Source organism: Eumetopias jubatus, unplaced genomic scaffold (genome assembly GCF_037043125.1).
Source record: "Eumetopias jubatus isolate StellerSeaLion01/CBP00866 unplaced genomic scaffold, mEumJub1_p1.0 scaffold_12, whole genome shotgun sequence".
NCBI classification, from domain to species: Eukaryota; Metazoa; Chordata; class Mammalia; order Carnivora; family Otariidae; genus Eumetopias; species Eumetopias jubatus.
This window is the reverse complement of record NW_028274818.1, coordinates 55,347,712-55,419,800: the sequence shown is the minus strand read 5'-3', so window position 1 is coordinate 55,419,800 and position 72,089 is coordinate 55,347,712. Positions and strand designations below refer to the sequence as shown.

Here is a 72,089-nt window from a genome sequence, read left to right as displayed (position 1 = left end):
GTGACTACAAGTGTGCTTTTGTGAGGAAATCAAGAATATGAGGATTACATGAAGAAAGGCAATGTCTTAAGTATATTGATTTAATTTACATCAATCATACTGATCATCCTGGGCGCCTGGGTGGCTCAGTTGGTTAATCATACTGATCATCCTTATTACTTAAAGTGCCTTTTTATTCAAGGGTTCAAAAACCTTGGCAATATAGGTATACTTCACCTAACATATTGTCAGTAAAAACTTAGACTATAGGTAATGAAGAAAATGTTACAATCATAGACTGTATGTTTTCTAAAAATGTTGTGGATAAATAAGCTATTTCAAGTGTACCACAAAGGATCATTATTTAAATAAACCCTGTCATGCAATCTTTTATAAGGGTGCTTTCTGTAAAATACTTCTATTGTGTTTTTCTCTTAAAGGCACAACAGTGCCAAGCACCTGGGGTTTTAGAAAAAAGTTGGTTACAGTTCATAAACCCAAGAAATTTACATGAAACAAAAGGTATCATTTATCCATTCATCAAATACTTACTGAGCACTACTATGTGCCACACTCTATCTTGGCACTTAGGACACAACATCAAACAAAGCAGACAAAAATTTTAGCAAACATCTGACCACAAGATACTTCCAGGCTAGGTAAGATGCTACCAATGACTAGGAAGTGTTCTGCATCATGAATGTCATAATAGCTTTCTACCACTGTTACAAAGGCAAAGAGCTACACTCAGTAATCAGATGACCCCTCAGTAATCAGATGACCCCTCCACTGCAAAACACTAACAATTTTCTGATGCCCCTTTAAGATCCCCTCTGGCTGCAGGCTGATGCTGGAAAACTCATGCTTCTTTCCATTGTTCCATTTTAATCGCCATGTCCCTTAGAGTGAACTATTTTACCAGATTATTTCTTGAAAGAATTATTAATAAGAGGATGAAAATAAGAAATACAAAGAAACTATTAAGCTATTATGTGCATGAGGTGCATCTCAGGCATGTTGAGGATTAGGCCTTGCATGACATCACAGAAATATGAGGTTGGGTGATTTGAAATCACAAACTTCTCTGTGGTCACTATCTCACTGCAGGCCAGCTTTGCCATTCACAGAGGGGTTCATTGCCTTCTCAAGTCTTTATTTCTGTAAATTGTTATTCTACTAAAGATACCAAAGGCAGCTCCTCTTGATACAAAATCTTTTAGGGACATAGTTCATAAATACTAAGAAAAATTCTTCATGTGTCATTATATATTTCTGATTTTTTCATCTTTTTAAATATTTCTTTCTTCATTTCTTTTCTAGAATCATGTACCTTGCCAACTACAAGTGAAATGATGGATGATATTGATGAGAAAATGGGAAAAAAACTCAAGTGGTAAGAGATTGTACTTGCTAATGAAACAAATCCTGTTTTTCCTTTACATGTAGGAAAACATTTATATATTTTATAATATTTTTGCTAGTCAAAGTTCATGTTTTTGGAACATTTGTTATGATCAAGCAGTATTCTACAGGAAAATAATAGTCATTACACATCACCTGTACTGTAGACCACACTACACTCTAGAGTACAGTTTCTCAAATGGAGGTGATTTTGATCCCCAGGGGACATTTGGCAAAGTCCAGAGATATTTTTGATTGTTCCAAGTATAGAGGGCGTACTATTGGCATCTAATGTGTAGAAATTAGGATACTGCTAAACATCCTACATTGCAGAGGACAGGCCTCCTAAACAAAGAATTATCCAGCTCAAATGTCTCCAAGAAGTCCTTTCCAACAGCCGCATGTCCACCAGCAAGTTAACTAGCTGGGAACCGAGCACTGTAATAAGAAAACCAAATGAAGAACTAAACTGAGTTCACCTGCCCTGGTATTTTCTTCTAAAAGAATATTCATTTCTGATTCATCCAAACACGGGTTCTCAAGTACAGCATAAATGGGACTGGAAGAAAGTCATTTAAGTGGCTAGACATCAGATATTTAAATGTAATTTTTATGTTAATTACTTCTATATAAGTAAATCTTTTTCAAATTATATATTAAAATCTGTTGAAAGAATAATTAGATAATGAATCCCATTCAGATGAATAGGTGACTGTATAAGAAGTTTCTTTCCTCTTTTGAGCTCTAACACATCATTCACTGCCAGGTAGTTGCTGGCGAAGGTAGTTGCTGGCGAAGGATCTAGAGAAGGGAAGACTTGGAACTTTCAGACTCAACAAAACCTCCCCTGCATCTCATCCAGTTCACAGGACAGCTCTGCGAAGTGGGCACCCTTGTGTGCTAGCAATTCACACAGCTCACTCTACTTACCACCCTTTCTATTACAGGCCAGTAGGAATAAGGAGGAGGAAGAAGAGAAGCCCCAAAGTCAACCTCATTTCTTAAATGGTAGACTCTTTTTCAGGGCTCATAAAAGTAAATGAGGCCATGCCCCAAAATCTAACGCCGGGGCAGATCCTAAGCAATGTTTTATAAAGAATAACCATGTGTTAAAGAGTAAATTAAGTTAATCAGTCATCTGGACACATGAAGGTCAGTTCACTCCAGGCCAGAAGCAGAAGACCAAAATAACATCAAACTTAGATAGAGATTAGGAAGTAGAAAAAAATCAACCCATTTATAGCCAAAGAACAAATGATAAATTCAATGCTGTGGAGAAAGAAGAGTGGGATAGTTTGGGAGATGCTGACTAAAATGCTACTTTTCTGAGGTAGAACGTAAGAAACCAGTTCTTGGTTTACAACTGTGACACTCATTCCAGTATGCGTTCTTTCCTCAGGTTTGGCCAGAGCCAGACTCTGCAGACAGATTACATCACGTACGAGGATGAGCTGGGGTCCTTCATAGGGGCCAAGTCTAACATACCATGGCTTTTCCTGACTGATCCCCAGCTGGCCCCGGAGGTGTTCTTTGGTCCTTGCAGCCCATACCAGTTTCGACTGATGGGACCAGGGAAGCGGGCTGGGGCCAGAAATGCCATCCTGACCCAGTGGAATAGGACAGTAAAGCCCACCAGGACGAGAGCTGTCAGTGAAGCTCAGAGACCCCAACACTTTCACAATTTGCTCAAAATGCTTTCATTCCCAGGGCTTTTGCTGGCTGTTTGGCTTACATTTTATTAATGAGGAAGTCCTTTACGTCTCAAAGTTTAGCCTAGGAGTTTAATCACAGATATGTATGTAGTTTAACACTAGATATATACACATATGCATACATAAAATCTCAGAGCTACTCTTTCCCTTCCTGCAGATGTAAAAATGAATTCTGGCCCATTTAACTCAAAGTCTAAATAAAATGGAAAATACTCAGCCTCTCCCTTTCTGATGAAAATCTGTACTCTGAAAAGGCTTTTTGCATGCTGCATTGGCAAGTTTGGAGGTGCTTGAGATAAGGAAGAAGGAGAGTGAAGAGGAGTGAGCACAGATTTGAAGGATGAACAAAGTTTAGTAAATTTCTTAAGGGTGTTTTACCATGGGGAGAAATGACAACACAACAATGTTGAATCCTCTAAGCCGTGACACAGTATATCTCTTCATTTACTTAGATCTTCTTTAATTGCTCTCAGCAGTGTTTTGCAGTTTTTCGTGTATAGTTCTTACCCATCTTCTGTCAGATTTATCCTATGTCATATTTTTGGATGTTATTACAAATGGTAGTTAAACATTTTTTAATTTCCTATTGTTTACTGTTAATATATAAAAATTCAGTCATTTGTTCTAGTAACTCTTTTGTAGGTTCCATAATACTTTCTACATAAATAATCATGTTGTCTAAAAATAAAGATAGCTTTACTTCTCCAATTTCTATTTAGATGTCTTTTATCTCTTTTTTCTTGCCTTACTGCATTGAAATTCTAGTATAATGTTGAATAGAAGTGGTGAGATCAGACATCCTTGCCTTGTTCCTAATCTTAGGAATAAAGCATTGAGTCTTTTACCAGTAAGAATGATGTTAGCTATAGATACTTCATAAATACCCTTTATTAAATTGAGGACGTTTTCTTCTATTCCTAGTTAGCTGACAGTTTTGTTCAGGAATGGAAGTTGGCTTTTGTCAGACGCTTTTTTTTTTTTTTTTTTTTGCATCTGATGATCCTATGGTTTTGGTTAAAATATGGTGAATTACATTGACTATTAACCCAATCTTGCATTGCTGAAATAAACCCCACCTGGTCATGATATATTACCCATTTTATACATTGTAGCATTATATTTGTTAACATTTGTTAAAGATTTTTGCATGTATGTTTATGATGGATGTTGATCCGTATTTTATTTTTTGTAATATTTTGGCTTGGTTTTGGTGTCAATATAACATTGGTCCCACAGAATGAGTTAGAGATCATTCTGTCCTCTTTAATTTTCCGGAAGAGTTTGTTTATAATTGGCATTATTGTTTCCTTAAATGTTTGGTAGAATTCACCAGTGAAATCATTTTGGTCTCTAGGTCTTTGTGGAAAAGTTTTTAAACTACAAACTCAAGTTCTTTAACAATATAGGACTACTCAGGTTATGTGTCTCTTCTTGAGACAGTTTCGGCACTATGTGTTTTTTAAGCATTCATTCATTTATCTAAGGGAATTCAGTGGAGATATGACAGTCTTATCAACAAATAATACCAGAGCTATTGGATATTTATATGACCTGAAGAAGATTCAATTAATACTTTGCACCATATACAAAAATTAACTCAAAATGGATCATAGAATTAAATGTAAAACCTAAAAGTATAGCATGGAGCACTGGGTGTTATACACAAACAATGAATCATGGAACACTACATCAAAAACTAATGATATACTATATGGTGACTAACATAACACAATTTTAAAAAACTAAACGTATAAAACTTCCAGAAGAAAACATAAAAGAAAGTCTTTCAATTAGGCAAAGATGTCTTAGATATAATGTCAAATGCACAATCCATGAAAAAGAAATTTTATAAATTAGGCTTTATCAAAATTAAGAACTTCCACTCTTGAGAAGACACTGTTCAGAGACTGAAAAGACAGACTACAGATGGGGAGAAAACATTTGCAAATACTAAAGCTCATAGAAGATGTGTATTCAGAATATATAAAGGAAGCTCAAAATTCAATAAGATACAACCCAATTTAAAAATGGGTAGAATTTAAACAGATGCTTAACCAAGGAAGATATACAGATGGCAAATAATCATATGAAAAGATATTAAACATCAAGTCATTAAGAAAATGCAAAATAAAATGTTAATACATAGCTGCCTTGACCATAACAAGCATTACCAAAGAAGAAAGTAACTAGAGCTCATATGCTGCTGATAGAAATGTGAAATGGTATAACCACTTTAGAAAACAGTGTACCAGTCTCTTAAAAGTTAAACATATATCTGCCGTATGATCTAATAATTCAACTCAGATATTTATTAACCTAGAAAAAATAAAAATACATGTCTATACAAAAACTGATATATAAATATTCATAGCAGGTTTATTTATAATATCCAAAAGCTATGCACAAGCTAACGTAATCAAAATGTTAATGGATGGGGCATCTAGGTGGCTCAGTTGGTTGAGCAAATAAATCGATTTTGGCTCAGGTCATGATCTCAGGGTCCTGGGATCGAGTCCCTGCATTGGGCTTCCCACTCAGTGGGGAGTCTGCTTGTCTCCCTCTTCCTCTGCCCCTCCCCTGGCTTGCATGTGCACACACACACACTCTCTCTCTCTCTAGAATAAACAAATAAATCTTTAAAAAATGTTAATAGATAAAGTGTGGAACATTCACACAATGTAATACTACTCAGCAACAAAAATGAATGAACAATTTTTACCCACAGCAATGTAAATGAATCTCAAAATCATCATACTGAGTGAAAAAAGCCAGACAAAAATAAATACATACTGTATTCCAATTATATAAGATTCTAGAAGGTTCAAATCAATCTAGAGTGAAAGAAGTCAAATCAATGCTTTCCTAGGGACGGTGGGAAGTTGGGAGCTAGGGAAATGTAGGCAGGAGGGATTACCAAGGGGTAGAGGAAATTCTGAGGGGTGATGGATACACATGTTATGTTGATTGTGGTGATGGTTTCACAGATGTATGCATATGCCAAAACTTGTCTAAATGCACATTTAAATTTACGTAGCTTACTACATGTCAACTGTACCTCAATAAAACTATTTTAAAAATATAATGGATACTTGCTTTGGGAGACATAAACATAGAGAATTATATACTACTACTTATATCTCTTGGCTGCCCTTTCATTGTGTACAGCTCTTCAGAGCTCTTTTTGATTTGCTAGATAGGATACTGCCCAATTCATGAATCATTAAATAAAACCAATTAGATCTTTGGCAAATTAAATGGACAGCCACATTACTTTTCATTAACTAAATTTGATGGAATGTTGCTTAAAACCTCTGTGTACTTGGTCCTAGGTAATAAATAGACATACATTTGTCCCTTCCCATCATTTTTACTAATTATGCAAAATAAAATAGGCAGCCCACCTGGTTGGCTGAGTCCATTAATTATCTGCCTCTTGATTTTGACTCAGGTCATGATCTCCAGGTTTTGGGATTGAGCCCCACATTGGACTCCATGCCGAGTGGGGAGTCTGCTTGAAGATTCTCTCTCTCTCTCCCTTTGCCCCTCCCTCTCTTTGCCCCTCCCACCTCTCTCTCCCTCATTCTCTCTCTCTCTTGTTCGCTCTCTCTAGAATAAATAAATAAATCTTTTTTTTTCAAAATGGGTAAAAAACTAGGGAGCATGTTGACTCAAAGGGCACTTGATTTTTTTGAATGGGTACTTAGCCAGATCATCCTTAAAATCTGTGTGTGTGTGTCTTAATGTGTATATGTGGGTGTGTTTGTGATTGAATCTAGTGTAAAAACAAGACAGACAAACTTATTAACAAACTGAATAAATAAAACTTTTTTTTTACCAGTTCATTATCAATGTTCATCACTGATTTTAAACCAGATTGGTAGAAAGGTTAAGAGACAGCTCTGTTTCATGTCATCAGACACAAAAGAAACTATGTATTTAACATTCTACTTAGCCTCTAAAATTCTAGCATAGGGTAATAATCTAAATGAAGTAATATATTTAGCACTGTGATTACAAGAGTTCATTAACATTGATTCTCTTCTCTCGTGTTTGTATATTATGTCATATCTGAATCTTTTAGAAACTTTATTAATACTTATGACATTTCCTCTAATTATTAACATCAGCTTGCCCTATTTTACAATAAGGAAATAGAAACTTTGAGGTAACATGGGGATTAAGGGCAAAACTAAGTCTCTTCCTCTCCAATCCAGAGTTCTCTCCCAGAGCTATGTGACCAGTTCCTACCATCTCTTCTAAAGAGCACATGAGGGGCGCCTGGGTGGCTCAGTTGTTAAGCGTCTGCCTTTGGCTCAGGTCATGATCCCAGGGTCCTGGGATGGAGTCCCCATCAGGCTCCCTGCTCTGCAGAAGCCTGCTTCTCCCTCTCCTGCTTTCTCTTTCTTTAAAGAGATAAGACCACAACTTCTCCTGCTCCCCCTGCTTGTGTGTTCCTGCTCTCGCTATCTCTCTGTGTCAAATAAATAAATAAAATCTTTAAAAAAAATTAAAATAAACAACACATGAGGGCATCAAGAACAAAAAGGACATATTTATATCACCACCCATGAAATAGTCTTCGTATATGGGAATACTCCTCAGAAATATGATTACATGCATTGTTCACTTTGTATGTGTGTAATGCATGTAAGTATACATAAATACATACGTATACATGCATATATACGATATGCATATGCATACATATGTGTGTATGGTAGGCACAGTGCATTTAGTCAAATTTCTGAAGAGTACTACCTACTTTATATATGACGTGTGTATATAGAGAGAGGGGTGTTCATATATGTGTGCATATATAATACACAGCAAGATATGATCAAGACTATAAAGGAAAGAGATGTGAAGGAAGTAGTGCATAGGAAAGAAAGATTTTCCCAGGGCATTGTTAGAAAGGTTTCTCTGAGGAAGTGTCATTTGATGTGGACTATATTCTTCATGTCATAGGAGGGAATAAAAGGAACCATCTCTACTGAGAGACCCCCATCTGCAAAGTTCAGGAGATACAAAGAAGCAGGGCAGATTCGAAGAAATGGTGGAAATTCTTCATGACTTCAGGGAGAGTTGGAGGGGGAAAGACAAGGGATGAGTCTGGGGAAGAAAGCAGGACCCGGCAGTGGAAGGGAGATTCTCTTTCTGAAGACTTAGCAAGTATCCGGGCTTCGAGTAGAAGATCTGGAACGAAGAGACCAAGTTACCAGGCTGCTATCAGGACCAACGGCAGCCCCTTGGACACAACACCCTGGGCTGTGTCTACTGATTTCTTTAAAGAGTTAAGACCACGACCTGGTAATATAATACTTCTATAATCAACAAAGATGTATCTGGATGCAGTATTCTAATATGGCTTTTAGTAAAAAAAAAATAGTTGGAGGCAAAATGAATACTAGGGGAAAGTTTTTTAAAGCCACAAGGAAGTGATAACTGAAATTCCTGTGCAATTTAAAGTTTACATGTACATTACGAGCTCATTCAATGGTCCTCTGCTTAGATTTAATAAGGTTTAGCTTCACTGACTACCTTTTCTTACCTTATATAAAAGAAGTATAACTAGAGCCTTAATGTCTATGTTTGTTAGTCACTCCTCCCTGCAGGGGAAAAAAAAAAAGTCATCTTCAGGGATTTGAAGAATTACTTGATCACAGGGCCTTCACTAACCCACACTGCTAAGCATCTGATGAGTTTTGCACCTATTAAGGGATTGACTCATATGACAAATCTGCCTTAATGCATTACAGAAATCCTTAAACATCCCAACCTGGATGCCTTTGGGGACTAGACTCATAAATACATGAGTGAAGCAGGCAGATTGCATATCAATCATTCTACTGGCAAAGTAAACATAGGGAAGTTAATACCCTGTCACCCCCATCTACTGTCCCCACTGCTGCAAGTGTGGCTTGGCAAGTCCATCCTCAAAACCCTTCAAAAGCTTTCCATCACCCTTTGGACAATGCCCAAGCTCAAGGGCATACAAGGGCCTCCATGAACTGGCTTTCATCTCTCTTATGCTTATTTCTCCCTGCTTCCCTCTTTATACTCACGATATCGGGTCCTAGTTCCTAAACTCATACCATTATGATTCTCACGTCTCTGCTTTGGCCCATGCTGCTCCCTTTGTCACAGATACCCTTCATCCCACACACATGTCCACTACCACCCCCTTGGAAAACTCCTGCTTTTTTGTTATTTATTCTTTCTCCATAGTGACTTTCTCTGAAGGCCATCATCCTGACTCCTTTTTCCATAGACTCCCATAGACACCCCTCCCTATAAAAAAAAAAAACCTGTTTTCAAGAAAACAAATCTGACAAATTAATTTACACTCAATTTTTTAAGATATTTATTTATTTATTAAGTGAGAGAGAGAGAGCACAAGAGGTAGGGAGGGGTAGAGGGAGAAGGAGAAGCATGCTCCCTGCTGAGCTTGAAGCCTGATGCAGGGCTCCATCCCAGGACCCTGGGATCATGGCCTGAGCTGAAGGCAGATGCTTAACCGACTGAGCCACCCAGGTGCCCCCACACTCAGTTCTAAATGATTAATAACCCTATAGCAAATATAAATACGGACAACCAGTTAATTTTAAAATTCAGATGAACAATAAATAATGTTTTAGAGTAGGTGCAACCTGTGCAGAATTTGTATTTTATCTGGCATCCCTATCCCCTGGTCATCTGGATTTTATCAGGATTTAGCAACTAGCATGTGAGGCCCTGTGCTTACGCCACAGGAGGGACAGAAGTATCAAAGCATCACCTAAACGAAATGGATAAAGACCCAAAAGTGGGATTTCATGTACCAGCCAACAGATGGAGAAGCATTTGTCTGGCCAGAGCCTCCCACCACTCCTGAATCATATCCTTCAAGAAGGGTCTTATCCTACATCTGACCTCCATCTGTTCAAACATTCATTCTGCTGTAAGCCATCTTCTCTCTGCCATAAATCTCAGCTCTGTTCTTATGGCCCCACATCTAGTTTTTGGTTCTCACTCTCGCTAATGTTTAGATCCAACCTTCATATTCTGCTGCCTCGGGTATCCTAGCACCACTTCTAAGACTGGATTTCAAATAGGCTACACCAAGAAGGCTCTTGTTCCTAGTATAGGTTGGTCCATAAGGCTTAAAATCTTACAAATAATCTGTGTTATCTCTGTCTCCTTAGCTATTTGCAGCTATTAAGTCACGAAGTTCTGAAAACAGAGACATCCTGAGGAATAGGAGAAAGAAGACCAAGCCACAAGATATCCATATTCATCCTGCACTCCTCCCTCCATGCACATATGCAAATCTGAGTGTGGAGTACATTGTACTGCCTTAAAGTAAATAAATTAATTCTTTTTTTTAAGATTTATTTTACTTATTTTTTTGTCAGAAAGAGAGAGAGCACAAGCAGGGGGAGTGGCAGGCAGAGGGAGAAGCAGGCTCCCTGCTGAGCAAGAAGCCTGATGTGGGACTCAGTCCCAGGACCCTGAGATCATGACCCCAGCCAAAGGCAGACACTTAACCAGCTGAGCCACCCAGGCATTCCTAAATAAATTAATTCTGTTGGCAACCTCTGTTCTTGTTCCTACTGTTCCTTAAAAATAAATCTAATTCTCTGAAGTGTTAGCAAATAATTCAGATGTTTCTGTGGGATATTCAGGGAATATACCTGACCCTATAAGGCAAAATTTAATTAAAAATCTTCCTTAGACATCTCTTTTTTCTCTCAAAGTTCCCCTTTGATGACGTCACCCCCACCCGCTTCTCAGCTCTTCCCACAGCTGCTCCATCCCCTGGTTCCAACCAACTGCCTCCCCTGTCTTCGCCCCACCACCTTTCCACTCTTTGATTATTGAAACAATTCTGTTTTCTCTGGCTTCTCCAACCAGCATCCTCATACCTATCATCTCAGTCAACAAATAAAGGATCCTCTACTGAAAACATTTGACGATTATCCATAACAACTACCTTTGCATGTTTTCCGTGTGTCATAACTGTGCCCTGTCAGGGAAGTCAAAGGCAGCCTCGAAAAGTTAAAGGAGCCCCAAAGAAGCATTTTGCAACTAAGAAATAGTGCAGCGAAGAGGAAAAGCGTAGCACTTCACTTTCTCTAGAACTTACTGCCAAGAAGGATGTGGTTAAAAGCTTGAATTTTGTTCTGAAATTTAAAGATTTTCTCCACACTTCTTTTCTGGATGTGTTATAATTCTGGGCCTCTACTGATCTTAAAACTCTTAACTTATGCAGGTGTTTGCATTCCTTTTAAATATCTAGTTGTGACAGAGCTTATTGTTGATTAGATTTCACTGTTTCATTTACATATATTGTAACATTCTTTTGTTCTGTAAATATGTTGCACCTGACAAAATGCAACTGGTCTAAAAAAATTTTTAACAAATATTAAAAGACAAAAAATCTTAATGGGAAACCAATGGGGGCTTTTAAGCAGGGAAGTGGTATAAATTAAATTGTTAACAGTATAAGAAAATAATCTGGCTTCAGGGTGGAGAATTTATTCTAAGTGGGCGAGAGTAGAAACAAGATCAGTCAGAAGGTCTCTGCAATAATCTAGGCCTTATTTTCAACTGTTCTGAAGTTGTGATAATTTCAAAAAAGTTTTGGCTGAAGTGTCCCTTTATTTTATCTATAAAAGTGGAGTTCCATGAACTTTGATACTATCAACAAAATTGTAAGAGACAGCTTTAACTATTATAAAATACAAAATCGTTTAAATGCTTTGGAAGCAAGCATGTTCCCATGACAAGGTGCTAGTTACAATTACTTATTTTTTAAAGAACATTCTTGAAAGACTTTGCACAACAATTTGTCCGGGAGTACAAGTATGTGCAATACCTGGCACATGCTATATACTCAATAAATATTTACTAAGTAAACAGACATATTCATCAGTTTTTTTTTAAATAACCTCATTCATGGACACCTGGGTAGCTTAGTTGGTTAAGCAACCAACTTGATTTTGGCTCAGGTCATGACCTCAGGGTCGTGAGATAGAGCCTGCATTGGGCTCCACACTTGAGGGGGAGTCGCCTGAGATGCTCTCTCCCTCTCCCTTCCCCTCCCCTCTCTCTCAAATAAATAAATAAATCTTTATAAAAAATAAAAATTAAACTAAAATAGCCCTTCATTCAGATGTTATACCAGTTGACTGACTTTATCCCCCCACCTTAATTTCTACAAATTAAGTCTTCTATCCATGAAATATTCTCATAGAATAAAGTATGATCTATAATCCAAGCATGTACTTTAGAATATTTAAGAGTAGACCAAAAATTATCTTGACTTATAAACTATATAATTTTAAATTACACAAAATATAGTAGGATTAGAAGTTATGTATGTGTCTGCAGAGAAGATAACCACCAAAAATTCAAGTTGTTTGTCTTCTCTGTCTTTTATACATGACTTGTATCTCTTTTTCTGGAAGGTCATGGGACTTTATTTTTATCCCTGCAGTAAATTCCATGGTGAAGTGCCCTGGTTTGGAGGCTTTTCAAATCTCTAGATCTGGAAATTCATCAATTCAATTTCTACAAAGATCAAATCTCCAGTATCCATCCAGGATGGAGGAATGTCCCTCCCACAGTTGTACAGGATGGAGGTGAGAAATATCTGTTCCGTAAACAAACTTTCAACCACTCATATTGTGTCTTTCTACTAACACCTTTGCAGCTCCCGATGCCTCCAACCCCTAAGCCTCCAGACTTTATGTGGTATAAATTCACTTTTAGGTGTTAGCACCCTCCTTGCAGGCACTCAGAGTTAACTCTCTCATTTCTGATGACTCATCAGCTCACTTCCCATCTTCAGAAAATGTGCTGACATTTCTTCTCTACTATAATCTCCTCTCTCGTTTTTGGTATCCTTTAGGTTTTTTTTTTTTTTTAATTCTCGTTTTAGTGGGAATTCAAAAGGAAGCAGAGAGAAATATATGTTCAGTCCACTATATCTAACCTAGAGTCTTCTCAATTACGCCTGTAGTGTGAAGAATGAATGGCGGGGGTGGGGGGGGGTAAGGTGGTTGGCAGTGATGGGTTAACACAGAGAGTAGGGAGATGAGAGAGACTTCCGGTTCAAAGTGATGACGATCTGACCTCCGATGGTAGCAGGAATAAGGAAGAGAACAAGTTTGAGAGAAACTAAATTGATAGAAAGAGCTGGAGTTAGTGATTGGTTGTAAAGGAGCAATCTAATAGGTACTGTAATTAGGTTGTGCAGGTTCAATTCAACAGTAGCAACCGTAAATTCTAATTTCTTGCTGGGGTGATCAGCAAAGACCCTCAAAGACGGGTAGGAGTTTGATAGGTGGAAGTGGAGGCAGGACATTCTAAACAAGGTGATTAATCATTACCATTTACTTTTAACAAGTGTTCTGCAAAGACTAGACCTTAGAATATTTTGAAACTGAGAAAACTGCTATTTTGACAGATACAATCATTTTCTATCTTGCTGAACCGGGACTATATCATTTGCCTCTTAAAGCAGACCTTCCCACTGTTCCCTTTGTCCTTTAGTTCATTGCACTATCCTTTCATTTATTTATTTCCTGAGAGAGAGAGAGAACATGTGGGGGAGCGCACAAGTGGGGAGAGGGGCAGAGGGAGAGAGAGAATCTTAAGCAGGCTCCATGCTCAGCACAGAGCCCCACACCGGCTCTATCTCACAACCCTGAGATCATGACCTAAGCGAAATCAAGAGTTGCCTGCTAAACCAGCTGAGCCAACAAGGCACACCTATTGTCCCATGTTTCAGCAATGATAATGCAGGACAAGTGTTCACACCTTGCTTAGGCAAGCCTGGAGGAAGTAACCTAAATGAAGATGTTGTTTGGATCATGGACTAATAATAAGCATTGAGCTTATGTGTGTGTTTGTTTTGTTATAATAATTATATATTTTCATGATTCAAAAACTTTAAAATAAAGGTGAAAAATCCTGCTTTCACTCCTGACCTCTATCTGCCCATGTCCTGATCTCCTTCTTTTTAGTCCCCACCTTCTCTCTGGTCCCTCAGGTAGTCACTTTTATTAATGGCCTGAATAATTTTTCAGAGTTTATTTATGCAAATATGAGAAAATTAAAATGCAATTTCTTATTTCCCCTTGTCTTACACAAAGTACAGCAAAATATATACACTGTTCTATACCTTGCTTTTTTATTTAATAATAAACCTTGGCAATAAGTGTACAGAGAACGTTCTCATTCTTTTAAAAGATGCATATTATCCAGCTGCATGCAGGCACTGTAATTTATTGAAGTAGTCTCCTATGGACATTTTGTTTGTTTCCAACGTTCTGACACTTTTCTTCAATGAATAATCTTGTACACAGATCATTTCTCATACTATTCAACTCTATTTGTAGGATTAAATGTTTTGTTTAGAAATATAAATTGGGTGTTTTAGCAAAGCTATGATCCTTCGGAACTAGTGAAATGTTTGGCATTGGTTTTTTTCCTTTGTTTTGATTTTTCATAAATCTGGAGCTAGACCAACTTAGGCTTAAAACCAGTTGTTGCGTGATATGTGAGCTTCTTTTTATTTATGATTTAGCTTCCAGCATACAAAAGTAGAAATGAGAATATAGCAAAAAGGAACATTTAGACAGTCCTTCCCTGAGAGGAAAAAGTAAAATAGAAAACTATCCAGCTGTTGGGGTTGCCCACATGGTGTTGAAGCTCCGTAACTCCAACTTTGGGATAACCCTACTGTCATTCTAATGGTATACCATTATTCTATTATATTCTCATTCTAGTACTCTGGTCCAGAGATAGGCAAAGTCTTGCACATGAATACATATAGCAGCATTATTCATGATAGCCAAAAAGTAAAAACAACCTGAATGTCCATCAACTGGTGAATGGATAAATAAGCTGCAGTATCTATACAATGAAATATTGTTCATCAATAAAAGGAAATACTGACACATGCTATAAATGGATAAGCCTTAAAAACGTTATGCTAAGCAAAAGAAGAGCCAGTCACACACACAAAAAAACATATATGATTCCATTTTTATGGAATGTTCAGAGTTGGCAAATCTATAGCAACAGAAAGTGAAAACAGAAATTGGTGGTTGTCTATGACCAAGGGTATTTGGGTAATTGCTAATGGGTACAAGAGTTCTTTTGGGGGTGATAAAAATGTTCTAAAATTGGTTGTGGTAATGGTTACACAACTCTGTGAATACACTAAAAACGACCAAATTGCATATTTTAAATGGGTGAATTATATAGTATATGAATTATATTTCAATAAAGCTATTTTTTTTAAATCTGGTCTAAAGAACATTTCCTTATCTGAGCTGCCCCAGGAAATATAGAGCATATAGAAGTGATGGGACTGTATACATCACACAGGAGATACAGATGAATTCATTCAAACAGAAAAAACTGAGTCATGGTGAAGGGACAATAAAACTTGTTCAGTTTGTCATCTGCCTAGGGTCCAAAGCAACTTAATGAGAGAACTTGTCCTCCCAGCTCAGTAATTCCTGTCCTCAGGGAGTGAGACATGGTTTAGTTTTTTTTAGTTTTAGTTTTTGTTTTGTTTTGCTTAATGAGTTAAAATAAAATGTAACATAAAACTTACCATCTTAGCCATTTTTAAGTGTAGAGTTCAGGGGTATTAAATACATTCACATTGTTGTGCAGCCATCACTACCATCCATCCCCATAATACTTTTCACTTTGTAAATCTGAAATTCTCTATTAGACAATAACTCTCCATTCTCCCCTCCTTCAAGCCCTTAGCAGCCACCATTTAATTTCTGTCTTTATGATTTGACTACTCTAAGTACCTCATGTAAGTGGAGTCATTTAATACATGTCTATTGTACTTAGTATAACGTCCTCAAGGTTCATCCATATTGTAGCATGCTGCAAAACTTCATTCCTATTAAGCTTGAATGATATTCCATATATATGTTTGTGTGTGTGTGTGTGTGTATACACAAAATAAATAAACATTTTGTTTATCCATTCATCAGTTGATGGACACTTGAGTTGCTTCCATGTTTTAACTATTGTAAATAATACTGCTGTGAACATGGGTATACAAACATCTCTTTGAGACCCAGCTTTAAATTCTTTGGGTTATATACCTAGAAGTAGAGTTGCTGGGTCATATGGTAATTCTATTTTTAATTTTTTGAGGAGGTTCCATACTGTTTTCCACAGTGACTATACCATTTTACCTTTCCACCAACAGTTCACAAGAGTTCCAATTTCTCCACATCCTCACCAACACTTGCTGTTTTCTGGGCTTTTTGATAGTAGCCATCCTACTGGCTGTGAGATGGTATCTCATCATAGTTTTGATTTGCATTTCCCTAATGCTTCGTGATGATGGGCATTTTTGCATGTGCTTATTGGTCATCCAGGTATTTTGTTTGGAGGAAAGTCTGTTGAAATCCTTCCCATTTTTTAATTAGGTTGCATGTTTTTTGTTGTTGAGTGTTAGGAGTTCTCTATATATTCTGGATACTAATCTTTTATCAGATACAGGATTTGCAAATATTTTCTCACAGTCTGTGGGTTGCCTTTTTACTCTGTGGACAGTGTTTCTTGATATGCAATTTTTTTTAATTTTTATGAAGTCCAATTTTCTTATTTTTTCTTCCATTGCCTGTGGGCCTTTGGTGTCATATCCAAGAAATCATTGCCAAAGCCAATGTCGTGAAGTTTTGTCCTATGTTCCCATCTGAGAGTTTCATTGTTTTAGATCTTACATATAAGTCCTTGATCCATTTTGAGGTAATTTTTATATATGGTGTTAGGTAAAGATCTACCTTTGTTCTTTTGCATGTGAATATCCAATTTTCCCAACACCATTTGTTGAAAAGACTCTCCTTTCCCCACTGAATGGACGTCACATCCTTGTCAAAATTCATTTGATCATATATTCAATAGTATATTTCTGGACTCTCTCTTCTATTCCACTGGTCTATATGTCTGCCTTTATTCCAATACCATGCTGTTTTGATTACTGTAGCTTTGTAGTAGGTTTTTAAATCAGGACACATAAGTCCTCCAGTTTTATTCTTTTTCAAGATTGTTTTGGCTATTCAGGGGCCCTTGAAGATTCCATAAGAATTTTAGTATGGGTTTTTCTACTTCTCCAAAAAATATTTATTGGGATTTTGATAGGAATTGCAGTGAATCTGCATATTGCTTTGGTAATGTTGGAATTTAACAATATAAGTCCTCCCAATCCATGAACATTGGATGTGTTTCCATTTTTTTCTGTCCTCTTTAATTTCTTTTAGCAATGTTTTATAGTTTTCATTGTACAAGTTTTTCATTTCCTTGGTTAAATCATAAGTATTTTATTCTTTTTGATGCTATTATAAATGAAGTTGTTTTTGTCATTTCCTTGGCTCACCGTTTGTATATAGAAATGCAACTGATTTTTGTGTGTTGACTTTGTATCCTTCTACTTGCTGAATTCATTTATCAATTCTAACAGCTTCTTTGTGGACTCCTTAGGTTTTTTATATGTAAGATCATATCATTTACAAATAGAAATAATTCTACATCTTTCCTATTCTGATGCCTTTTATTTCCTTTTCTTGATTAATTGCCCTGGTTAGAACTTCCAGTACTATGTGAAATAGAAGTGGTGAAAACAGGCATCCTCACCTTGTTCCTGATCTTAGAGGAAAAACTTTCTGTCTTCCACAGTTGAGTATTACATTTGCTATAGTTTTTTCATATATGGCTTTTGACATGTGGAGATAGTTTAGTTTCACTCCTATCTTTTATTTTTTTTATTGTTCAATAATTCTTTTTTTTCTATTTTTTTATTATGTTATGTTAATCACCATACATTACATCATTAGTTTTTGGTGTAGTGTTCCAAGATCATTGTTTGCATATAACACCCATGCTCCATGCAGAATGTGCCCTCTTTAATACCCATCACCAGGCTAACCCATCCTCCCAACACCCTCCCCTCCAGAACTCTGTTTGTATTTCAGAGTCCATAGTTTCTCATGGTTCGTCTCCCCCTCTGATTTACACCCCCTTCATTCTTCCCCTTCTGCTATCTTCTTCTCCTTTTTTTTTAAACATATAATGTATTATTTGCTCCAGAGGTACAGATCTCTGATTCAACAGTCTTGCACACTTCACAGCGCTCACCATAGCACATACCCTCCCCAATGTCTGTCACCCAGCCACCCCCCATCCCTCCCACCCCCCACCACTCCAGCAACCCTCAGTTTGTTTCCTGAGATTAAGAATTCCTCATATCAGTGAGGTCATATGATACCTTTCGCTGATTGACTTATTTCATTCAGCATAATAACCTCCAGTTCCAAAAGAAAAAACCAAAAGAACAGAGAACAGATCAATGAAATTAGGAGGTGGTACTCTGAAAGAATTAATAAGTTTGATAAACCCCTGACCAGAAAAGAGAAAGGACCCAAATAAATAAAATCATGCATGAAAGAGGAGAGATCACAACCAACACCAAAGAAACACAAACAATTATAAGAACATATTATGAGCAACTCTATGCCAGCAATTTAGATACTCTGGAAGAAACAGATGCATTCCTAGAGATGTATCAACTACCAAAACTGAACCAGGAAGAAATAGAAAACCTGAATAGACCTAAAACCACAAAGGAAATTGAAGCAGTTATCAAAAATCTCCCAACAAACAAAAGCCCAGGGCCAGATGGCTTCCCAGAGGAATTCTACCAAACATTTAAGGAATAATTAATACCTATTCTTCCGAAACTGTTCCCAAAAATAGAAATGGAAGGAAAACTTCTAAACTCGTTTTATGAGGGCACCATTACCTTGATCCCCAAACCAGACAAAGACCCCATCAAAAAGGAGAATTACAGACCAATATCCCTGATGAACATGGATGAAAAAATTCTCACCAAAATACTAGCCACTAGGATCCAATAGTACATTAAAAGGATTATTCACCACGACCAAGTGGGATTTATTCCTGGGCTGCAAGGTTGGTTCAACATCTGCAAATCAATCAACGTGATACAATACATTAATAAAAGAAAGAACAAGAACCATATGATCCTCTCAATAGATGCAGAAAAAGCATTTGACAAAGTCCAGCATCCTTTCTTGATCAAAACTCTTCAGAGTATAGGAATAGAGGGTACATACCTCAGTATCATAAAAGCCATCTATGAAAAACCTACAGTGAATATCATTCTCAATGGGGAAAAACTGAGAGCTTTTCCCCTAAGGTCAGCAACGTGGCAGGAATGTCCACTGTCACCACTGCTGCTCAACATAGTACTAGAAATCCTAGCCTCAGCAATCAGACAACAGAAAGAAATAAAAGGCATCCAAATGGGCAAAGAAGAAGTCAAACTCTCACTGTTTGCAGATGATATGATACTTTATGTGGAAAGCCCAAAAGACTCCACCCCAAAACTGCTAGAAGTCATACAGGAATTCAGTAAAGTGGCAGGGATATAAAATCAGTGCACAAAAATCAGTGGCATTCCTATACACCAACAACAAGACAGAAGAAAGAGAAATTAAGGAGTCAATCCCATTTACAACTGCACCCAAAACCGTAAGATACCTAGGAATAAAGCTAACCAAAGAGGTAAAGAATCTGTATGCAGAAAACTATAGAATACTCATGAAAGAAATTGAGGAAGACACAAAGAAATGGAAAAACGTTCCATGCTCATGGATTGGGAGAACCAACATTGTGAAGATGTCAATGCTACCTAGAGCAATCTACACATTCAATGCAATCCCCATCAAAATACCACCCACTTTTTTCAAAGAAATGGAACAAAGAATCCTAAAATTTGTATGGAACCAGAAAAGACCCCAAACAGCCAGAGGAATGTTGAAAAAGAAGAGCAAAGCTGGTGGCATCACAATTCCAGACTTCTGGCTCTATTACAATGCTGTCATCATCAAGACAGTATGGGACTGGCACAGAAACAGACACATAGATCAATGGAAAAAAGAGAGAGCTCAGAAGTGGACCCTCAGCTCTATGGTCAACTAATCTTTGACAAAGCAGGAAAGAATATCCAATGGAAAAAAGACAGTCTCTTCAACAAATGATGTTGGGAAAATTGGACAGCCACATGCAGAAGAATGAAACGGGACCATTTCCTTACACCACACACAAAAATAGACTCCAAATGGTTGAAAGACCTCAATGTGAGACAGGAGTCCATCGAAATCCTAAAGGAGAACACAGGCAGCAACCTCTTCGACCTCAGCCGCAGCAACTTCTTCCTAGAAACATCGCCAAAGACAAGGGAAGCAAGGGCAAAAATGAACTATTGGGACTTCGTCGAGATAAAAAGCTTTTGCACAGCAAAAGAAACAGTCCACAAAACCAAAAGACAACTGACAGAATGGGAGAAGATATTTGCAAATGACATATCAGATAAAAGGCTAGTATCCAAAATCTATAAAGAACTTATCAAACTCAACACCCAAAGAACAAATAATCTGATCAAGAAATGGGCAGAAGACATGAACAGATATTTTTCCAAAGAAGACATCCAAATGGCCAACAGACACATGAAAAAGTGCTCAACATCGCTCACCATCAGGGAAATCCAAATCAAAACCTCAGTGAGATACCACCTCACACCCCTCAGAAAGGCTAAAATTAACAAGTCGGGAAAGGACAGACATTAGCGGGGATGTGGAGAAAGGGGAACCCTCCTACACTGTTGGTGGGAATGCAAGCTGGTGCAGCCACTCTGGAAAACAGTATGGATCTTCCTCAAGAAGTTGAAAATAGAGCTACCCTACAACCCAGCAATTGCACTACTGGGTATTTACTCCAAAGATACAAATGTAGGGATCTGAAGGGGTATGTGCACCCCGATGTTTATAGCAACAATGTCCACAATAGCCAGACTATGGAAAGAGCCAAGATATCCATTGACAGATGAATGGATAAAGAAGATGTGGTATATATATATACAATGGAATATTATGCAACCATCAAAAGGAATAAAGTCTTGCCATTTGCAATGATGTGGATGGAACTGGAGGGTATTATGCTGAGCGAAATAAGTCAATCAGAGAAAGACAGGTATCATATGAACTCACTGATAGGAGGAATTCTTAATCATAGGAAACAAAGTGAGGGTTGTTGGAGTGGTGGTTGGGGGGAGGCATGGGGTGGCTGGATGATAGACGTTGGGGAGGGTATGTGCTATGGTGAGTGCTGTGAATTGTGTAAGACTGTTGAATCACAGAGCTGTACCTCTGAAACAAATAATACATTATATGTTAAAAAAAAGATTATAGGAAGGGAAAAATGAAGAGGGGGAAATTGGAGGGGGAGATGAACCATGAGAGACTATGGACTCAGAAACAAACTGAGCGTTCTAGAGGGGAGGGGGGTGGGGGATGGGTTAGCCTGGTGATGGGTATTAAAGAGGGCACATTCTGCATGGAGCACTGGGTGTTATGCACAAACAGTGAATCATGGAACACTACATCAAAAACTAATGATGTAATATATGGTGATTAACATAACAATAAAAAAATTTAAAAATAAATAAATAAAACAGGCTCAAAAAAAAAACTAATGATGTAATGTATGGCGATTAACATAACATAATAAAACAAAAATAAAAATAAAATAAATAAAAATTAAAAAATCTCAGGGTCTTTAGATCCACTGGTCTTGTTGAAGAACAGAGTCCTTCATCTTCATCATTTAGACAATATCCAAGATACACAAAGATTTTCCAAGTCCTTGATTTAGACTTCTTAATTATTAGTGCTAATAACTGAGATTGTAAACAAAAGGAAGTTATCCAAAATAAAAAGAAGTTTTATTTATGAAAAATAAGTTAGTCATTTCTCTATCAAGCCAAAAAGAGGTCAATGGACAGGAAGATCTTGGCCGTCTCAGTAGGTTTGTCTAAACCAGCACACACACAAGCAGAAGATCAGACATAGGTCTGGGCAGGGTAAGCAATCTAGGACCATGTGAGCATAGTATGCAAGGATCTAGATGTTGTCAAGTCTAAGAAAGCCAGGCCAGAGCAGGAATGTAAATTCCAGGAGTCCAGGGACATAATCTGTTTCATTCATCTGTATACAGTCATATGCCAGAAATTGTGCCTAACTCGTAGAAATGAAGATTTGTTAGATAGATAACTAATCCATCAACTAAACAGAATTCATGCAGCCATTAAAGTGTTGCTGTAGATATAAAGGTATTGATATACCAGAAAGTGAAAGGTCAAATTGGGAATGACACTTGGAGTGTCATTCCATTTTTGTTCAGGTGTGTATATGTGTAGATATACAAATATCTGGAAAGATATACCAAAATGTCCATGTTGGTTATAATTATCTCTGTACAGTGGGGTTAGGGATAATTTTAACTTCTTTATTTATTTATTCATATTTGCAGCTTTGTTGATGAAGATTGGTCACATCCATTATAAAAAGTTTTTTTTTATACTATGTGTATGATATGTGTAAGTGTATAATGGTGTTACTGTAAAGATCATTATCCTGGACCTCAGAATATAAGCCTCTTGCTTAATTTCAGAACTCCTAAGGAAGGCCCAGAGTTTCAGTTTGTGAAATGCTGAAGGAGTGAGAAGCTCCTCCTATTTCTCACAGCCTCCTCCAACATTTAAAGCACTTCTGACTGCTTCCCAGCCCACACCCAACAGAGAAAACTATTGTGTCAAAGGGACAGCACCAAAAGGCAAAAGGAAGGTGAGGATAATCGCTGGGGATAGTAGCTAAAAAGGAAATGCTCAGCACTCCAAAGAATGTAAAGAGATTTGGATCATATAGCACTAGGTTATTAAATGGTTTGGCCTTGTTAAATGAGTTGGTTTTAAATGCTAAACCAAGACATCATAAACAAAGTCTGCAGCCAAGTCTGTGAAACAACTTGGCCTCTTCCACGGAAAGGGATGAGGAGTCTCTGACTTGACTAGTGAGGTATTTTATTTAGTGCTACTTATTATATTGCCACTGCTACAGTGTTTCAAGCTGATTACTGGCCGCACGGTGAGAGCTTTCTTACCTCTTGTCCCAGTGAAGCAGTATTGATTGATCAACTCCTTGACAGAAGACCATGGCAAAGAAGGTGGCAGTGATTGGAGCTGGGGTCAGTGGCCTGGTCTCTCTGAAGTGCTGTGTGGATGAGGGATTGGAGCCCACTTGCTTTGAGCAAACTGAAGATATTGGAGGGCTGTGGAGGTTCAAGGTAAGTAAGACCTCCATGTTTCTTGAACAGATTGTGCCTACAGATGGGCCTTATTGGGGGATTTCCTAAGCAACTTTGATCAGACTTATTTCATGCAGCTACACAGGAACTAAAGAAATAGGCTGTCATCTCTCCCAGATCATTACTACCCTACCCCAGCTGGCCGACCCAGGCATGCAAAGGACCTTTTCTTATGGATCATGCAATTTCCAGCCCACATTCTTGTGATTCTCAAAGCCACACACTAATATTCGAGAGCATATTACAAAACAGAAGTGACAGGAATTCTTTTCAAGATGCCACTTACATTCCAATCACTGAGCAGCTGCTTTTTCAGAGACTGTGCTCTTACGACTACTGACTATTTTTCTCTGACAAATAAACCACATTTGTTTGCTTAGCTTTATTGATGACACTCTAGGGTAACTGCTGGGAAACTCTTTAAAGATATTATTGGGATGCCAGGGTGGTGCAGTAGGTTAAGCGTCCAACTCTGTTTCTGCTCAGGTTGTGATCTCAGGGTCCTAAGATCGAGCCCAATATCTGGCTCCATGCTCAGCGTGGGGTCTGTTTGAGATTCTCTCTCCCTCTGCCCCTCCTGCTTGTGCTCTCTCTTTCTCTCAGATAAATAAATAAATCATTAAGAAAAATAAAATAAAATAAAAAGATGTTATTAAATATATTCATTCAGTTCATTCTATTAGCCAAACCTAAATATTGATAATGCTATCCATTCAACAGTTTTTACATAAAAATTAGAAAGATATCTAGATAGACAGCTGTATAGATTCATAATTATTCTTTCCCACAGTCTTTTGAATTTAAGTACTAGCTTGCCACCTCCTCAGTGCAAGATCTTGGGCAAACTTATTTACATCCCTATGTCTTAGTTTTCTAAGTGTAACCAGGATAATAATAGAATAGTGTAATTATTTCACAGTGCTGTTTTGAAGATTAAGGGACATAATTCATGTAAAAAACTTAGAGTGCAATAAATGTTAGTTACAATAATTATATTTATATTTTATAGATAAGCAAACAGAAACTGAGGGAAGTTAAATAACTTGATCATGGTCACACAGCTAGAGGAATTGGCATTCAAACCCAGGTCTCTATGACTTCTAAACAGCTAACCCCCTACTTATAACCATGCCCAACTTGCATTTTTGCTCAAAAAGTTTAAACAGAAGTTCCAGCTGAGAACTCCAAAGCAATAACTTTAGGACTGTGTATCAGGTACATCTAAGTGAGGGATAGAACAGGTGAGAACACTCTAGACAAAAGCAAAAGGTTTGAATATGCTACAAGCAGATTCTGACATCAGCAGAGACCATCCAAAGGGCTCTGCCTATAAGCCGACCAATTATGGGGAAGGCATGACATCTAGCACATGTGCTTTGCAAGTTTGAACTGAATTTTACGCCAAAACAGATTTTTTTGGTTTAAGATTTTTGAGAAACCTTAGGTTTCTTAAATGTATATGACTATAAGACACACCCAGAGTGTTTTTTAAAGATACTTAACACCAAATAAATTATTTAATTAAATAAAGATACTTAACACCAGACCAAACTTCAGTAAGTAAGTAAGTGATCTTCAGTAAGATCAAAATCTTCTGAGGAGAGGAATCTGTTTTTAACATGAGTCCCAAATGAATCGTATGATGAGACAAGTTTGGCAAACAAATTGCACAAATACTGAATAAAAATCTATTCATTCAACTATACAAACACAATCAGAGCTAATGATGGAGTTGTTGATACTTATATAGGACAGGTAACTTGCAGAGAGGAAACTGGAAAAACAGCTTGAATCACATTCATTGCTTACTAACAGCTGGTCATTATAAACATTATTATAGCTTTGCCTGAGAGGGTGATATAATAAGGTGGTCATTTTTGTCTTAACCAAAGATTTTTTGTTGTTGTTGTTGTTCACTCTAGGTTCACAAACAGACTCCACTGATGTTCCCCACCCCCCAGGTAGATTTTTTAACCTAAGGAAGAAATGTGAAGTTATAACAAATTAATATTTAATAATAAATTTGTCAGTCTTTTATTACCTGATTTGGGACTTAATATCAAAAAAGCCTAATGTCCCTTACTTGATTATCATCCATTTCGCAACAGAAGAGGTGAGAGTTATTTTGAATGATCTGGCAAAAATATGATTTGATGAATTCCAGGAGGATTTCTTTCTGCCCCAAAATATTTTTCCTACACAGTTCCCAGTGTCTAATATTTCAGAATTAGAGATATCTCCCTATGGGTTGGAAAAGTTAGATTACAATTTGAATTAATTAAATCTTATTAGATATAAAATGCTTAAGTATATAATTTCCTGAAACCTGTAACAATATCACATTTCAAACCTCTCAAAACTATATCCAATAAAGAAACATAAACAATTTTCTCAACTCAAACAAGACAAATAATCTCCCTGCAATGTGAAACATACAGGATGCAAAATTTCACAGGTGGCCAGTGGACTCATGTGAAGGTCTTGATTACCAACAGACTGGGTTGCCCAAGGGAGGAGGTACTGAAAAGGATGCTGGAGCCACCATGCCCACTCCCCCGGGGAAGCTTTGCCTCTTCGGTACTCTACCATCCAGAATCAATTTTGAAAATGGGTTATTCTTTAATTTCTATATTTACACACAATCCTTCTAAGGTCACTTAATATATTTAGTGCTGACAAGTTAAAACAAAATTTAAGAATCCTTGCCCCATGCCCAGCTCAGAGTGCGAGCTGAAGTCTTCCAAAAGGTTCTCCAGCGGCCCCTAGTGGTAGCTTTGGAACATGGGCAGGGTGGGTAATTAACATATTTTTAGCATTTTTCCAGCAATGGAAAAGTACTTGCTGTGCATTCTCTTATTTTTTCTTCACAATACTCCTAAAAAGTAGTGTTGGGGAGCAAGAACTCCTGCCCCCTCAAAAGTCCTTCCAGCTGGACTGAGTCAAATTGACGTAAGAGAGATTAACAGGAGAAAATCAAATTTAATAGGTGTAGCACAGGGAATCCACATAGACGTGAATTCCAAAGACAGGCAAAATGAGGTATGTATGTCATTCTGAACTAAGGAGAAGGGGGTGTGGTTCTGGGACTTCAGAGGAAAGGAATACATTTCACAGGGCCATAAGAAGAATAGATGCTTGGTAATTAGATACTTGCCCTACCATTCAGATGGGTCACTCAGATAAAATTTATCTCTGTTAATAACCCTTACTCTGGGAAATACCCGCAATTTAGATTCTTCTGTGTGGTTAAGGGGGTACAAAAGTTCTCTTGAGCCCATCAGGTCTCAAGTGCTTCCAGCTCAAAATAATCCGCATGCCAAAGTGGCATGTTTGGGGCAGAGGGCTGTCCTGAACCCCTTCAGTAGGTATTATGATTATCCTCAAGGACATGTGAAGAGGAAGCTGAGATTTGGAATGAACAACTTGTCCAGGGGAACATAGGTGGTGGAAAAAGCACAAAAATGAAGGTCTGTAAGATACCTGAACCCCCATAGTTGATCATCTTACTGAGGTGTTAAGAGAGGAAAGCATGATCTTCCTTTAGCCACTAATCTTCTCTGCCTCTTTCATTGTTCCTGACACCTGCGTTCACAGGAAAGTTACCAATATACATTGGTTTTAGGCTTGTTTGTTTTTTACATTTGGATATAAATATATCTTTTCCTAGCTACGGATACTCAATTATTTTAATTAATCTTCATATAATAGTCTCTAAATATCTTTCCATCTTGGTTTCCTTCCTCTAGATTCAATCTGAAATTTTACTTTCTCTCTTAAAATGTGACTCCCACAAGATCCAATATTCCAAACCAATTTATTTTTATAACATATATATTTTTCAGAACTAAAGAGGTGCTTGGCATTGCTTTAGACAATGGGGAATGAATTGGACACAATCACCGCCCTCAAAGAATTTATAATCAACTGCTCTAACAATTGCCCTCTATGACTTATGCTTCACTTGGCCTGGATGGTCTGCCTCTACTAAAACAAATTTAATGTTGCATTAGCTTTTCCTGCATTTGCAAAATTAAAGCTATCATTCATATTATTTTCACATGAATTATATCATTTTATACTCACAATACTCTTTTACATTATTTATTATTAATTTCAACTTAAATATAAGAAAACCAAGGGTAAATGGCTTACCCGTAGTGACTAATAAATGGTAGTTGATAGGTCTTAGAAGTAGCCACAATAGTGAGATTAAACATACATAAGTTCTCCATCATGCTTTGTCTCACATAACTCCAATCACTTATATTGAGTTTGAGATCAATTAAAAGTTCTAGATCTTGGGATGCCTGGATGGCTCAGTTGGTTAAGCATCTGCTTTCGGCTTGAGTCATGATCCCATGGTCCCAGGATCGCGTCCCACATCGGGCTCCTTGCTCAACAAAACGCCTCCTGCTGCTTCCCCTGCTTGTGCTTTCCCTCTCTCTCTCTCTCTGACAAATAAATAAAATCTTTAAAAAAAAAAAAAGTTCTGGCTGCCGCGGTCGGGTCCGCGGCCTGCGCTGTAGCGGTCGCGGTTCCTTGGAAGCAGCCACTCCCCTCCCCGACCCTGTTTCCGGTCCCCGTCCAGCAGCTGACGTGAAGATGAGCAACTCAGAGGAGGTGTCCTGGATTTCCTGGTTCTGTGGGCTCCGTGGCAATGAATTCTTCTGTGAAGTGGCTGAAGACTACATCCAGGACAAATTCAATCTCACTGGACTCAATGAGCAGGTTCCTCACTATCGACAAGCTCTAGACATGATCTTGGACCTGGAGCCTGATGAAGAGCTGGAAGACAACCCCAACCAGAGCGACCTGATTGAGCAGGCTGCCGAGATGCTTTATGGATTGATCCATGCCTGCTATATCCTCACCAACCGTGGCATCGCCCAGATGTTGGAAAAGTACCAGCAGGGAGGCTACTGTCCCCGTGTGTACTGTGAGAACCAGCCAATGCTTCCCGTCGGCCTTTTGGACATTCCAGGTGAGGCCATGGTGAAGCTCTACTGCCCCAAGTGCATGGACGTGTACACAACCAAGTCATCAAGGCACCAACACACAGACGGCGCCTACTTCGGCACCGGTTTCCCTCACATGCTCTTCATGGTGCACCCCGCGTACCGGCCCAAGCAGCCCGCCAACCAGTTTGTGCCCGGGCTCTAGGGTTTCAAGATCCATCCAATGGCCTACCAGCTGCAGCTCCAAGCCACCAGCAACTTCAAAAGCCCAGTCGAGACGATTCGCTGATTCGCCATCCCACTTGTCCCTCAGTCTTTGGCACCTCCGATCCTCTGCTGCCCCTTTCAGGAACCCTCTATGGTTTTTAGTTTAAATTAAAGGAGTCATTATTGTGGTGGGAATATGAAATAAAGTGGAAGAAAAGGCAAAAAAAAAAGTTCTGGATCTTTTTTATTTGAACCATTGATGACCCAGGTCACTATTATTCTGTCCTTATGAAACTGAATTTTTTAATCCATTTTATAGGAAATCACATTTGTGAATGTTAAACAGTATTTTGTTGGTTTTATTCTTGGTCAAGAAATGTTTATTTGAAATTTCAATTCTGTCCATTCTATTTCAATTCTTTCAATTCTATGCTTTGGGCACACACAATTTGATCACCTGTATTTGTGTCCATCAAAACTATTGACTTAAATATTGAAAATAGGAAGATAAAAATGTGAAACAGACACCTGGGGTAGCACCAAATGGAACTTCCCACATGATACCATCTCTGCACTGACCTGAACATGCACTCCTGTTTATCTTTCCTGTGGCTCACAGTCTCTCTTTTGTTTCAAACAACTTGTTCTTTTTTCTTTTTTTAAGATTTTATTTATTTGTCCAATAGAGAGAGAGAGCACACGCACAAGCAGAAGGAGCGGCAGGCAGAGAGAGAAGCAGGCTCTCTGCTGAGCAGGGAGCCTGACGTGGGGCTCGATCCCAGGACGCTGGGATCATGACCTGAGCTGAAGGCAGATGCTTAACCAACTGAGGACACTTGCAAACAGCTTGTTCTTTTTAAGAGCATATTCTGTTCACTTAAAGTTTAACATTATACAGGACCAGTGTAGGCACAGAAAAGTTTCCCCTTCTTCCCTTCTAGGTTCTTTGTCTGGTCTAATAATCAAACTGATATAAGACAGAGTAACAGGAGGAAAAGGAACAAACATTTAATAACATGTCTATCTCCTCTGTACATGGGAGAGACCCAGGAAAACTGAGCAACTACCTGAAGTGGCCATCACCTTAAATACCATCTTCAGCTAAAGACAAAAGAAGATGTTGAGGGTGGGGAGTCAGTTACAGAAGGTGACCAGGAAAAGCAGTAAGTAAGGGTAAGGTTGTTGTGCAGATTTAAGTCATTGCCTTCTTTGATAAGAGTTTCTAGAGATTGACTCACCGCCTTCATCCTGGTACTTCGAGGGGACACCCTTACAAGTGGAGATTTCCCTTCTACATGTAAATATCTCTTACAAAAGGGTAACTTCTACTCAGTCTTCAGAGCTTCCCCTGTGTCTGCTGTTTCTTAAAAATAACAGACACACGAAAAAATGCTCCACATCACTTGCCATCAGGGAAATACAAATCAAAACCACAATGAGATACCACCTTACACCAATTAGAATGGCTAAAATTTACAAAACAGGAAACAAAAAATGCTGGCAAGGATGCGGAGAAAGGGGAACCCTCTTACCCTGTTGGTGGGAATGCAAGCTGGTGCAGCCACTTTGGAAAACAGTATGAAGGTTCCTCAAAAAGTTGATAATGGAGCTACCCTATGACTCAGCAATTACACTACTGGGTATTTACCCCAAAGATACAAATGTAGTGAAAGAAGGGGCACATGCACCCCAATGTTCATAGCGGCAATGTCTGCAATAGCTAAAATGTGGAAGGACCTGAGATGTCCTTCAACAGATGAATGGATAAAGATGATGTGGTTCATATATACAATGGAATATTACTCAGACATCAGAAAGGGTGAATACCCACTATTTATATCAATATGGATGGAACTGGAGGGTATTATGCTGAGTGAAATAAGCCAATCAGAGAAATACAATTATTATATGGTTTCACTCATATGTGGAACATAAGGAACAGTGCAAGGGACAATATGGGATGGGAGGGAAAACTGAATGTGAAGAAATCAGAGAGGGAGACAAACCATGAGAGACTCTTCACTCCAAGAAACAAACTGAGGGTTGCAGAAAGGGAGGTGGGTGGGGGGATGGGGTAACTGGGTGATGGGCATTAAGGAGGGCATGTGATGTAATGAGCACTGGGTGTTATACGCAACCAATGAGTCATTGAACATTATATCAAAAACTAATGATGCACTAGATGCTGGCTAATTGAATTTAAATAAAAATAAATAAACCAGTTTAAAATAATCCCCATGCTAAACGGACATATTCTAGGGTGGCAAACTCTGCTCCTTTTCATTGGTTTAGAACAGCCATTTGCTCTCCAGAAGAGATAACCGCCTTTCCCTTGTTTTACTTTTGGGCATTCCCTTAGGTAAATTTAAGCCAAAAATCTATCACAGCATAATTCAATATAATTTAGGTGTTTGTACCTTGCTGCCATTTAATGGAACCAAGTTTAACATATTAGATATTTGTAACTTTCCAGGCAATGAAATACAAAATACTATGCATGGTCCTTAATTAAGCTTATTCACCAGTAGTTTAAGATATACATTGATTAACTTGCCATAATACTTTTAAAGAAATCATGTTTGCATGTAATAGAACAGAAAAAAGTTTATAGCATACGACTAGCAAAACATTTACTTATTCCCACTATGCTACTGAATGTCCCTTTTAGTATCATTAAGCCCTATTTGCGGTGATGAAAAATGCTTCTAGTTAACATCACATATTCTTTCATTCTTTCAACATATTAAATAATTTTGTACAATTTCCCAGGCATATGCTAGGTACTGTTGACCTTAAAAATAAAATAAGATTTTACCAGCAAACAATGGGTTTGCTCAGGAATAAAAGAGAATTGCAATCTGGGACAAACAAGCTGTGGCAAAACCATAGGCAAGTCCAGGGAAAAAAGTAAAGGGTTTTTTTTAAGGAGAAAAGGGGTAAGTTGGGAAGACTGTTATAAACTAAAAGTCCATTGGAGTAAACTGGGAATTTGGGGTATGGTAGCTTCTCATTGGCTGAGCTGTTTCCCAGGAGGATGAGGAAAGCATCTCTTCCTCCAGATGGAAGAGTAGAGTATTATCCATGTGCAAGGTCAAGCCCATCTCTTCCTGCTGGGTCTGCAACTGACAAGAAGTGTTGGGGCCAAAACCTCCCAACTCCATTTTAGTGAGGTTTTCTGTTGCTAATTTTCACAGTACTAAAAATGCACAACAGTCCCACAGTCTCAGGGCTTATAGTTCAGGAGAGGAAATATTAAAGAAAATCCACATCAGAGTCAATTTTATAAGGGCTCTTATACTAAGTGTTATGGTAAGCACAGAATTTCATGCAGTACAGAACAGGGCAAGCTTCCTAGAAGGTGTAATGCTTTCATTTGTCTTGACAATAAGCAGAGATCAGGCCTGTGAATATGGAGATAAAGTGTTCTAGGCAGAGCGAGTGGCATGTGCAAAAATACAGAAGCTCGAGAAGCCTGACACACTTAGAGAAGATAAAGTCACGTGATACAGCTAGAATGAAGGATGCAGACGGGTGGGTGGTAACTGATGGGGCTAGAGAAGATAGCCAGGGTCTCATCATGAGAAATGTGTGTCCCATGCCAAGGAGTATACTCTTTACCCTGAAGGCAGTAAAGAAAGTGGGCAATATTGGGGTCAGGGAGTTTAACTGGGGGTCACTATTGACAATCAAAGCCAGAGATCTAGAGATACCAGCCTAATGGAGAGAGAGCAGAGTGCAGTGATGGTCTAATAAATGTGGTGGTTCCCCATGTTCATATGCATAAGAATCAGCAGGGGAGCACTTCTAAAATACAGATGTCTGGACCCAAACCAGACCTACTTGGACTTTATATTTTTTTCAAAGCTCCCCTGAATTCTTATAATGCAACTCGTCCCCTGAATGGCATTTGGGAACCACAAGTTTATCCCAAACTGTAGGACAAGAACATAAAAATAGTTTGTCTTACTCACTTCAAACAATGGAGCAGATAGATATAAGGTCCACCTGAAAGAGTAAAAATTTGGAATGATAAAATATTTTTAAAGAAATACAATTTTATTACTTCCAACTGCTTAGATTAACTAGCCATGTGAACAAAATATTGATTGGTAGAGGTCAATATAATAATGCTTCACAATGAAAATGACTAATTAGTAAATTTTTGTAATTCACATTTGTAGTAAGGTAATCTATTTTTGCTATATAACCTTGCTCCCTCTAGTAGATTAAATATTACCCATATAATCTTTCTCTTTTTTTTAAGATTTTATTCACTTATTTGACAGAGAGAGACACAGCGAGAGAGAGAACACAAGCAGGGGGAGTGGGAGATGGAGAAGCAGGCTTCCTGCCAAGCAGGGAGCCCAATGCAGGGTTCGATCCCATGACCCTGGGATCATGACCTGAGAGAAAGGCAGACGCCTAACAACTGAGCCACTCAGGCGCCCCACCCTTATAATCTTTCTTAAACTTAGTTCAGTCTTTACAACCTTTTTATTTTTATAGAGTCAAAGATAAACTTCAGTCCAACCTTTGATCAAAAGATCGTAAATTCTAAATCAGTGCTGTCTGAACTAACTTGATTTTGCTACATAGTCCTCTGATATTCAGAAAATTCTGTATTAGGAAAACACTTTATCATATGATCATTTAGTTTAAACAGATAAATTGTAGCATATTCTGTCTGCTAGGAAATTCAGACTATCAGTATTTGTGCTTAAATGTATTTTTTTTAAAGATTTTATCTATTTATCTGACAGAGAGAGACACAGCGAGAGAGGGAACACAAGCAGGGGGAGTGGGAGAGGGAGAAGCAGGCTTCCCGCTGAGCAGGGAGACCCGATGCAGGGCTCGATCCCAGGACTCTAGGTTCATGACCTGAGCTGAAAGCAGACACTTAACGACTGAGCCACCCAGGAGCCCTTAAATGTATATTTTTAAAGTTGGCTCCACACTGGGTGTGGAGCCCAATGTGGGGCTTGAACTCAAGACCCTGAGATCAAGACCTGAGCTGAAACCGAGAGTCAGACACTTAAAAAAAAAGAGTCAGACACTGAGCCACCCAGACACCCCTGGCACTGCTTATATTTTAAATTATGTATGTGAGTTACATTTATCTATTTTGAAAGCTGTGTCTTCCTCTTTTTGGCTTGTCATCTTATTCTGTCTCCACCTTTACATCCTAAAAGTCCAAGTGCATTTTTATTCAATGTAGTAATAAGCTCCCTAGAGATAGAAACTGTGTGTCCTGTTTGCATTCTTGTCCCTAACTCCAAGCTCAGGGCCTGGACAGGAGAGATGATTGATATGTATTTGTTTATTAATAAGTTTCATTCTCCCTTTATTACCCTCAGCAAACCCCAGTTTTACCCAGATTTAAACACATGGACATCTGCTTCAGCCAACATAGGAAGAAATACATATAGAAATAAAGCTTTTTTTCAACAGCTGTATACCAATCAACCATAATTAAGATTATTACATGATCTTCAGGAAAGAAATTTGTGATGTCACCATCAATTATTGACAAACTACACCAGTACAACTCCCATAGGAGAGTCTTGCCCAGACTCTGAAATTACTATAGGAGCTCAGACATCAGAACCATCTTCTTCTCATCACTCCAAGTGCCCTTAAAAGTGACCTGACAGAGAAGCCAACCACATTTCAAAGCCACTTTATTGGTGCTTGAAAAAACTAACATGTTGGCTATAGTACAACAATCTTAGTTTAGCTATTCCAAATCTATGACTGCTTTAGTAAGATTAACCCTCATGACCTATAATCCTAGCAACAGAGGCAAACATGTGTTGAGCACTTATTTAAAGTCAGGCTTTGTGCTAAGCACTTTGTCTAATCTCAGCCTGATAACAATTGCTCAATGTTGTAATTATTAATAAATCCCATTTTACAGGAGAAACTGAGGAAGTTGACTTAAGTGACTTGCCCATGGCTATAAAGCCATTAAGGGTGGTAGAATCAGGATATAAACCCCATCTGACACCAGGGCTCTCACGTTTAACTCTACTCTGTACTACTTATAAAATTACCTGGTCTTGAGGAAAAAAATTGGTATTTCTTTGCCTCATGAAATACAGTTGACCCTTGAACATCACAGGGGTTGGGGCGCTGAACCCCACACAGTTGAAAATCTATGTATAACTTTTGGCTCCCCCAGAACATAACTACAATAGCCTACTGTTGACCAGAAGCCCTACCGATAACATAAACAGTCGATTAACACACACCTTGTATGTTATGTGTATTATATACTGTATTCTTACACTAAAGCAAGCTAGAGAAAAGAAATGTTATTAGAAAATCCTAAATACTGTAAAACACCCAAGTATAAGTGGACCCACGCAGTTCAAACCCATGTTGTTTGAGGGTCAACTGTATTTCCAAGTTTGAGAATTTGGTTGGATAGGAAAGTCAAGCACTTAGTCTTACCAAGGACATTGTATTCGACCATGTTGAAACATCCAGAAATAGTTTACATATCAGTATGACTCTAGTATTATGCAATTTGAAGCTCCTGCCTTCCACTTTCCTTCTATCTCTTTCTCATTCATTCACTCATCCATTCATTCATCCACGCCTACCATAGGCTAAGATGAGGCCTTTTGAACATGAACAGGAGCAATGCCTTTAACTTTCCTAGTCCAGAATCAAGGCTCCGATGATACTGTTGTTACAGTTTCAGAAGAATCCTTATAAACAAAAACTTATTTAGCAAGTATGCTACATACTGTTCTTAAATGACACAATCTGAGTACAAACATTGTTTTAGCTTTGGTACCTCATATTGGTACTAATAATCTTGAACTTAGGACATAGTGAGGCCCATGCATATAAAAAGCTTTGCTGATAAAAGAGGTGAGATCCCATGGTTTACTCTTTTTTAAGTCTTTGAGATCAGGGTCAGCCAACTTTCTAGGCGATTAGAATTCAGTGTGATGTTAACTGTGTGTAAGTGTTTGAATGCTAAGGGAGTTTGCGTTAGAATATGAAGGGGTTTCCCTCTCATACACAAGGATACAATGACCCTGAACTCTGGATGAATAAATCATGGTATTTTAATTTTCAAACACTAGCCTCAAATTGCTTAGAAGCATTTATTGAGGACTTCTTGGGTGACATTATTTTAATTTTCTTATGCAAGCCTCTTTGATAACCTGCTGATTTCAGTGTGCTTAGAGGAAATTATAAACTCAACCATATTATGAGCTACCTCCAGTTTTACCAAAGCATAACTCACCAACATTTATATTCAAGTTTAAAATCTGATTGGTACTAATGCTGTTCACTTTTATCACTTGAGGAAGGTTGACTTGCATAAAGCATAAAATGAAGGTAGGGCATTCAAATTAAGATGTGAAAACTACCTGCCCCCAGAAGTATTCATTTTTTTAAAAGATTTTATTTATTTATTAGAGAGAGAGAGACAGAGCATGAGCATGAGCATGAGCATGAGCGGCGGGGGGAGGAGGCAGAAGGAGAAGCAGACTCCCCACTGAGCAGGGAACCCGACAGGGCTCAATCCCAGGATCCTGAGATCATGACCTAAGCCAAATGTAGAGGCTAAACTGACTGAGCCACACAGATGCCCCAGAAGTATTCATTCTAATTGAAATTCTCCATTATGTTTTCTGACCAGTGCCCCAGAATTTATTGGTTCCTAAAGGAAGGTGGGTATAGTCTCCCCAGGCGGATTTTTGGAATGGGTCTAATTGTTACAATGGCTGGCATTAAATAGGTAGAGATCTGGGATGCTAAATATCCTGCAATGTGCCAAAAGGAGGATTGTACCCACTCCCATTCCCACCAATGGTAATAACCCCTCCAGGGAGCAACACTGGAGGGCCCTAACTGGGCCCTATCTCATGGGATGATGATGTTATACCCCATCACCCAGACACTGCCACCATTCTACAATAATGAAAGAGAATCACATCTCCCAAGGGTTAGATTTGGAAGAAGTGTAAAACACTAAGGGATTGTTATAAATGCAACATGATTATCATTCTTTTTTATTTGATTCTTCAGGAAAATGTTGAAGATGGCCAAGCAAGTATCTATCAATCTGTCATCACCAACACCAGCAAAGAAATGTCTTGTTTCAGTGACTTTCCAATGCCTGAAGACTTTCCAAACTTCCTGCACAATTCTAAGCTCCTGGAATATTTCAGAATTTTTGCCAGAAAGTTTGATCTTCTAAAATATATTCAGTTCCAGGTATTGTATTTTGGGGAGAATGGTTTTCTCTACATGGGTTCAGCTCACATTTAAATAGAGAAGTTACTCTGGTAATGAAAGAATTTGTGAATAAAACCAAGTGTTCCAATCCAATTCTTTCCTGGAAGATAAGAGCATGATAGAAGACCTAAAAGGTAGTGATATTAAAGATTATGTACACATTAGCGAAGAGAAAAATGTTAAAACTAAGAGTTTGAATAATGATGATATTGATGAAACCACAATTAAGCTAGTATCTATAACCACTGCAGACTCCTAGCCTCATTTCCCTTGAAAGGACAGAAGAAAAAAATCAAACTACTATTTCATTTTCTGATCTTCTCTGTAGAAATAGAATTTCTAAGAAAAAAATGTACTAAATAAGCTCACAGTTCTCCATTCATTTCATAAGCCTATAGAAACTATTTTTGGTATTTGGGGGTGGGGAGTGGGCATGGTGCATTCTCTAGCAACATAAGGATGGCAGGATCATTTTGAAATACAATTATAACTACCTTTCCTGTGTTACCTCAAAAACAAATAATCAAGAAAACAATATGCTCACTAAATATGCTGAATTTTTATCAATAACCTACACTCTGAAAACTAGTAACTGTGCTTAGTAAATAAAATTAAATTATATCTCTGAATAAATGTTAGCAAGCTAAATTTTTTTATTTTTTTTAATTTAAATTCAATTTAGTTCAGGGGTAGAATTTAGTGATTCATCTGTTGCGTATAACATCCAGTGCTCATTACATCAAGTGCCCTCCTTAATTCCCATCACCCAATTACCCCATGTCCCCACCTACCTCCCCTCCAGCAACTCTGTTTGTTCGCTATGGTTAAGAGTATCTTATGGTTTGTCTCCCTGTCTGTTTTTATCTTATTTTATTTTTCCTTCCCTTCCTCGATGTTCATCAGTTTGGTTTCTTAAATTCCACATATGAATGAAATCATACGGTATTTGTCTTTCTCTGACTGATTTATTTCACTTAGCATAATATGCTCTCGTTCCATCCACATCACTGCAAATGGCAAGATTTCATTCTTTTTTGATGGCTGAGTAATATTCCATTGTATGTACATAACTACATCTTCTTTATCCTTTCATCTGTCAATGGACATCTGGGCTCTTTCCACAGTTTGGCTATTGTGGACATTGCTGCTATAAACATTGGGGTGAATGTGCCACTTCAAATCACTATGTTTGTATCCTTTGGGTAAATACCTAGTAGTGCAATTCCTGGGTCATAGGGTAGTTCTATCTTTAACTTTTTGAGGAACCTCCATACTGTTTTCCAGAGTGGCTGCACCAGCTTGCATTTCCACCAACAGTGTAAGAGGGTTTCCCTTTCTCCACCTCCTCACTAACATTTGTTGTTTCTTGAGTTGTTAATTTTATCCGTTCTGACCCCTGTGAGGTGGTATCTCACTGTGGTTTTGATTTTTATTTCCCCAATACCGAGTGATGTTGAGCATTTTTTTCATGCGTCTGTTAGCCATTTGTGTGTCTTCTTAGAGAAATGTCTGTTCATGTCTTCTGACCATTTCTTGACTGGAGTTTTTGGGTTCGGGGTGTTGAGTTTGATAAGCTCTTTACTGATTTTGGATACTAGCCCTTTATCTGATGTGTCATTTGCGAATATCTTCTCCCATTCTATGGGTTGCCTTTTAGTTTTGTTGATTATTTCCTTTGCTGTATAAAAGCTTTTTATCCTGATGAAGTCCTAATAGTTCATTTTTGCTTTTGTTTCCCTTGCCTCTGGAGATGTGTCTAGCAAGAAGTTGCTGTGGCCAAGATCAATGAGGTTGCTGTCTGTGTTCTCTTCTAGGATTTTGATGGATTCCTATTTCACATTTAGGTCTTTCAGTGAACTAATTGTTTTGTAACACTTTTCATTTTCTCAGTAATTTCAGCTTTGTTCCAGGTTTGTATTATATTAATTTATAATAGCTGATTGTGGTGGAAATCTATATTTTTAAATGCCATTAAAATGTATCTAATGTACTACATTAGAAAACTATTACCCATCTCCTGGTGGATCCATCTTATGAATAACAGATCTTTTTATACCAGAAGCTTTTATAGGTCTTTGTCTATTCGATTATCAATTTATTTAACAGATATACTGCCCTCTTATGGTATGTACTTTTTATTATCTGTTCTTTGAAAGATCAGGTTAAAGTTGTAAGAGAGCTATTTCTCTTATTTATTGTATTACTGCTGTTCAGTTTCCTGGAGGTTAGAGAGGGGTTAGGGACACTCATTTCCATTATTGGTCTCTGAGTTGGTATAAGCCATAAGACGTTAGGCTGTAAAAGGCTCTGTTGCATTTCTAATAAACTCCTGAGTGAATACTGAAGGTGTTGGTTCTCAAACCATATTTTGAATAGCAGTAATCCACAGTACGTTAGCTAATCTACTACCCTAAACTGCAAATCCGAAATCTTTAATCTCAGCCAAAATTGCCCAGACATTTTATAGTCCTTTGCAAGCTTTATGTTAATGGTCTGTATTTATTTTTTTAATTGAAACAACTTCAAAAATTGCCAAACCAGCATTTTTTTAAATATCTGAAAATTTGAAAAGCATATATATGGGACTCAAATACTTATAAGCAAGAGAAACATGCCATTACTCTAGAAGTGAGAAAAACTTTGCTTCCACTTGACATTGTTTCTTAAACATCAAAGATGTAAAACATTTATGGATACTTTTAAAAATTCATAGCCCTCCAGACAGTGAGCTACATAAAAAAAAATTAATGAACATAAATTATTTCATCCAAATGAGATCATGAACTATATTGCTAACATGATGTACTCTGAAAAATAATAATATGAACACCTACCATTCATAGGATGCTGACAATGTGCCAGACATGATGCAAAGTGCTTCACATGAAATATCTTCTCTAATACAGAGTCTGCACAGAAGTGGACACAGAAAAGATTCTTAATAAATACTGACTGTGTGATCATTTGAATGATGGACATGTGTTCTATATCTTGCCCAGATTTTGTGTTTCTTTTATGTCTCTCTCTTGAGTCCTTATTCAGTCTGTAACAGACTGGTTCCCATGGTTGAGTCTTGCACAAAGTACCATATCCTTGGTAGCTCCCCACCAAAGAAGAAGGAGAGGGGACACTTAGCGGTCTTTGCTCTAAGCGGTTTGAACTGGATTCATATGAACCTAAATGGAGTCACACCTTGCATTCTACCCATTCCCACTCCCAGGGTACTGTGTGAAGCCCCTGTTATGCCAGAGTAATGTTCAGTTATGCCTTCTCTGTTTGTTCAAGACAACTGTCCTCAGTGTGAAAAAACACACGGATTTCTCATCTTCTGGCCAATGGGAGGTTGTTACCGAGAGCAACAGCAAGAAGCAAAGTGCTGTCTTTGACGCAGTTATGGTTTGCAGCGGCCATCACATCCTCCCTCACATCCCACTGGAGTCATTTCCAGGTGAGGCCTGTGGAGATTCCCAGCTTTACAGAGAGGGTGTTTTGGGGAAGGAAAAATTTTCCCTTACCTTTCAACATTCTTTGGGCTTAGTCTAAGAATTAAATTGACATGAGACAAATTAATAAGAAAAAAATAAAATGCAATCATGCATTCTTATGGAGAGATTCCATAAGAATATGAAGCCTACAGGCAGTCAGGTAATTGCGGCTTATGTGCCATTCTGAGCTGAAAAGAAGGGTGCAGGGGCTGGGGACTACAAAGGGAAGGATGACAATTCACAGGAAGATGAAAAAGGATAAATGTTTGGTAAACTAATGTTCCCTGGACCACTCAGAAACAGTGGGACACAGAAACGAATTTTAACGGACTGCTACATTCCTCCCTGTCTACCTCACCTAATTCTACTATACTGTAGTTGTCTATGGTGACAGCTCCCTTCCTGGAGCAGATCCTCTAAATTCTTTTAGGCAGTTGGGGGGAAAGTCAAAGTTTTTCTAAGCCTTCTGTTTCTTAAAAATTATTAACCTAAAATAATCCACATGCCAAAGAGACACATTTTGAGGTGACAAATTTTGCTCCCCTACCTGTGTCCAGGTATTTTTTATGGAGGTTGGATTGACAAGCAGAATTAGCTACTGCAACTGGGCATAATATTAAGACCTGAATAGAGCTAGAAGGATGAAAGTCTCCACATACCATCTTTGTTTCTGTTGACCTCTTTGGGTCTTCATGACACAAGGACTTCAGCAAGTTCCTCCAAAGTCACTACATCTTCCCCAGAACTTCAGAGAATTTTCACCCAAATTGGTTCTCTGTTGGAGAGGTCCTTATAGCCATGTGCCTACCTTGGCCTTTATCTATCCTGCCAAACACTGTGACTTTTTTATGTCCTTGGAGACTTTTCCTCAGAGCCATGCTTACAGATGGGTTATTGAGGAGATTCCCTTGAAATAAGTGCTCCTACTGGACAGAGAGAAGGAGAGGAGTGCAAACAAGGGAACCCCACAACCATCTGTCCTGGTACCTCCCAGACCCTTCTCTCAGAGAGCGTACTTCCTTCTGAAGGCTCTCAGGGAAACATCTAATACAGTGGTTCACAGTCCAGGCCTCACATTCAAACCATCTGTTGAGCTTCTAACATCCTTATGACCTCCAAAGTTCAATTAGTATATGGTAGGCTTAGATCATTTAAGGGTTACTCAAGTGATTTTAATATGCAGCCAGGTAAGGGACACCTGGATGACGCAGTTGGTTAAGCCTCTGAATCTTGGTTTCAGCTCAGGTCATGATCTCAGGGTTGTGAGGTCAAGCCCCCTCCCCCCAAATCCCGACTGGGGCTCTATGCTCAGTGAAGAGCCTGCCTGAAAATCTCACTCTCTCTCCTTCTGTGCCTCCCTCAAACCCCAACCCCCACTCATGCTCTCTCTCAAATAAATAAATTTAAAAAAAAATATGCAGCCAGGTGTGAGATCTTCTACCCTAAAGCATTGATTCTCAAAAAGAATTACCTGAAGGGCTTTTAAAAACAACTTGCAAGCCTCCACCTCTGGCATTTCCAACTCAGGAGATATGGTATCATGAAGCTGAGATTTTGCCTTTCCAACAAGTTCCCAGGTTCCAGCTAAAAATGCTGGTCAAAGGACCACACTTTGAAAATTAATGATCTAAAGGTTCTTTCAAGAAACCCACCATCAAAGACAATTATTTAATAAAGTCATATTTTCCTGGGAAAGATACAGAGAAGCTTGTCTTCAAAATGGCTTATCCAGTAAGTTACTGACTTATACTGCAATGTGGAAGACATCCTTCAATTTCTATGTGCCTGGTTTTCAGTTTATTTTAGTTTTTGTTTGCTTCTAGAAAATGAGAATAAATATTATTCTAATATAATTAGAATTATATTAGTACAGTTGTACAAGTACAATAATAGCACTTCATAATATGTTCAGAAACATTTAAAAGAATACATGTGCTATATGATATTGAAGTATTACTGTACAGTCCAAAATAAGATAATGGGTAGTTGGAAGCCAGCATCTGACTGCTTTATTCATCAAAACTATTTGTTTAATCTCTAATAAATACATGAGCTGCAACCTCTGAAATCAATTCTTTTGGTCCTGTTCCATATGCATAAGCTAACATTTCTCATATACTTTATGCTTTGAGTTTGCCAATTGACCTTACCATTGTAACTCCCCTAAGAGGTGAGGCGGCAAAACAAATAATTGACTCCAGAAAAGAAAATCTGACAGTGTACTCTTACTGAAATTGACATAATTCATGGACTTCTCTCTTCTTCCCCCTGAAGGTATTGAGAGGTTCAAAGGCCAATATTTCCATAGCCGCCAATACAAGCACCCAGAGGGACTTGAAGGGAAACATATCCTGGTGATTGGACTAGGAAACTCGGCCTCAGATATTGCCGTTGAGCTGAGTAAGAAGGCTGCTCAGGTATGATGCTCTCTGCTTCTCTTGTACCATGGAGGAAGGAGGAAGGGCATATTGGAAAATCCCAGCCACATAACCAAGGCTCCATTACTCATTAATTGGTTGGTTGGTTGGTTGGCTGGCTGGCTGGTTGGTTGGTTGGTTGGTTGGTTGACTGGTTGGTTACTACAGCAAGGTATCATAAAAAATCTGGAAATCAGGAAGCCAAGGTTTACCTCCCAGCTCTGCACTGATCAACATGTAATCCAGAGCAAGTCTTTTACTTCTCTGAGCTATACATGTGATATATCATCTACACAGTAGATTCTTCCCAAAAAGGACAATGCCCTGATTTAAACAGCATTCTTTTTGCTTACCAGGTATTTATCAGCACCAGACATGGTTCCTGGGTCATGGGCCGTATCTCTGAAGATGGATATCCCCAGGACATAGTGTTCCAAACCCGGTTTAGGTCCATGCTCCGAAATGTCCTGCCACAAACAGTTCAAAAATGGATGATTGAACGGCAGATGAATCGGTGCTTCAACCATGAAAATTATGGCCTTGAGCCTCAAAACAAGTAGAGTTATTTTGCTTTTTTTATGGTATGGTAAACAAGGTTGTCAGAGGCTCCTCTTTATAGTCAAATTGCTAATGAGGTATTTCAAACTACAACCTAACAGTATGAGTATCATAGACATCCTGGAATTTGAATTCCAAATTTGTTCTGTATACCTTTTAAAAAGTAAATGCTTAAGAAGATGAAGTAGAAATATTATGAACTTTCTTATGGCTGAGTACAATTCCATTGTGTATATACACCACATCTTTTGTATCCACTCATCTATCAATGGACAATTAGGTTGCTCCCATATTTTGGCTATGGTAAATAATGCCACAACGAACATGGGGGTGCATATGTCTTTTCAAATTAGTGTTTTCATTTTCTTTGGGTAAATACCCAGTAGTGGAACTACTGGGTCATATAAATTCTATTTTTAAGTTTTTGAGGAACCTGCCCACTGTTTCCCACAGTGGCTGCACCAATTTGCATTCCCACCAACAGAGCATTAGGGTTCCTTTTTCTCCACATTCTTACCAACGATTGTTATTTCTTGTGTTTTTGGTTTTAGCCATTCTGACAGGTTTAAAATGATATCTCATTGTGGTTTTAATTTGTCGTTCCCTGATGATTAGTGATGTTAAGTTTATTTTCATGTGTCTATTGGCTATCTGTAAGTCTTCTTTGGAAAAACACCTATTCAGTCTTCTGCCCATTTTTAATTGGATTACTCAGCCATAAAAAGAATGAAATCCTGCCATTTGCAACAACACGGATGGACCTAGAGGGTATAATGCTAGGTGAAATAAGTCAGTCAGGAAAAGACAAATGCCATATGATTTGACTCATGTGTGGAACTTAAGACACAAAAGAAACAAAAAACCAGACTCTTGAATACAGAGAACAGTTGCCAGAGAGGAGATTGGGGGGGGGGGAGGGATGGATGAAATAGACAAAAGGAATTAAGAGTACACTTACCTTAGATGAGCACTGAGAAATGTATAGAATTCTTGAAACATTATATTGTATGTCTGAAACTCATATAACACTGTATATTAATTATACATGAATAAAAAAATAAATTTAGGGCACCTGGGTGGCTCAGTTGGTTAAGCAACTGCCTTTGGCTCAGGTCATGATCCTGGAGTCCCAGGATCGAGTCTTGCATCAGGCTCCCTGCTCAGCAGGGAGTCTGCTTCTCCCTCTGACCCTCCCCCCTCTCATGTGCTTGCGCTCTCTCTCATTCTCTCTCTCAAATAAATAAATAAAATCTTTTAAAAAATAAATAAATAAATAAATAAATTCAAAAAAGAAAAAATATTATGAGCTGCTCTAGAAAGCAGAACTAGGATCATGGGAAGAATTTCCTAATACCCAAAGCTGTCCAACATTGGAAAAGGCTGCTTTAAGAGATTACAGCCTTCCTTTCAGAGGGGTGTGTTGGGAAATGTGTCCCAAGTTCTCCGTGTAATAACTCATGCTCTGTTAATTCTGTACACCATAAGGGTTCTTCCCATGAGCAGCTTTTGAGAACACACTCACTATCTCCTTGCCAAAAAATAAATCTCTTCTGAACTCACTGTTATATATCACTGATCTTATAAACACAAGCAAACAGTATGAATGTTTATTTTTCTTTAGTTGATAACAGGCTCCTTCCCTTTAAAAAAATACAAAAACGAAGAACTTTGGAATCTTTCAACAAAATGCCATGGGACTACTCAGTTCTGAGATCTGATACATGTGGCATGTATTATTTAGAAGAAAAAAAAAGGTTCTCAAATCTACAAAAAGGGGAATTCCATAAATACAACCAGACTTTGCTCTATCACCCATGCTATCACATACAGAGACTCCATGGATATTTGGGATCAACAAATATCCCCAAACTTAATTTTATACATTAGTTTTTATGCTGATTCCTTAATAAAACTTTCAAAACTATTGGGGATTTAACAAAATTTTGCTTTCTTACTTATGATCAGATAGAGATTAATTGGAGCAGCAAGATAATTAAAACAATAGTGGAAACATCGATGGGGTATAAATGACTGGAATATTCAGGGATTGACCATAGGTGCTGGTATTTGTTTAACCTCCTTTTTTGAAATGTCTTTTACCCACATCACCTACAAGTTTTCTCTTCTTTGTTGAGGGGGAGATTTGTGACATGAGAATGAAGTCAGATAGTGCGGTTTGGGGTAGGCCAACTAGTTAAGATAGAAAGTTTTATGGATATTTGAGAAACCTCTTTATTTGAAAAGCCAACCCCATAAAATATCAAGAGAGTTTCAAGACTCACTCAACATCATTAAATATTCCTTCTAAGTGTTTTCTTTTTGGTGTTTTAGATATCTTATGAAAGAACCTGTGATAAATGATGATCTTCCAAGTTGTATACTCTACGGAGCCATCAAGGTGAAACCGAGAGTGAAAGAGCTCATAGAAACTTCTGCCATATTTGAAGATGGAACAGTGGAGGAGAATATTGATGTTATTGTCTTTGCAACAGGATATACTTTCTCTTTTCCATTCCTTGAAGATTCACTTGTTAAAGTAGAGGATAAGATGGTCTCACTGTATAAATACATGTTCCCTCCTCACCTGGAGAAGTCAACTCTGGCGTGCATTGGTCTCATCCAGCCCCTAGGTTCCATTTTCCCAACTGCCGAACTTCAAGCTCGTTGGGCAACCAGGGTTTTCAAAGGTATGTGAGTGGGAAAGTGAGGGGCTGAGGGTTTTATACCTGATGGAGTTTGTTCAAGAACAAGTTTAGATAAGGAGGCTGCCAGGAAGAAGTTGGTCAACCTTAGGCAGCTCTCACAAGATTAACATCCTAAAAAGTTAGTGGAGAATTTGAAAAATAACAAATACAGAGATAAGATAATAATAATAATAATAAAGAGCTGTAATCATCCCTTTGAAATATTAGAAAGTTCAGAGAATTTCAATTTTCATAAAGCTAAATACATTTTATCTTTTCCTGGAATCATGAAAGAATAGTTGAGAAGAGAAAGACCTCTGACTCCTGGTTTTACCTATATGATGTTTATAATTTCCTCTGAATATGTGCAAATCTAGAGACCCAGGGCCTCTACATTAACTTCAAATTAACTCTTAATATGTTAAGAAGCTCAATCATATGGATCCTTACAAAGTTATAAAGTTATTGAAAGGTTTCTGTCTAAGTACCTGTATAGCACTTTGCATTCCTCAGGAGGCTATTATCTCCCTGACGCCATGGTTCAGGTCAACCAGAATTCATTGAATACCTAGCTTTGTTCTGGAACCTGGTGGGATAGAGAGCAATTTAAACAGATCATTTCCACATACTGAGATAAATGCTTTGGTAGAGGGATGCATGGAGTGCATGGGAAGAAGAAAAAGGGTGCTTTGCAGCATGTTGGGATAAAGGAGGGCATGCGGCCAAGGAAAACTTGCTAGATGACCAAGTTTCTCAGGTGCAGAAGAGGTAATCACTTGAGCCAAACACAGAGGCATGATGGATATGGAGAATTACAAGCTATCTGACATTCCCAGAACATGACATGTGAGGTAGAGAGGGGTGAGAGATTATTAAAGAGTAATCTCTCAGTAGAAGGGCCAGGCCACAGGAGCCTTGTAAGTCATGCTAAAAGGCTTACAATACAAAACGTAGATCAGTTCTTTCCAAATCTGGCCACACATAAAAATCAACTAGATCCCTTAGGACCCTGATTAAGTCTGACCTGAGGACCTAGAATCTCCATTTTAGAAAGCTCTTCAGGGGTGCCTGGGTGGCTCAGTCATTGGGTGTATGCCTTCAGCTCAGGTCATGATCCCAGAGTCCTGGGTTTGAGCCCCGCATCAGGCTCCCTGCTTGGTGGGAGGCCTGCTTCTCCCTCTCCTGCTGCCCCTGCTTGTGTTCCCTCTCTTGCTGTGTCTCTCTCTGTCAAATAAATAAATGAAATCTTCAAAAAAAAGAAAGAAAGAAAGAAAGAAAGCTCTTCAGGCAGAGGACCCAATGAAAGGTTATAAGAAAGAAATAGACATTACAGATTTACATTTTCAATAGGTTATTTCAGCATTAGTGTGGAAGATAGATTTGAAAACAGAAAAGAATGGGGTCTCTGAGACCAGTGAGAAGACCACAGCAAGTCTCTGCTGAAACATGATGTAGCTGAGCCAGGCAGAGAGACAAAGTGGAGAACACAATAGAAATGTGAGAAATAGTTAGGGATAAAATCCACAGGACATGATGATCAGCTGAATGTAGAAAACCAGAGAGAGAGAGGAATCACAGATGACTTGCAGATCTCTGGCCATGGGAACTGGGTAGACAGCAGGGCCAGGAATAGAGAGAGGACATGGAAGAAGATGCAAGTCTGACCAGGAGAGCTTCCATGATGGGCTCTGTTTTGGACTCATTGACTCTGGTATGTCTGATGACTAGCTATATCCAGGAGAAACTGACCATTTCACCATGTCTGAGAATACCCATAGACAAGGATGGAATCACAAGCACACAGTGATAAATCCTGCATCAATCTACCTTCTCTGTCCCCAGTGATTAACTTTACTCCCACAAGGTTTACTTCAACAGCCTCTCAACTTGTCTTGGTAACTTTAGACTCACTTTCCTAGAGCCCATGTCCCAAAATTCGCCAACTAGAAGGATCTTTCTAAAAGGCAAATCTGATCTTGTCACCACTTGCAGAAAACCCTCCCATGGCTTCCCATCACCTTCAAAATAGAGCTCAAGTCACCTGACATGATTTCCAGCTCTTCAGGCTCACCTTCCTACTCCAGCCTCTCTCTTAACACCCTCCACTTCAGAGTTCACACTGTAACCTTAAGGGCAGCATCACATAGAACTCATCCCACCCTGGAATTCAACAAAACAGCAGCCCTGATTGGCATAACTTGGGTAAATGGCCAAGTTTAATGGTAGAAATAGATAAAGCAATGATATTGAATCAAACCCACTACTCAAACCAGCCTTTTATTTCTAGGCTTGTGTACCTTGCCCTCAGAGAGGACTATGATGGCGGACATTATCAAGAGGAATGAAGAAAGAATAAATTTGTAAGAATTTTTTTTAATTCTTTACATAAAGCAATGTTTCTCAGGGTATAGTGACCTAACTACCCACAAGAACCACCTGCCTGTTTCTTAAAAATGCAAATTCCTGGGTCACAACCCAGACCAACTGAATTGGAACCCCAGGATGAAACTGGAAATTTGTATTTTTATGTTCTCCCTAGGTGATTCTTATACATACTAGTTTAAGAACCAACTACATGGGGCACCTGGGTGGCTCAGTTGGTTAAGCATCTGCCTTCAGCTCAGGTCGTGATCCCCATGTCGGGCTCCCTGCTCAGCGGGGAGACTGCTTCTCCTTCTTCCTGTACCCCTCCCCTTGCTCCTGCTTTCTCTCACTTTCTCTCTCAAATAAATAAAGTCTTTAAAACAAAAAAGAACCAACTACATAAAGATAGAAATTTTACCAAATCAGGACATAATTTTCCTGGACTTAATTTTATTTCAGTTTTGTATGATGTCCGTGTTAGATTCCATATCTTCTCAGGCTGCCCACTCTGTGGCGAGAGAGGAAATGGGTTGGGAGCAGTAGTAGTGACAGTGGCCGGGTGTCTCTGAAAAGTTAGTTGGGGGATGTCCTATCAAAGGAAATTAGAAGGAGCTGGTATGAAGTGAAAGTAGATGTATGCCTTGTGATATGGTAAAATGGGGTTCAAAAGTGATCAAGCACCTTGGAGAGTAGACTTGGGGGCCTGACATCACATGTAGGGGTTGTCTCATGGTCAAATTCTAATTAATCTAACATTTATTGAATACCTATTATATGCCAGCCAGAGTGCCAACTACTTTAATAATTTAACAAGCAAATAGGAAGCATCTCCTCTATGCAAGACACTGAGCTAGGCTTTCATCTGTGTTAGCTCATGGATCTTTGCAGCAATCCTGACTAATTTGTATTTGCCTAGAGAATTGAAGCTACTTACTAAATATCAAATAATAATCATGGTTATAAACCTTGTCACATTCCTAAAACTTCCATGAATTCATGGCTATTTATTTTACAGCCTATCTCAATCTAAGATCTGGGCCTTCTGATGGAATAAGCTCATACCTTCCACCAGAGATTCATTCAAACCTCATTTACTCACTCACTCATCCCTATTTTGCAAATCTGCCCTTTTTTACTTTCTTCATTAAGGTTTGGAAAGAGCCAGAGCCAGACACTGCAGACCAATTACATCGACTACTTGGACGAGCTCGCCTTAGAGATAGGGGCGAAGCCAGACATCCTGTCTCTCTTGCTGAAAGACCCCAAACTGGCTGTGAAGCTCTATTTCGGACCCTGCAACTCCTACCAGTACCGCCTCACTGGGCCCGGGCAGTGGAAGGGAGCCAAGAGGGCCATCCTCACCCAGAAACAACGGATACTGAAGCCTTTAAAGACACGGGCAGTAAAAGCTTCATCTGATTTCCCAGTTTCCTTTCTGTTGAAAATCGTGGGGCTTCTTGCTATTGTTGTGGCCCTTTTTTTTCGGCTTCAGTGGTTCTAATTGGTCAGCATAAAGCTTTTGATTTTAGTGTCAGTCAGTTCCTCTTTAAAAAAAAAGGCAAAGAAAAATATGAAATCTAGATTCTATATTTCAGAGTTGAAAGGAACAGAAAGAGGTGGTTGTAGAGAATTAGCAGAATTAGGTCCATGTTAAAACACTAAAATGGTGTCATGAAATTTCTTTGCCCCTCCACCCTTCCCTCAAGTTCATCAGACTCTCCAAAAGGACAATTAAATAGCACTGGCTAAATAGTGCTCCCAGGCCCCATATAAGAGGGTTGTGTGGAAAAAATAGAAATACATAGAATGAAAAGCAAGCCCCATGGTTTAAAACATTAGAAAATTTCAATGGTGGGTAAATATTTAAACTCTTGCATGATGTTCTTGATAATCTTCCCTACCCGGGCTGTATTTGGTAACAAAGTTCTCAGGTGTTAGGTCATGCTCCATTTGCTTATCAGGGAATCACTCAAAAATCCTGGATGAAAATATGAGAGGCTAGACTTAGAAAGCAATGGCAATGATAAGACAGACTCCTTGGGCCTCATGGTGAAAGCAAAGCCAATAGGCACATTTGTTATGTTTTGACAGAAACACTGCTGTAAAAATAAAAATAAACCTGCAGTAACAGCTATATACACATTCAGTACTTTCCATAGACCAGACATTATGCTCAGTGCACATTGTATGTATTAACTTCATTTAAATCTCACAATAATTCTGTGAGATGGATGAGGCTATTCTACCCATTTTATAGATGATGAAACTGAGACTCAGAGCAGTTGGGTAACATGTCCAAGACCATACAGCTGGTCTTGCCAGGCAGCCAGGATTGGAACCCAGTTTTGCTTGATTCTGGAACTGTGGATCATAACCTTTCCCCAGAATATACTTATGTACAAAACAGCTATTGCAGATAAAGTAATTAATTATTAACAGTTTATTTTATTTATAATTATATATATGTTGCTTTTGGAGGAACTTAACACAGATAACAGCACACTTCTTGCAAATATGATCAATTAATTTTATTCATAATATTTTGGTTTATAGTCCAACCAGATCTAAAAAGCATTTGAAGGAATTTACAATGAAACACACCTATAGAAGAACATTTAAGATGATCATTGACATTTTGAAAAAACAAGCATTGAGGACGAAGTATATGTCCCAAGTAGATGAAAAGCATTATAATGATTGAGCCTTGTATTTAGCTCCAACATTATAGGTAAACAAGGCAAAAAGTGAAACAATATATAATCTCTGTCATTTGATAAAAGGAAGCATACCAGTTTGTTAGACACATTTTCTTGGAACTGAAATTTAAAAAAGATACAAGCAATTCAATGTCAATAGACATTGAGCAACAGAATAAACATCTGGTTTATCAACCCACTATAGCCATTCTTTCCATGAACTGTGCTTTGGGAGATAAGCTATGCCCTAAACCCAGCCCAAGGACTTTTGAAGAGGGAAAAGGTCAGGAATTAAAAATTTAGGCAAATTTCTCCTCTTACTCTTCCAAAGTCTGTGCAGACATTGTTCTTTACTTTGGCCTGGATTTGTCTCTAAAGAGCCCAGAGCAATGTAATGGCAATCTCTGTCAGTGGAAGCTTTATTTCTTTAAAGTCCATTGAAATGGACTTGCTCCATTCATCATTACCACTACCCAGGGAAGTAACTATGGTCATTATCCTACTCCTACAGTGGACTAGATTGGGAAACAAGTGTTGGGTTGGTACCGAATCAGGGGGGAAAAATAGCTCCATTAGGACAAAATTATTATTATATGTATAACCTTGAAATTTTTAGAAAGAGCTTAATCTCTTGAAAGCTTTCCAAATATTGTGTTATCTTTTTAAAAACATAAACAGTTCACTTCCAGAGTCTGAATGACTAAGAAAGACTCATCCAAGTTTATTCTTCTGCCTCTATACACCAGGAAACAGGAAACTATCCCAGACAAACCAACTAGGATAGTTTGTTCCAAACTACGACCCACAGACTACCTGCATCAGAATATCTCAGGGAGCTTATAGAAGTGCAGATTCTTAAATACAAATGCAGTAATAATTCAGACCTGCTGAATGAGAGTCTCCCCTGGAATCTCCAGTCTTGACAAGCTCCCTAAAAGATTCCTGTTCACATTAAATTTAAAAACCATTGGTTTGAGGTATCGCCAAAAAAGCTGCTTTTGCTTTTGCTTATCAGGGAATCACTCAAAAATCCTGGATGAAAATATGAGAGGCTAGACTCAGAAAGCGATGGCGATGATCAGACAGACTCCTTGGGCCTCATGGTGAAAGCAAAGCCAACAGGCACATTTGTTATGTTTTGGATCATATGTCATGGATCAATCCATGACTTTTTCCACTCCTCAGGGCCAAATTCCCCCTTCGGTTCAGCCTTGGTGCTTCTAGTTGCAATTTACAATGTTCTCCTGTAAAGAATGTTAACTTGTTATCACCCTCTTCCCAAATCTCTCCCTGTGATGTTCCCTTTACTAAACTTTCATTTTAACTACCCTTCTCTCTGTGATAGCTACTCAGTTTTTCTTACCAAAAGGCAAATATGTCCCATTTGCTCATTGCAGAAAAATTAAGATATTTTAAAAATAAAACTCTTGGACTGTGACATGTAACAAAATTTCTAATAATAAAGATTTCAAAAGCTTAACCCACAAAGAATCCAATGTTCATATTACAGTAAGGATGGCAAAGGAAGATCCTTCCTTATAACTAGTCCTTCATCCTGGAAGATGCTGCTACACCAGTACAACCCCCAATGCAGAGCTGTTGGCCATTTTCTGGAGGCGGAATGTGTTTACACAGAACATAACTCACTTTCTTGTCTGGTCTGCCTTATGACCAGATTATGGATCAATGAAGCTTAAAAAAGTGGGGGGTGCGCCTGGATGGCTCAGTCATTAACCATCTGCCTTCAGCTCAGGTCATGATCCCAGAGTCCTGGGATCGAGCCCCACATCGGGCTCCTTGCTCTGCGGGAAGCCTGCTTCTCCCTCTCCCACTCCTCCTGCTTGTGTTCCCTCTCTCGCTGTCTCTCTCTCTGTCAAATAAATACATAAAATTTTTAAAAAAAGAAAAAAAAAGTCTCCTGGGATTAGATTCTTGTAATCCAGGTCAGAAGCCAAAATGAGATTGAACATGCAAGGCTTTATTAAGGAAAATGCCTGTATGAGGGGGAAAATAGGGAAAGTGCAGGAAGTGGCTGGAAGAGTCATCAGAGAGTCTGCCTCTGAATGAAGGAAAGACAAAAGAAGGTTTGGGTAGAAACATCCCTGACTGCTGTGCAGTCCAAGCAAGGAAGATGCAGCAGAGCCACTGGGGAGTCCTCAAGCCATCAAAGAATCCTGACTCTCCCAGGTGTCTGGCTCCTGGCTTGCCCCAACTCCTGGGAAGGGGGCCTGGGCACAAGCACAACAATGTATCTCACACACAACAGCTAAAGCCCTTGGTCAATTACACAACCTGTGCTTAGAGATCCATGAAGCGCATTCTCAGGCTCATAATGTCATTTTTTGTATTTTTTAACTAATTGAATCACAAGCTTTAAATTAATTTGCCTACTTAAGGGGTATGTGCACCCCAATGTTTATAGCAGCAATGTCCACAATAGCCAAACTGTGGAAAGAGCCAAGATGTCCATCAACAGATGAATGGATAAAGAAGATGTGATATATATATATATATATATATATATATATATACACAATGGAATATTATGCTGCCATAAAAAGGAATGAGATCTTGCCATTTGCAACGACATGGATGGAACTGGAGGGTGTTATGCTGAGTGAAATAAGTCAATCAGAGAAAGACATGTATCATATGACCTCGCTGATATGAGGAATTCTTAACCTCAGGAAACAAACTAAGTGTTGCTGGAGTGGTCGGGGGTGGGAGGGATGGGGTGACAGACATTGGGGAGGGTATGTGCTATGGTGAGCGCTGTGAATTGTGCAAGACTGTTGAATCACAGATCGGTACTTCTGAAACAAATAATGCAATATATGTTAAGAAAAAAAAAGAAGAAGAAGATAGCAGGAGGGGAAGAAGGAAGGGGAGTAAGTCAGAGGGGGAGACGAACCATGAGAGACAATGGACTCCGAAAAACAAACTGAGGTTTCTAGAGGGGAGAGGGTTGGGGGGATGGGTTAGCCTGGTGATGGGTATTAAAGAGGGCACGTTCTGCGTGGAGCACTGGGTGTTATGCACAAACAATGAATCATGGAACACTACATCAAAAACTAATGATGTATGGTGATTAACATAACAATAAAAAATAAAAATAAATTTTAAAAAATAACAATAATTTGCCTACTTAGTCATTTGTTGTTTCCACAGCTAACTCTAAGACATCAGTGTGCCTTCCCCTTAATCCAAAGCTTCCAGTTCCCTAGAAGCCAAGACCTGAAGGTGTTTGTGAGGGCACCAACAAAGAGGTGCTATAAGGTCTTCCTTTCTGGCTCCTTTTCTCAGAAACCTTCAGCAGCAACTCATCACCTCCTTTGTCATTCAAGATTCTCTACGCTAGCTGTAACCTACTTTTCCAGCCCTACCTCCCGCCATTTTGCCCCCATACCTGCCCACCACCTAACCACTGCCTCACCATTCTAAAAAGTGCTGCATTTAGGCTTGCTTCATGCTATCCATTATGGCCTCCCAGCCCCCAGTAGTTGAGATTCCTGCAACACTAGGTGAGAGGGTATTCTCCTCAAGCTTTCTTCAGTCCCTCCAGCCAAAAGACCTCTCCTCCACCTCTCTATTACCAAAATTTTGTTTTCATTCTGCAATAATGTTTACACTCTTGCCCTTTTCTGGCACTAATGGCAATAATGACAATTTTATGCCTAGGAGCCACCAAATCCAACTTCTGGAAAATAGAGAGCTTAAGACACTTTATCACTCTTCAGGGTTATGCAATAATAGGATTTATACTTTGGAACCAAAGGGTCACTCCAAGTCCCTAGGTCATTTTGAGGATGGAGGGGATAAACAGAATGCTCTCAGATAAGAAAACTGGGCATTGTTTAGAGCCACATAGCAAGTCATGTCCCTGATGTTTCTTCCACTAACAGCTCGAACATACCACGGTAAAGATTGGTAGCTTCACCCTTGTGGATGGGTATCTAAAACTTGTATTTTTACACCTAACTGTCCATCTATACATGTCACATATTCTGGGAGAGGGATTTTAATTGCAACTATTAAAAACAGTTTTATTCTTAGACATTGCTGTACTTTGTGCTGCTGGGCAGTAGAAAGTAATTGATGTCAATTTCTCTTGGTGTTGAACTACTTCTAACAACCTAAGTAACCTGGATAAAATAATAAAAAGCCATCACTTACTCATCATTTATTATGTCGTAGGTGCTATAATGAAATCAGTTTTATTTCTTTAATCTTCAAACTCATTTTATGCATCAGGAGATGGAGACTCACAGTAGTTAAATGATCTTCCCAAGTTATGTGGTCTGTAAGTGGGTCCAGCTGGGTTTTCCTGTCACCACTGCCTCTGCAGTTTATGCTATCTGACAGTGTACCAGATAATGAATCGGGGCGGGGGGGGGGGGGAGTCATTTATTATTTGTTTTTCAGTATCTGTCTTATATTCAAGATAAAATTTTAATTTTAATCAATTTTGTTCCCTCTCTACACACCAAAAATAGAACCAATTCCCAGAAATATTAAAAACTACAAGTTGTCAAATAAGATTCACAAATGCTTGTAATACATCTAATAAAATGATATAAAAGTATATTAATGTCTACATTAATAAATATTATATTAATTTAGGTATTAAAGTATCTAAGTAAGAATGGGAACTGCATTTGTTTAAAAATTTGTTAAAAAAATATCTTCACAAGTGCCTGGGGAAAAAAAGAGAGACTTAAGGTTAGGGCAGAATGGGTTCTTCAGGGGAGTAAGTCGGAGGGGGAGACAAACCATGAGAGACGATGGACTCTGAAAAACAAACTGAAGGTTCTAGAGGGGAGGAGGGTGGGGGGATGGGTTAGCCTGGTGATGGGTGTTAAAGAGGGCACATTCTGCGTGGAGCACTGGGTGTTATGCACAAACAATGAATCATGGAACACTACATCAAAAACTAATGAGGAAATGTATGGTGATTAACATAACAATAAAAAAATTTTTTTAAAAAGAATGGGTTCTTCAGGAGAAAAGAGAAGTGTTAAAGTTACTTAAAAGAGAAATGAAGGAAAGAAAATAAGAACAAGGGATGCCTGGGTGGCTCAGTTGGTTAAGCATCGGACTCTTGATTTTGGCTCAGGTCATGATCTCAGGGTCGTGAGATCAAGCCTCATGCCAGGATCCACGCTCAGCAGGGAGTATACTTGAGATTCTCTCTCCCCCTCTCCCTCTGCCCCTCCTGTCACTCTCTCTCTCTTTCTCTCACTCTCTCAAAAATAAATAAATAAATAGATCTTAAAAATAAAAAAGATTGTGAGATGCAATTGAGAGAAAGAAAGAGAGAGAGAAGAAAGAAAGAAAGAAAGAAAGAAAGAAAGAAAGAAAGAAAGAAAGAAAGAAAGAAAGAAAGAAAGAAAGAAAGAGGGGCACCTGGGTGACTCAGTTGGTTAAGCATCTGCCTTTGGCTCAGGTCATGATGTCAGGGTCCTGGTATCAAGTCCTGCTTCTCTTTCTGCCTCTGCCCCTCCCCCTGCTTGTGCTCCTTCTCTCTCTCAAATAAAAAGAAAGAAAAAGAAAGAAAGAAAGAAAGAAAGAAAGAAAGAAAGAAAGAAAGAAAGAAAGAAAGAAAATAAGAACAAAAGGGAAGAATAGAGCCAGTGAGATAGTAGAATGAGGTGAAGGAGCAATGCAACTTCTCCCTGTGACTCCCTAAATGTTCAGTACAGTTACTAAACACAAGACAGAAGAACTCACCCCAAAAAAGAGAACAAGAGGCAGTACTCACTGGTGAAGATGCACTTTTTATGGAATACAGAAGGACCTAAGCTCTGTACTTATGCTGGGATAGGGCAAAACCATATAAGGTTTAGATCACCGACTTCTGCAGCACTTACAAAGCACTTTCACATTCTTATCTCACCTGATCATCACCACGGCCTTGCATGTTAGGTGAACAAAGATGATTACCCTACACTAAATAATATGAAGGAACTCTGATTCCTTGCCACTGTCCTTCCTGCTTTGCCCCACTATACTCTTCTAAATATGTAGCCATGGAAGCATTCCCCATTGACTACAAACTCCTTGGGCAGTGACCATATAGATCCTGGAGTGATATGACGGTTTCCAATTCACTGCTGCAGTCTTTCCCCCCAAAATTCTCATCAAGCTACAAAGACATTGAAAGGAACTCTATAAAAGAAAGTAGCTGCCATTTGTTCCAGTCCTCACATGGCAGAGATGTGAGTCCTTGATTCACCACTGTTGGTAGAGAAAGGACCCATTCCAAGGAAGATACTTGGCCTTAAGTAGGCATGGTACCTTCTCCACCTCCCCTTTCAGTACTACTCTTCGGCAGTGTGTTCTCACAAAAACAAAACAAACAAACAAACAAAAACCCTCAATGTGAAAGGGACTTAGGGAATTACCCACTCTTAAGAACATCAATCAGAGGTTTTGAGTCCAAGATGGCAGAGGAGTAGGAGATTTTAATTCCGTCTGGTCCCAGGAATTCAGCTAGATAGCAATCAAATCATCCTGAACACCTGTGAACTCAACCAGAGATCTAAGAAAAGAATAGCTGCAACTCTAAAAATAGAAAAGCAACCACTTTCTGCAAGAATGACAAGACAGAAAAACTCACCCCCAGAAAAAGAACAAGAGGCAGTACTGACTGCCAGGGACCTAATCAGTATAGACTAAGTAAGATGTCAGAACTAGAGTTCAGAATAACAACTATAAAGACAGTAGCTGGGCTTGAAAAAAGCATAGAAGACACTAGAGAATCCCTTTCTGGAGAAATAAAAGAACTAAAACTGAAAACAAGTCAAAATCAAAAAGACTATTAATGAGATGCAATCAAAACTGGAGACTCTAACTCCTAGGATAAATGAGGCAGAAGAGACAATTAGTGATATAGAAGACAAAATGATAGAAAATAAAGAAGCTGAGAAAAAGAGAGGTAAACAACTACTGGATCACAAGGATAGAATTCCAGAGACAAGTGATACCATAAAGCAAAGCAAGATTAGAATAATTGAGATCCCAGAAGAAGAGATGGGGGGTGGGGGGCAGAAGGTATATTGGAGCAAATTATAGTGGAGAATTTCCCTAATAGGGGGAAGGAGCAGGCATTCAAGTCCAGGAGCCACAGAAAGCCCCCTCAAAATCAATAAAAAAGGTCAACACCTCGACATAGAATACTGAAACTTGGAAATCTCAGGGACAAAGAGAAAATCCCGAAAGCAGCTCAGGACAAGAGATCCATAATCTACAAGGGTAGAAACATTAGAGTGGCAGCAGACCTATCCACAGAGACCTAGCATGCCAAAAAGGATTGGCACGATATATTCAGCGTGCTAAATGAGAAAAATATGCAGCCAAGAATACTTTATCCAGAAAGGATGTCATTCAGAATAGAAAGAGAGATAAAAAGCCTCCAGGACAAAGAGAAACTAAAAGAATTTGTGATGACCAAACCAGCCCTAAAATAAATATTAAAAAGGATCCTCTAAGCAAAGAGAGACCCCAAAAGTAACACAGACCAGAAAGGAACAGAGACAATATACAGAAACAGTGGCTTTACAGGTAATACAATGGCACTAAATTTATATCTTTCAATAGTTACTCTGAATGTAATGGGCTAAAGGCCCCAATCAAAAGCCAGGGTACCAGATTGGATAAAGAAGGAAGACCCATTCATATGCTGCCTGCAAGAGACTCATTTTGGACCCAAAGACACCTCCAGATTTATCATGATAATGGACCTCAAAAGAAAGCTGGGGTAGCAATCCTTATATCAGAAAGTTAGATTTTATTTTTTGTGTGTGTGAAACCAAACATTTAATATTTTAATTAAGTTTTGTCAATACAATTTCAAGCAAGTGCCAACTGAAGACCAGGCCCAGGAATTCACAAAGGAAACAATCTTCCAAATGGCAAGGAACACAAGGTGATCTTCACTACAGACACACTATTAGTGGCTTCAGTTGGCCAGTGTTTATCCGATTACTGAGTGTTTACCACATCATCAATTTTCAGAATGCTCCGGACAGTTTCAGTTGCTAGAGTCAGTGCACTGACTGAAACCAACAAAGCCTGGACAACCAGTTCCTCCGAAATTTTGGAAATGCCGCCCTTTTGGACATAAATGCCAGTAGTTTTTTCTCCTTGGGCATGCTGGTTTCTTAGTTCTGTTACTGCAGAAATGGGATTCAGGCCTGCATTTTCAGCTAGTGTAGATGGAATGACTTCCATAGCATCTGCAAAAGCACGAACACAGTAGGATTCCATGCCACTCAGTGTTCATGAATATTCAGTTAACCATAGAGCCAGTCTATCTCTGGAGCACCACCTCCTGCAATAAGAGCTCTCTTCTTCACTAAACAGCGAATAACACATAGGGCATCATGAATGGAGTGCTCAGCTTCTTCAATCACCTATTTGTTAGATCCATGAACAACAATCATAACCGTTTTTCCAGGGCTTGTACAGCCTGTAATCTTGAGCAGTTTGCCAGAACCATTTAAATTGATCTCCTCAGCTAACTCAGCTGATCCCAGCATGTCAGCAGTGAAATGGTCAATATGAGCAACTGGCTTGGTTCCAATTGTCTTACAAATGAATTCGATGTCTTCTCTTTCAATATCCTTAACCACCATAATCTTCATTTTGTTTAGGAAATGTAATGCAAGGTCACTAAGAGCATCTCTCAGAATAGACTTCTGTATGAGAAGGACATTACATCCTGTTTTTTTAATTTGCTTCACTAAATTCAGAATATAGGCCTCTCCTCCTGCAGCACTTCGTCCATCTGGACATAGAAACTACTATTTGATTATCCATATCTGTTTTGGGGGCAGATAAGCAAAACTGGATAAGACCAATCTTAGCCTTTTCAACTCTGGTTATGCCAGAATTTGCTACCTTTTGAGTAAGTACCAGCCCTTCGACCAGCTCACAGTCATCAATTGTCCCACCAAGTTTCCTAACGATTTTAATGTCTCTAAGATCTACACCAGTAGCGGTGGCTGGGTCAATCACTTTCATCACTGCATTTACACTCACTGGAGAAAGCAGACTTGAGTACTGAGAAACAACCTTTGAGTTCAGTGAAGTGGTGGCACTATTTAATAAAGTTTCTCTGTCACTCAGTTCCACAGGTCGAGACATGTCAGTCAAGATTTCTATACCCTTTTCCAAAGCCTTCTGGAATGACTCAGAAATGATAGTTGGATGAATCCCTTTCTGAAGAAGCTTGGTACAGGAATCTAAGAGAGAGCCAGCAATGATGACCACTGATGTGGTGCCATCTCCTGCTTCTAAATCTTGTGCCTTAGACAGCTCCACCAGCATTCTGGCTGCTGGATGTAACACCTGCGTTTGTTTCAGAATGGTGACCCCGTCATTTGTAATGGTCACATCGCCTTTTCCATCTTGAATCGTTTTATCCATTCCTTTTGGTCCAAGGCTTGTTCTAATAGCATCAGCAACAACTTTGGCCATGGAGATGCTGCTGAAGCAGATCCGGGCCGGCTTGTCATGGTCCTGATAGGCGCTTTTGCTGCCACCCCCGGCAGTCCCAGTGGGCACCCCTTCTCCAAGGTGCCACATTCTCAAGCATGGCAAACTTGGCTGGGTCTGCATGCACTTGGGAAGGACAGATGGACCCAGATTCCAGCTGGCCACAGAGCAACGGAACATTCCCATGGCCTTCACGAAGCTTGCAGAGAAAATTAGATTTTAAACCAAAGACTGTAATAAAAGATGAGGAAGGACACTATATCACACTTAAAGGGTCTATCCAAAAAGAAAATCTAACAATTGTAAATATTTATGTCCCTAACTTGGGAGCAGCCAATTATATAAAACAATTAATAACAAAATTAAGGAAACACATTGATGACAATACAATAATAGTAGGGGACATTAACACCCCCCTCCCTGTAATGGACAGATCATCTAAGCAGAAGATCAACAAGGAAACAAGGGCTTTGAATGACACACTGGACCAGCTGGACTTCACAGATATATTCAGAGCATTCCATCCTAAAGCAACAGAAAACAAATTCTCCTCAAGTGCACATGGAACATTCTCCAGAATAGATCACATACTGAGTCACAAATCAGGTCTCAACTGGTACCAAAAGATTGGGATAATTTCCCGCATATTTTCAGACCATAATGTTTGAAACTTGAACTCAATCACAAGAGGAAATTTGGAAGGAACTCAAATACATGAAGGCTAAAGAGCATCCTACTAAAGAATGAACAGGTCAACCAGGAAATTAAAGAAGAATTTTTTTTAAATTTTGGAAACAAATGAAAATGAAAACACAACTGTTCAAAATCTTTAGGTTGCAGCAAAGGCATGTCCCAATCTCTCTCTCCTAAGATAGAAGGATATGGCACTACAAGCCTTCCTCAAGAAACAAGAAAGGTCTCAAATACACAACCTAACCCTACAGCTAAAGGAGCTGGAGAAAGAACAACAAATAAAGCCTAAAGAGAAATAATAAAGATTAGAGCAGAAATCAATGACATAGAAACTAAACGAAGTTTAGTTTTCGTTGATCTACAAAACAGATCAACGAAACTAGGAGCTGATTCTCTGAAAGAATTAATAAGATTGATAAACCCCTGACCAGAAAAGAGAAAGGACCCAAATAAATAAAATCATGAATGAAACAGGAGGGATCACAACCAACACCAAAGAAATACAAACAATTATAAGAACATATTATGAGCAACTACATGCCAACAAATTAGGCAATCTGGAAAAAAAGGATGACAAAAAAAAAAAAAACCTACCAAAACTGAAACAGGAAGAAATAGAAAACTTGAACAGACCCATGACCAGCAAAGAAATTGAAGCAGTAATCAAACATCTCCCAACAAACAAAAGTCCAGGGCCGGATGGCTTCCCAGCAGAATTCTACCAAACATTTAAAGAAGAATTAATACCTATTCTTCTGAAGCTGTTTCAAAAAAACAGAAATGGAAAGAAAACTTTCAAACTCATTCTATGAAGCCAGCATTACTTTGATCCGAAAACCAAAGACCCCACCAAAAAGAATTACAGACCAATATCTCTGATGAACATAGATGCCAAAATTCTCACCAAGATACTAGCCAATAGGATCCAACAGTACATTAAAAGGATTATTCACCACGACCAAGTGGGATTTATTTCTGGGCTGCAAGGGTGGTTCAACATCCACAATCAATCACCGTGATACAATACATTAATAAAAGAAAGGACAAGAACCATATGATCCTCTCAATAGGTGCAGAAAAAGTTTGACAAAAGAAAGCATCCTTTCTTGATTAAAACTCTTCACAGTGTTAGGGATAGAGGGAACATACTTCAATATCATAAAAGCCATCTACAAAAAGTGCACAGCGAATATCATCCTCAACAGGGAAAAACTGAGAGCTTTTCTCCTAAGGTCAAGAACACGGCCGGGATGTCCACTATCACCACTGCTATTCAACATAGTACTAGAAGTCCTAGCCTTAGCAATCAGACAACAAAAAGAAATAAAATACATCCAAATTGGCAAAGAAGAAGTCAAACTCTCACTCTTCACAAAAGACATGATAACCCAAAAGACTCCACCCCAAAATTGCTAGAACTCATACAGGAATTCAGCAAAGTGGCAGGATATTAAATCAGTGCACAGAAATCAATTGCATTTCTATATACCAACGAGACAGAAAAAAGAGAAATTAAGGAGTCGATCCCATTTACAATTGCACCAAAAACCATAAGATACCAGGAATAAACCTAATCAAAGAGGCAAAGGATCTGTATTCATAAAACTATAGAACATTCATGAAAGAAATTGAAGAAGCACAAAGAAATGGAAAAACATTCCATGCTCATGGATTGGAAGAATAAATATTGTGGGTTTTTTTTTTTAAGATTTTATTTATTTGTCAGAGAGAGACAGAGCACAAGCAGGGGGAGAGGCAGAGGCAAAGGGAGAAGCAGGCTCCCCGCTGAGCAAGGAGCCCGATGTGGGACTCAATCCCTGGACCCCGGGATCATGACCTGAGCTGAAGGCAGCCACTTAACTGACTGAGGCACCCAGACGTCCCAAGAATAAATATTGTTAAAATATCTATGCTACCTAGAGCAATCTATACATTCAATGCAATCCCTATCAAAATACCATCAACTTTTTTCACAGAACTGAAACAAATAATCCTAATATTTGTATGGAACCCAAAAAGATCCCAAATAGCCAAAGGAATGTTGAAAAGGAAAACCAAAGCTGATGGCATCACAACCTGGGACTTCAAGCTCTATTACAAATCTGTACTCATCAGGACAGTATGGTACTGGCACAAAAACAGACATGTGGATCAATGGAACAGAATAGAGAACACAGAAATGGACCCTCAACTCTATGGTCAACTAATCTTCGACAAAGCAAGAAAGAACATCTAATGGAAAAAAGACAGTCTCTTCAACAGATGGTGTTGGGAAAATTGGACAGCCATATGCAAAAGAATGAAACTGGACCATTTCTTTACACCATACTCAAAAATAGACTCAAAATGGATGAAAGACCTCAATGTGAGACAGGAATCCATCAAAATCCTAGAAAAGAACACAGGCAGCAACCTCTGTGACCTCAGCTGCAGCAACTTCTTGCTAGACACATCTCCAAAGGCAAGGGAAACAAAGACAAAAATGAACTATTGGGACTTCATCAATATAAAAAGCTTTTGCCCAGCAAAGGAAACAGTTGACAAAACCAAAAGACAACTGACAGAATGGGAGAAGATATTTGCAAATGACATGTCAGATAAAGGGCTAGTATCCAAAATCTGTAATAAACATATCAAACTTAACACCCAAAGACCAAATAATCCAATCAAAAAATGGGCAGAAGACATGAACAGACATTTCTCCAAAGAAGACATACAAGTGGCCAACAGACACATGAAAAAATGGTCAACATCACTCAGCATCAGGGAGATACAAATCAAAACCACAATGAGATACCACCTCACACAGTCAGAATGGCTAAAATTAACAATTTGGGAAATGACAGATGTTGGCGAGGATTCAGAGAAAGGGGAACCCTCTTACACTGTTGGTGGGAGTGCAAGCTGGTGCAGTCACTCTGGAAAACACTATGGAGGTTCCTCAAAAAGTTGAAAATAGAGCTACCCTATGACCCAGCAATTACACAACTGGGGATTTACCCCAAAGATACAAAGGTAGTGATCCAAAGGGGCACCTGCATCCCAATGTTTATAGCAGCAATGTCCACAATAGCCAAACTATGGAAAGAGCCCAGATGTCCATCAACGGATGAATGGATAAAGAAGATGTGGTACATATATACAATGGAACACTACTCAGCCAACAAAAAAATGAAATCTTGCCATTTGCAAGGACGTAGGTGGAACTAGAGGGTATTATACTAAGCGAAATAAGTCAATCAGAGAAGGATAATTATCATATGATTTTACTCATATGTGGAATTTAAGAAACAAAACAGAGGATCATAGGGGAAGAGAAGAAAAAATAAAACAAGATGAAATCAGAGAGGGAGATGAACCTTAAGAGACTCTTAATCATGGGAAACAAACTAAGGGTTGCTAGAGGGGAGTGGGGTGGGGGGTAGGATAACTGGGTGATGGACATTAAGGAGGGCACATGATGCAATGAGCACTGGGTTTTATATAAGACTGATGAATCACTGACCTCTACCTCTGAAACTGATAATACATTATATGTTAGTTAATTGAATTTAAATAAGTATTTTAAAATAAAAAATACTTTGTAGGCTCTTAGTCTAACTGTAATTCCATCTCCCATCAATATACATTATTTTAATCTTACTAATAAAAGTAAAAATATTTTATATAGTTTGAACTTTTTTGTGTTTTTAAATATTCCACAAAAATTCTACCAATATACTGTTGATAAAATCACTATAATTTTTCACAAAACAAAGCCATAACTAAAAAATCTACTACTGCTTCCTTAAAAATATACTTTTGAAATAAGAAAAAAAAATTGGTTTTAGTCAAAATTTGTAGGTGACTGGCCCCTAAATTGAAATAAACATGAGTTTCTGCCCTCAAAAAAAAAAAAAAAAAGAACATTAATCAATCAATCAATCACCATCAAGAAAGTCACCTGTGGAGAAGACCTGTCTAGGTAGGCAGCCTCTTGATACTTTTTTTTAGCGGGTGGGGGATGATAGGTAGGGACTTGTGGTTGTTTTAACTTTTTTTTTTAGAGGGAGAAAGAAAAAAATTGCACTGGGTAGTTCTAATTTCAACTGGGACTAAAACTAAGTAAATTTTCACCTTCAGCTCTCAGATTCTCTAGCTCTAGCTATGCATCAGAGCAGGGTGGGGGAAGGAAGGGAGGGGAGACTTCAGAAGATGATTTAGAAATACAATGAAAGAGCCAGAAAGATCCCTCTGGTGCATCCATCAATAGAAGCTAGGTGTGGTACACTAACCACCAATTCCCAAATCTCAAAACCTTGAAATAAGACAAAGATTCTTTCTTTTTCGTGTTATGTATCCGCTCTGCTCATCACAGTCACTCAGGCATCCAGGCTAATGGAACAGCCCTGCTGAAAGTAGCTGTTGACACACTGAAGACAAATAAAATGCTCTAAGGTCTCATACTGGCAATTAACTGCTCTGAGCCCAGAAAGGACATATATTACCTTCACTCACAGTTCACTGGCCAGAGCTAGTCCCATGTTCCCAGCCAAACACTAGTCTCATGTTCCCAGCCAAACACTAACAGACAAGAAGTTCAATCCTACCACGCACCAGGAAGGCAAAAAAGTCCAAAATATTTTCTAAAGAGCATTATTGTCTACCAATCTGGCTTCTGAGGGTATAGGTCCACTTCAAAAAGGGGCCTGGATAGCTTTCCCCATCCCATGGCTTCAAGGACAGCTGATTTACAATAAGCGCTAAAAATGGCAGAAAGCGGTGCCACTGAAAGCCAGTCTTCCAATTTATAATTACAAGTCTCTTGCTAATTACGGAAAACAAGATGATCTGATAAATGATCATGTTTGTGCTCAACCAGCATTTTAAGTTCTTTGTTTCTACTGATATGAGCAATATGCCTGGTGACCTACTAGGTGTGTACCAAAGATGCATGTGCATATCAACATAAGTGCCTGCGTACTGGGGTTCCAGACACTAATTGTGGCCCCAGCTCTCAAGGTGTCCCTGACTCGATGTCAGAGATATTTTGGTTTTTAGAAACATGCTTGAACTAATAATAGTTTTGAAGGTTTTCTTTCTGGGTGAAAACTAAGCTTTGAAATCATCCAAATATTATCATCTTCGCACCTGCAGGAAGGCAGCTGAACTCAACGCAGTGAACAATGCTGTCTCCATGCCAAGTCTTTAATTAGCCAGAAATAAGGTAAAGGGTACGCCTAATGAGCAAGCAACAGACTCATGATACACAAGTCCCTCTGGATACGGAGCTTAAGGGTTATACTATAATGAAATCAGGAAAAAGAGATTTATTCTTTCAGAACCTTCCCCCTGCTTCAGTCTGACCAATCTAGCCTGGAGTTTACTCTCTGTGCCTGTGGAAGTCATTTCAATATTATGATTCAATAATCAAGACACCTTATCTGGCCTGGCAATGATGTCATCATCATCATCCTCACAGACGATCACGGTGTTTACTACGTACAAGACTCTGCATGGCTTCTCCCATTTAATCCCCACCACAACTTCTGAGTTGGGTATTATCATAGTTATTTTAATTGAGGAAACTGAAACTTCAAAAAGTTATATAATTTTCCCAAGATTACTCTGATAACAACTGGTAAAGACAATACTCGAACCCAGGACTTGTGACTCCAAAGGTCATGATCTGCCCATGTATTTGTTACATTTCCCAAATGTCTGGGCAATCATTTGCACTTAAAAAAAAAAATGCTTTTAAAGATTAATTTGACAATGTGGTTTAAAAATAACGATTCTCTCTAAATGTGAAATGGACCAAAACCTTAAAGGTGAATCTTTGGTGTAGCAGCTGCTGACATGATTGTCTTATTTTATTTGCTCCCTTCGAAGAGTGAAATTGATGAACAATGAAGATGCTGCTGTGACTCCTTAAGTTAATTTCTATTTTTCAGGGAGAAGTGTGTGTCTAAAGAGCATATCACCCAATGTGAAATGTTGGGGTCTGGGAGTGAACAGTCAAGAGAGAATTCTTGAGACATCTTCAGTGCAAAAAAAGGTGGTTTTATTAAAGCATGGGGACAGGACCCGTGGGCAGAGGGAGGATGATTGCTAACATATAACTTGGGGGGCAGAGATAAAGGAAGTTTCCAAAGGGATTTTTTTAAGTAGGCTTCACACCCAATGCAGAGTCCAACGTGGGGCTTGAACTCATGACCTAAACTGAGATCAACAGCTGGGACACTTAACAGACTGAGCCACCCAGGTGCCCCAAAGGGATTTTTTTATACATTAAAGAAGACTTACAGGATCCTGGAGATGAGCCTAATGTCAAGCTGAGATGCCTTTTGTCTCTAGCAAATACTAAGATAAGGCAGTTGAGTTCCTGGAGGAAGGTCACTCTGCCTGTCTCTAGCACTTGTCAATGGGCTGTAAATTGTAAGGAAATTTAATTTTCCTACATTTCTTTTAGCTTTGTTCTCCACAGCATCACCCACCACGCAATATTTCTCTTAGCATTTCACGATTACCGTTAGTCAAATTAAAATGTAAACAATGACTAACCTTAGGTCCCAAATTCCACATGACATTCTTTATCCCTTAGACCCAGCGGTCCTGTGTGCTGGGGACTCCCGGGCCAACACTGGCTCCCCCCTCATCCATTTGAATTTCTACTAGCTCCAGAGTCCAAATTGTGTTGGGAGCTGTCAGAATTCCAAGTACATAAAGTAAGTAGATAATATATGTGACCAGATACAATCTCTGGTTTCTTTGAGTCAGGGAGGTGGGGTGCAGACTCTTCCTGTTTTGTTATTGTGCTTCAGGAAGGAATCACCTCGGCAGAATGTCTCCCCATCACGTCCCCACCTCAGAGACTGTTAAAAGCTTGAGTATTTGCAAAGGGACCATAAAGTCAGATATTAAGTCTTCTGCATACACTGGTAAGTACGCTGCTGGTAGATTATTAGGCAGTGAATCAAAAGGGAAAACTTGGATTCCTAATGCAAAGAGAAATCAGTAATTTTTCATAAGTGCTTCCATTAATATAATATCTTCTAACATGGTGTCAGACATGGTTTGGGGGTTTGTCTTTGGCAAAGTTGGGAGAGAGAGGTAATCCCCCTTTAGAATCTAATTTATGTTGGTGTGCTGTCCTTCTTCCTGTGGTTAAAAGTGCTCCACTCTGTGCACTATGACGAAGTTTCTTGAGTTTCTATTATCAGATCTCTTTTGTTAACCCCACTCCCAGCTGAATTCACTATACGTTTCAAAGGTTTTGGAAATCTTTTGTAAATAACTAGTTTAATGTTGTCTGATTTACAGACGGAGAAACTAAGTCTCAGTCCTGTATTATTTCTTAGTTTCTCCTCAGCTTAGGGAATATCTGTGGCCTTGTTACTGGCAAGATAAATGTAAATCCTAGCAGAATTTTTCTTATGTGGTTAGGAACGGGCTTGAGGAGGCAGGGAACTTTGGCTGCTGGGACATAGGAATCACAGAGCATGGCTCTGCTCTGACCTGGGTTTCTTACCAGTTTGTGCTCATTTGTTCCCAGGGGCTAAGTAGGCACCCTCATGCACTTCCCATTGTCATCCATCCAGCTAAATGTACTTATCTCTGATTACTCCTGAAATGCACAGCCCTTAAAGATATTGTATCATTGTGCGGTCAGTGCCAGTACCCATGGGCCAAGATGGGGGGTGTGTGTGTGAGAGAGAGAGAGAGACACAGACAGAGAGGAAAGGGAAGAAGGAGAGAGGGATGGGGAATGTATAAGTAAAGGTCTGGATGCAAGTCTGACAGCACCAGTAGAGACGGCATGCTAGGAAACATAGGTAAGTTATGGAGATAGTTAAAAAACACTACTTAATGGATATAGTGCTAGACTCAGATATGGGATCACCTGCATTTTCCTGATACCAATAGAGAAGGTCCCCAGGTCAATAAAAAAAAGATATCCAGCATGCCTGGCTGGCTCGGTCAATAGGGCATGTGACTCTTGGTCCCGGGGTCATGAGTTCGAGCCCCAAGTTGGGCATGGAGCCTACTTAAAAAATAAATAAAATAAAATATAGCTGGAAGGTAAGACTCTAACCCAGAGGTTCCCAAACTTTCTAGATTCAAGAGGCCCTATAGTGTGTGAGTAGTCAGGTCCAAACAAATTATTTCTGTTCTTATGTCTTTGTAGTTTTTGAAAAATAATACACGAATTGAAAGACAAATAATCATTTTATTTCCTTCTTGAATAACCACAATTACTTAATAATGATGTGTATGTGCCTGCTAGGCACAGTACAGTTTCTCAACCCTTAGAATCAGATGGGACATCGTCACTTCCTTTCCCGTTCCACCTCAACCAATGTTCATGCGGTACTTGCTTCTTACCCTTGCAACTGCCAACAACCCAGCGTTGCAAAGATATGCTTCCATCTGATGGAATACAGCCCTAACTGATATTCAAACTATCAACTACCTCTGCTTTTGCTCCTCACTCAATAAACATGTGCTTTCCTTGCTATTTTAAAATAACTCAGAGAGGGGTGCCTGGGTGGCTCAGTCGTTGGGCATCTGCCTTCAGCTCGGGTCATGATCCCAGGGTCCTGGGATCGAGCCCCCCATCAGGCTCCCTGCTCAGCAGGAGGCCTGCTTCTCCCTCTCCCTCTCCCTCTCCCACTCCCCCTGCTATGTTCCCTCTCTCGTTTGTGTCTCTCTCTCTGCCAAATAAGTACATTAAAAATCTTTTAAAAAAAATAATAAAATAACTCAGAGAGCCTCTGCATACCATTTTGGGACTGGCAGGCCTAGCCTCATCTGCTGACCCCCTACATTATCCTAGGAAACCTAACTGGACACTCCATCTGACTTCGGTACATTACATATTTGCCTTTTACTTCTTTGAAGTAGAGGAAGCAGTATAGAATGCCCAGGGGGAAAAGAAAACAACAGTTTCTAAGTCCCTGCTTAAAAATTGGGAACTTTGATGCAACTAACAGGGATTCCCAACTCACTTAGGAATTTCATGTTGCTTAGGTTATTTCACTTGTTATTTTTTATAAACCCACTTCATAAAAAATAAATTCACTTTCCACCAGTGACTAGACCTACCTTGCCAGGTCAGTTATATTTTCTTAATTTTGATTGCTTATTTCTTTTGGATTGTCAGCTTTGAGGTGGCTTTCTTCATAAAAATAATTTAGAAACTGCCAGCAAAGGAATGGCCCAGTTTTTACTGAATATTCACATAAGGAGCAACAACATTTTAAATGTCATCTTTTTGCATTAGCGTGTGAAATAGCTCCCCAATAATCAGTGGCTTTAGGGTCCTTTCCACCCTAGTGAAATTGCCTACTCTGTCATTGATCACTCTGTCTGAAATAAAAGAGGGCAAATTTTTTTATTTTTTTATTTATTTTAAGATTTTATTTATTTATTTGACAGAGAGACACAGCGAGAGAGGGAACACAAGCAGGGGGAGTAGGAGAGGGAGAAGCAGGCTCCCCGCTGAGCAGGGAGCCCGTTGCAGGGCTCAATCGCAGGACCCTGAGATCATGACCTGAGCCAAAGGCAGACACTTAACCGACTGAGCCACCCAGGCGTCCCTACTTAAATTTTTTTGATCACACTTTGGTTTCATGTATTCACTCATACTTGACCAAGAGGTGGGAAGCCCTCCTTGTTCCTGGCACGGGAAGGCAGCACCTAACTACCTCGTGCACTGATGTGTTCATGTGGTCTTACAAGTTTGCCTTTGCAAACATGGGAACAACCCTACTGACACCCTGGGGAGATAGCAAGCAGATGTGAATCAGACAAACACCACCGGAAAGGAGAAGGTGACCTTGAAGCCTATTTTGTGCTCTTCATTTTCTTTTTCTCTTCTCTTTTTCCCTACTCATTTCCTTTTCTTGCTGGAAGACAACCTTCAGATACACATTTCTAGTTTACCCTCACGGCTCTGATTCCAAATATGCTGTAACTTTGTCTCTGTAAATAAACCCTAAATTGCCAGGGTAAATATCTACAAAAATGTCAGATAAAGGAAAAATCTCCTGAAGCTGTAAAAATAACATAGTAATATCTATGTCCCACATGCTGGGCTAAATGCTGTTTATACATTAGTTGATTCATTTTTAGAACAGGTTCTACTTCTAGCTTCACTTTAGAGAAAAGGAAACCGAGACACTGAAACAGATTAGTGGCCTAAACTCATATGCTGGTAATTGGCCAGCACTGAACTTCACACCCAGGTCTGACTCCCAGCTTCCCGACTGTGCCGTGAGGAGATACACCGCTCGGAGGAGGCTGGTGGGATCTGGTCCACGCTGAGTTACCATGACGGCTAGGGAGAGGATTTCTGTTTATTGTGCATTTGATAGAAGGTCCTTTTGAGGAAGGGAACTCTGACCCAGGATATTAGTTCCCAGTAAATATCTGCTCAATTAGGTTTTTTTTCATTGCAGAGGGTATATGGTGATGAATTCATTCATTTACCCAACAGGAAATCAACGCATTGCCTAGTATTTATGCAACTACGAGCACAGTCCAAGTGTGCCACTCTAGAAAATAAGAAAAAGGGAAAATAAGAGATGACTCAAAGAAAATGTCCTATTTAGGGGAAACATATACCCTTAAGCAGAGAGATTAACAGACGTGTTCCAATGAATCAACACCGTGGTAGTCTCCTCTTGTGGGGAATATACTACTTCCTGTAGGTATCAAGAGGATGACAAGTTTGTTACGGAGCTGAGCAGTGGTAGATGATGTTATGGACCATCTCTAGCCCCTAGTCTTGCTGCTGTCTCTGGAGCTCATTTCTTCCCGTCTTCTGCCCACTGGTGTTTTATTCACTAGGGTTCTTTAAACCCTAAAGCAACTATTATTCTTCAGTATTGCTTTCCCTTCAGCCCAAAGTCACAATATGAGCCTCGTCCTTCATGCTTTTATTGCAATGTGTACAGAATACA

At 38.9% G+C, this 72,089-nt stretch overlaps 2 protein-coding genes and 2 pseudogenes across 2 annotated transcripts in view; 3 read left to right on the top strand and 1 right to left on the bottom strand.

The window, feature by feature from the left end:
• LOC114223974 (putative dimethylaniline monooxygenase [N-oxide-forming] 6) overlaps positions 1-3,122 on the top strand; it is a 9,619-nt gene extending 6,497 nt beyond the window's left edge. The window contains exons 5-6 of the mRNA XM_028123013.2: positions 1,300-1,372; positions 2,780-3,122. Of these exons, the coding sequence (XP_027978814.2) occupies positions 1,300-1,372; positions 2,780-3,122 (416 nt within the window). The remainder of the gene's footprint in view (positions 1-1,299; positions 1,373-2,779) is intronic.
• Positions 3,123-15,238: 12,116 nt separating this feature from the next.
• On the top strand, positions 15,239-49,763 carry LOC114223985 (flavin containing dimethylaniline monoxygenase 2). The gene is made up of 9 exons (XM_088016776.1): positions 15,239-15,265; positions 23,181-23,315; positions 36,545-36,733; positions 40,040-40,202; positions 42,514-42,656; positions 43,013-43,212; positions 45,546-45,901; positions 48,186-48,258; positions 49,412-49,763. The coding sequence occupies exons 2-9, from the start codon at positions 23,184-23,186 to the stop codon at positions 49,761-49,763; spliced, it is 1,608 nt and encodes a 535-aa protein (XP_087872902.1). The 5' UTR covers positions 15,239-15,265; positions 23,181-23,183.
• LOC114223986 (casein kinase II subunit beta-like) lies at positions 27,908-28,580 on the top strand (annotated as a pseudogene).
• Positions 49,764-58,922: 9,159 nt separating the features above from the next.
• On the bottom strand, positions 58,923-60,639 carry LOC114223973 (T-complex protein 1 subunit delta pseudogene; annotated as a pseudogene).
• Between the last annotated feature and the right edge of the window lie 11,450 nt (positions 60,640-72,089).

Excerpts from the sequence above, each read along its gene's own strand:
- LOC114223985 (XM_088016776.1), top strand. The coding sequence starts at position 23,184 with ATGGCAAAGAAGGTGGCAGTGATTGGAGCTGGGGTCAGTGGCCTGGTC. Across the intron at positions 40,203-42,513 it reads CCCACTGGAGTCATTTCCAG|GTATTGAGAGGTTCAAAGGC; the intron begins GTGAGGCCTGTG and ends TTCCCCCTGAAG. Across the intron at positions 43,213-45,545 it reads GGCCTTGAGCCTCAAAACAA|ATATCTTATGAAAGAACCTG; the intron begins GTAGAGTTATTT and ends TTGGTGTTTTAG.